Source organism: Mobula hypostoma, chromosome 5, assembly GCF_963921235.1.
Source record: "Mobula hypostoma chromosome 5, sMobHyp1.1, whole genome shotgun sequence".
Taxonomy (NCBI): Eukaryota; Metazoa; Chordata; class Chondrichthyes; order Myliobatiformes; family Myliobatidae; genus Mobula; species Mobula hypostoma.
In genome coordinates this window covers 120,153,102-120,214,049 of record NC_086101.1, presented here as the reverse complement: position 1 = coordinate 120,214,049, position 60,948 = coordinate 120,153,102, and the positions used below count along the sequence as shown (strand labels likewise).

The window sequence follows — 60,948 nt, the reverse complement described above, 5'->3', positions numbered from 1 at the left end:
TGTGCCTCAAGGCTGTGTGCTGAGCCCTCTTCTGTACTCCCTTTTCACCTATGACTGTGTTCCTGTACATGGTTCTAACTCCATAATCAAGTTTGCAGACAACACCATGGTGGTTGGCCTGATCAGAGGGGATGACAAGACGACCTACAGGGATGAGATCCAGCACCTGGCCGCGTGGTGTGCCAACAACAACCTGGCTCTTAACAACCAGAAGACCAAGGAGGTCATTGTGGACTTCAGGAATGCTACTAGCCACACTCACGTCCCCATCTACATCAACGCAGCTGTAGTGGAGCGTGTATCAAGCTTCAAATTCCTTGGTGTCCGCATTTCCGAGGATCTCACCTGGTCCCTAAACTCCTCTATTCTGATCAAAAAGACGCAACAGCGCCTTTATTTCCTGCGGAGCATCAAGAAAGCTCACCTCTGTCCCAGGATACTGACGGACTTTTACCACTGTACCATTGAGAGCATACTCACCAACTGCATCTTAGTGTGGTATGGCAATTGCCCTGTATCGGACCGCTAAGCACTCCAAGTGTGTGGTGAAAACTGCCCAGCGGATTATGGCACCCAGTTGCCCACCATTGAGAACATCGACCATAAACGCTGCCTGAGCAGGGCGAAAAGCATTATCGAGGATGCATCTCACCCTAACCATGGACTTTTTACTCTCCTCCCATCCAGTAGGCACACAGGAGCCTCTGCTCCCGCACCAGCAAGCACTGGAAGAGCTTCTTCCCTGAGGCTGTGACCCTGCTGAACCTCACATCACAGCGCTAAGCAGTATTGCACCCATATTGTACTGTCTCAGTACTTTTATATTTGTGTGCTGTAGCACTTACTTTTTATTCGCAGTTATTTTGTAAATAACACTATTCTTTGCATTGCTGGTTAGAGGCTAACTGCATTTCATTGGCTTTGTATCTGTACTCGACGCAATGACAATAAATTGAATCTAATCTAATCTAATAAATCCCCAAGGCCTGACAAGAGGTTCCCTTGGACCCTATGGGAGGCAAGTGCAAACATTGCAGGGCCCTAGCAGAGATATTTAAATCATCCTTCATGACAAGTGAGGTAATGGGGTATTGGAGGACAGCAAATGTTGTTTTGCTGTTCAAGAAAGGCTCCAAAATAAACCAGGAAATTACAGGTTGGTCAGCCTGACATCAGTAGTGGGAAAGTCATTAGATAGTAATCGTCATGGTTTCCATGCCATTGGAATCAGTTGGTTGATTTGTGAAGTATCGTGTGCTTCTTGGAGTGCAACATCAAGTACACGTTAAACAAATACAGGCAGAGGCATCTTCACTCTATGGGCCACTTCTTCAGACAAAGACCATCATCCTTGACCTCGAGGGATAGGCATGACGATGACGAAGGGACCAGATATATGAGTACTTGGATAGACGGACTAGTTACAGGTAGTCACCATGGCTTTGTGTGTGTAGGTCATGTCTAACCAATCTTTAGAGTATTTTGAGGAAGTTATCAGGAAAGTGGATGTTGTCTACATGGACTTTAGCAAGGCATTTGACACGGTCCCACATGGGAGGTTGGTCAAGAAGATTCATTCACTCAACATTCAAAATAAGGGAGTAAATTGGATTAGACATTGGCTTTATGGGGGAAGCGAAAGAGTGGTAGTAGATGGTTGGCTCCGACTGGAGACCTGTGACTAGTGGTGTGCCAGAGTGATCGGTGCTGGGACCATTGTTGTTTGGCATCTATATCAATGATCTGTATGATAATGTGTTTAATTTGTGGATGACGCCAAGAATGGGGGTATAGTGGATAGTGAGGAAGACTACCATAGTTTGCAACGCACCCAAAAAATGCTGGTGAACACAGCAGCGTTCACCAGCGTTCACCAGCATTCACCAGCATTCACCAGCATTCACTAGCGTTCACCAGCATTCACCAGCGTTCACCAGCATTCACCAGCATTCACCAGCATTTTTTGTGTGTGTCGCTTGAATTTCCAGCATCTGCAGATTTCCTCGTGTTTACCATAGTTTGCAGCAGGATCTGGACCACCTGGAAAAATAGGCTGAAAAATGGCAGATGGAACTTAATGCAGACAAGTGCTAAGTGTTGCAGTTCGGTAGGACCAGCCAGGGTAGGCCTTACACAGAGAACGGTGGGGCACTGAGGAGTGCGGTAGAGCAAAGGGATCTGGGAAAACAGGTCCATAATTTATTGAAAACGGTGACACGGGTAGATAGGGTCGTTAAAAAAAGCTTTTGGCACACTGGCCTTCGTAGATCGAAGTATTGAGTACAGCAGATGAGATGTTATGTTGAAGTTTTATAAGATGTTAGCAAGGCCTAATTTGGAGTACTGTGTGCAATTTTGATCACCTACCTGCAAGAAAGATCTAAACAAGGTTGAAAGAGTCCAAAAAAAATTTACATAGGTGTTGCTGGGTCTAGAGGACCTGAGTTATAAGGAAAGATTGAATAGATTAGGACCTTATTCCTTGGAATGTAGAAGATTGAGGGTGATTGGATAGAGGTATACAAAATTATGAGGAGTATAGGTAGGGTAAGTGCATGAAGGCTTTTTCCACTGAGTTTTGTGGGACTACAGCTAGAGGTCATGGATTTAGGGTGAAAGGTGAAAGGTTTAAGGGGAACATGAGGGGAAACTTCTTCACTCAGTGGGTGATGAGAGTGTGGAACCATCTACCAGTGCAAGTGGTGGATGCGAGCTCGATTTCAATGTTTAAGAGAGGTTTGGATAGGTACATGGTGGTAGGGGTATGGAGGGCTATGGACCCAGTGCAGGTCGATGGAATAACTGGTTTGTGTTGTGTATTTAAAGTTTCAGTAATATTTGAGTAATCTTGTATATATATTAGTTGATTAAGCATTCCTGTTTAAGTAATTTGTTATAGGTTATCTGTATAAATACATGAATTACATATATTATCACGCTACCACGAGATCCATGCATGCCTCACTTAAAAAAACACAAAGTTAGACCCACATTTCAGACTCCTGTGCCTTCCTTTCAATTAGTTTAATATTGGCAATGAGGTATTTTTAAAACTAACCCAAGACTGGTACTGACCTGTTAAAGGGCAGCAAGGCATTCCAACTAAAAAAAACACGGTGAGTAAAAAATGCAGCCCAGCACGTGCAGAGACATTGAGTTTAAAAAAAAGGCCGTAAACAGAAGAATTCAGGGTTCATAAAGAGAAAGTACTGTGATAATAATTATTAAAAAAATCAGAAATCACTGGCTACATCGGAAAGATTGGCAAGTTTGATTACACAATGGGTAATTGGCTCATATATGCTGAGCTATTAGAAAAGTATTTTGAAGCAAATGATATAGCCAATGAAAAGTGAGCATCAGTTTTGCTGAGTTCATTGGGTTTAAGGGCATACAGTTTGCTTCGAAGTTTGACTGCTCCAACCAAACCATCAGAAATTAGATTTGTTGATATCATCGAAGTTAGACCCAAAGCCATTGTTGTTTACAGAATGCTTTAGGTTTTTCATAGTGGAATCATAAGGAAGGGGAGTCTATCTCAGTGTACGTGGGTGAATTAAGAGATTGCCTGAGCATTGGCAGTCCAGTAATGGGCTTAATGATGCACTGAGAGATCATTTACTTTGTGGAATCTCAAAAGAAAGCTTTCAAAAACAGCTCCTAACTGAAGAACAGCTTACATTCAAATGAGCCATTGAAATCACAATTTCAATAGAACCCACGGACAAAGATGCAATTGAGTCAGAATATTTGTTCCTTTATTCAAGCATACAAAATTGTTGGAAGTGTCTGACAGGTAGAATGTGGGGAGAGTGCTTCCACTAACTGAGGAGTCTATCATAGGGGAATTCGCAGTTTGAGGATAGGGTTCGATTGTTCAGGATGGGATGAGGAGACATTCCTCACTCAGGAGGTGGTGATTGTTTGAAATTCTTTTCACCGAGGGTGTGGAGACTCAGTCACTGGGTTTATTCAGAAAGCAACAGTCGACCGGATGTTAACCAGGAGAGTATGGGAGCATGTGACTGAGTTAAATGGTTATTAAATATAGACACCACAGCATGGTGCAGACTCTTCAGCCAATATGTTGTGCTGCCCTGTTAATCTAAGATCCACCCGGGAAAAAAAGTCTCTGTCTGTCATCTTGTATACCTTTATCATCCTCCTTTGCCGCAAATAGGAAAACCAAGCTCGCTAAACCTTTCCTCATAAGAGATACTCTTATCCAGGCAGCATCCTGGTAAATCTCCTCTTCACCCTCTTTAAAGATGAGGCGACCAGAACTGAACACAATATTCCAAATGTGGTCTAAACAGGGTTTGATACCTCAACACTTAAAGTCAATCCCCTGACTAATGAAGGTCAGCACACTATATGCTTTCTGAACGACCTTATCAACTTGTGTGGCAATTTTGATGGAATCTATGGACATGGACTCCAAGATCCCTCAGATCCAGATCAGTGATAAGAACCACAGGTCAGATGGGGTGAAGGGCCTGTTTTTGTTCCTGCTTTGATGTTTCCTCATCTCATTGACCCATCTGCCCTATTCCCCCTGTCCTGTTCCTCCGTCCTGCACTCTACCTCTACCTCCACTCCCTACTCTCTCCCTCCACCTCCCCTCCATCATCACCCTCTCTTCCCTCCTCACTATCTCCAGCTAGCTTCCATCCCTGACCCTTGCACTTCCATCCACCCCTACCCTCCCACCTCCCCTTTCCCCTCTCGACCCTCAGGAACTGGAGCCCGGAGGCTTTGTCTGTCCTTGGATCTGCCAGAATGCGGGGAGTCAGCTGAAGAACCCAGTGCCACACAGTTACAAATGGACCACCAGGAAGGGTAAATATACCCACCCGTCGCCCGTCGCCCTGCACCCTGCACCCTCCTGCCCCCGTCACACTTGGAATATTGTGCTCAGTTCTGCTTGCCTCATTGAAAGAAGGATGTGGAAACTTTACAGAGGGTGCAGAGGAGGTTTACCGGAAAACTACCTGGATGGGGAGCGTGTCATATGAGGAAAGACTGAGCAAGCTGGGGCTTTCTGTTTGGAGTGAAGGATGATCAGAGGCCACATGGTGGAGATGTATGAGAGTAAGACAGGCAAAGACAGAGTGGACTGCAAGTGTCTTTTTCCTGGAAGTACAGGGGCAAAGGCTGATACCAGAGAACATCCTTTTAAGGTGAGTGGGGAAAGTTAAAATGTATTTGGCTAAGGTGTATGTAAACTACTGACTTCAACTGTACATTAAGTTTATCCAGTAAGGACCCTCAATGCACTGCCGATCTGACTTTTTATGGTTCTGTGAGTGGCCGGTGACACTATAGCTCTTGCAGCCAAGTACGCTGATATCAGCTTCCCATCTAACAAGTCTTGTATTGATATTGGCGTATTTCCTCCCCCCTCCTCTACTATTATCAGTGTGAGTCATATTTGCCTGAGATTGGCTCATGCCTCTCCACAACGTTCCTATCCATGAACCCGTCCAAATGGCTCTAAAAAGTTGTCACTGTCTCTCCCTCAGGCTTCCCACCATCCACTGTCTGAAAAATTTACTCCGTAGATCTGTTTTCCTTCCCTCACACCTCAAACGTGTGTTCTTGAGTTCGAGACTCCCTTGCCCTAGGAAAATGACTTTCACCCCTTACCTTTATCTCTGCCCCCCCCGGTAAATCTCTATAAAGTCACCCCTCAGCCTTGTACCCTCCCAAGAGGCAATCCCAGCCTAGCCTTATAAAGGCCTCCATTCCAGGCAACATCTGGCACTGCCTCCTATTGCTACTGCATCTTTCCATTAGAGGCGCAAGAGAGACTACAGATGGTTGGAAATCTGGAGAAACGCACAAAGGCACTTGAGGAACCCGTGGACAACCGACGTTTTGGGGCGAGGCCCTTCATCAGGTCTATAGTGTGCTGTCTGCAACTGCACACAAAACTCCAGCTGTTTGTACGATTTTGTACGACACCATCATGATGTTCCAGGTCATATATCCAATGCTTCAGTGTAAAAAGGCAAATGTACCAAACACCGCTTCACTCATCCTATCCACCAGCGTCACCACTTTCAAGGAGCAATGACCTTGCAACCCAGTGGCCCTCTGTACGTCGATGCTCTGGAGACCCCTAACAGTTACTGCACACGCCCTGTCGTTAGGCGTCCCAAGGTGCACCACTTCACACTTGCCTGGGTTAAATTTCATCTGCCACTGCTCTGCCCAGCTCTCCGACTGATCTATGTCGTGCTGTATTCTTAGACAACCTTATGTCTAAACCCCCAGTTCTCATCCTATCCACAAACTTACTTATCATACCCCTAAATCCTCATGCAAGCCATTTATAAAGGTCCCAGTGGTATTCCACCAGTTAGAAAATTCCAGTCAGATGAACACCCGTCCACTACCGTAAGTCTGAATTTCTTGCAATAATTTCCACAGCATGGACGTAAGGCTGACTGTAGTTACTAGGCTTATTATGCATTTTTTGAGCAAAGAGACAAGGTTAGTTATCCAATCTACTGGCATCTTGCCCTAGGCTAAAGCACAGAAATCTCCAGCAGAGCCCCATAAATTTCTTCTCTTGCGGTCATTTATCATATATGGCGCTGGAGTTATGTCCAACAGTGTGTGCTAATCACTCCAACTGGTCCTCCCTCCTGGCACAAAATATTAGCGGATTCCTCCCTTAACTCTCCATGCTCCTTATCCTTCTCCCTGGTGGTTAGTCATGAAATGTGTCCACTTCAAACTTCACTCATTCCCATCAGTTACCCCTCTGTGATATTGTTCACCCCTCTATCCCTGAAGAACAAATCATTCCCCAGACAGTCTCAAGTTTCTAATATAATTCCTGGATACATTACAAGGTTATACAAGATTTGGGGATTCTCCTTAATCCTTCTTGAAAAGAACATTTCAAGGCCACTTTTTTCCCTCCAAACTACTATCATCTCTGCTACCTCACTCCACAAAACCCAAAGGCCCGTATCTTTCCCTCAACCATGTTTCTGTGATGGTGACAATATTGTAATCCCACTTGTTGAGCAATGTTCTCAGCTCCTCCCCCTACACACGTCTCTGCACATTCAAGTAAATACAATGAAGCCCACTGGCCCTCCTCTGCTTCCCCTCCTGTGTCTGTTCTTTTGTCTCTTCCAACTAAACTGGAACCCCCAGGTAAGCCTATACTGACCACAACATGACTCTGTGTCTAATCCATGCCCTAGGAGTGTGTGATGGGACAGTGTAGCTGGAGATTCACTCTGTGCCTGACCCTGGGAGTGTGTGATGGGACAGTGTGGAGGGAGTTTCACTCTGTGTCTGACCCTGGGAGTGTGTGATGGGACAGTGTAGAGGGAGTTTCACTCTGTGTCTGACTCTGAGAGTGTGTGATGGGACAGTGTAGAGGGAGTTTCACTCTGTGTCTGACTCTGAGAGTGTGTGATGGGACAGTGTGGAGGGAGCTTCACTCTGTGTCTGACTCTGAGAGTGTGTGATGGGACAGTGTGGAGGGAGCTTCACTCTGTGTCTGACTCTGAGAGTGTGTGATGGGACAGTGTGGAGGGAGCTTTACTCTTGCATCTCTCCCTGCTTAATAACAGGCCCATTTGGGTACTCCTTTGCTTCTGACATTAACACATACACTCTCATCCCATGTGTGATCAATAAATAAACAAACATGAGCCATTGACCGGATGGCAGGTCAGGAAACCTTAGCCACCGAGAGGAAGGTAACTGTCTCTGAAGGTCTCATCCTGTTATCCCCTTCAGAGGTTTCGGCTGCCCTCCAGCACCCACAATCCGCCACGCTGCGCACAGCGCTAACTGGCCTCGTTTCCCGGAAGGCCTCAGTGTTGAAGTAGTACAGAACGGGGTCCAGCACAGCGTTGGAGCTGGCCAGCAGCTGGGAGGCCTGGAAGAACTGGAGAGCCAGCTCAGGCGAGTGGCTGAACAGTCTCTTGTAGAAACAGAGGAGGGCATGGTAGGGCAGGAAGCAGAAGGTGAAGATGAGCAGGTTGGCCAGGATCATGCCCTGCGCCTTTGGCACCTTCTGTAGCTGCGAACCATTCTTCTGACCTTTCCGCAGTGCCCACAGTGCCACCAGAGAGGAGACCAGCAGAAGGCAGAATGGCAGCGTGAAGCCGAGGCTGAGGGTGACTGCGACGGTCGTTTTCTTGGTAATGGTCTCTAACTGGAGGCACTCACCGTCCATGCTGGTGTTTCCGGAGTGGTTTAACTTCCAGATGAGGTAAGGAGGGAGGCTGGCACTGACGGAAAAGATCCACACCAGGGCACTGACCCACGTGGCTGCCCGGCGAAGCTGGCGCATGGGCAAGCGGAGGGGGAACAGGGTGGCAATGCACCGGTCCATGCTGATGCAGGCCAGGAAGAAGATACTGGTGTACATGTTGATGAGGAAGATGAGGAAAGTGAACTTGCAGATTTTCTTTAGTTCCTGTTGGTAGGAGGAGCCGATGTACAAAGGCAGGAAGCAAACCAGCAGCAGGTCGGCAGTGGCCAGGTTGCGCATGTAAATGGTGGTGCCCGAGCGTAGGCGGATGTAGCAGCTGAAGACCCACAGGGCGCCCGCGTTGAACACCAGGCCCAGCACGATGATGATGGCGTAGACCACAGTGAAGGGGAGGGGGAGGACCTCGTCTTTCGTCATGTTCGTAGTGTTCATCCCGTTCATTGTCCTGCGAACAGAGTTGAGGGTGAGAAGGGTGGAGAGGGCAAGGGGGAGGTCATATAGACACTGTTACACATGCACAGCCCAGTCTGTTTACCAACACACCATTCTGTGTATCGACAGCCCAGTCTGTTTACCAACACCCCATTCTGTGTATCGACACCCTAGTCTGGGTACCCACTTCCCAGTCTAATTCCCCACTCCCCCGTCTGTGTACCCAGTCCCAAGTCTGTGTACCCAAAGGCCAGTCTGTGTACCCACACCCTAGCCTGTGTTCCCAATTCCCCAGTACCTGTAGCTACACACAAGTCTTTGTACCTAAATCCCATTCTGTGTTCAGACACCCCAGTCTGTATACACACATGCAAGTCTGTTTCTCCACTCCCCAGTCTGTGTACCCACGGGCCTGTCTGTGTACCCATTCCCAAATCTGTGTAGCCATTCCCCAGTCTATGTACCCACATCTCAGTTTGTGTATCTAACCCCCAGTCTCAGTACCCTCACCTCAGTCTGCGCACCCATTCACCAGTCTCTCTACCCACTCCCCAGTCTGTGGACCCACTCGGAAGACTGTGTACCCATTCCGCAGTCCGTGTATGCACTCCCCAGTCTGTGGACCCACTCAGCAGTCTGTGTAACCACTTCCCAGTCTGTGTACACACACCTCATTGGTGTATTCATTCTCCTGTCTGTACACACACCCTATTCTGTATACATACACACCATTTGTGACCTATTCCCCAGTCTGTGTACACACACCCCAATCTCTGTACCCATTCCCCAGTCTGTGCAACCATTTCACAGTCTGTGTTCTGATTCCCCACTCCCCAGTCTGTTCTGACAGCCCAATCTCTGTACCCATTTGGCAGTCGGTGTAATCATTCCCTAGTCTGTATTCCCATTCCCCAGTCCATGAAACCATCCCCAGTCTGTCTACCCATTCGGTAGTCTGTGTACTGATTCCCAAGTCTGTGTACACTCACCAAAGTCTGTATACCCACTCATCAGACTGTGTACACACAGCCCAGTCTGCACACTAATTTCACAATCTGTGTACCCTCAACCCAGTTGGTGTACCCATTCCCCAGTCCGTATATCCATTCTCCAATCCCTGTACACACTCCCAAGTCTGTGTACTCACTTGGCAGACTGTGTACCCATTCCCCAGTCTATGTCCCCACTGCCCAGTCTGTGTACTCATTCCCAAGTCTGTGTATGCTCACCAGAGTCTATTGAGCCATTCATCAGTCTGTGTACTCATTTCCCAGTCTGTGTACTCATTCCCTAATCTGTCTACCCATTCTCCAGTCTGTGTACCCTGTGTTGGTGCGTGGCCAAGTAGTTAAGGCGTCGGTCTAGTGGTCTGAAGGTCGCTAGTTCGAGCCTCAGCTGAGGCAGCGTGTTGTGTCCTTGAGCAAGGCACTTAACCACACATTGCTCTGCGACAACACCGGTGCCAAGTTGTATCGGCTCTAGTGCCCTTCCCTTGGACAACATTGGTGGCGTGGAGAGGGGAGACTTGCAGCATAGGCAACTGCCAATCTTCCATGCAATCTTGCCCAGGCCTACGTCCTGGAAACCTTCCAAGGTGCAAATCCATGGTCTCACGAGACTAACAGATGCCTATATATATAAAGTACCCATTCCCCAGTCTGTGTACCCATTCCCAGTGTACCCACTCATCAGTCTGTGTACTAATTCCGCAATCTGTGTACCCATTCCCTAGTCCGTATACCCATTCTCCAATCCCTGTACCCACTCCCAAGTCTGTGTACCCAACTCCCAGTCTCTCTACCCACTCCCCAGTCTGTGCACCCCCTTGGCAGTCTGTGCTCCCATTCCCCAGACTCGGTACACACACCTCAGCCTATGCACCCATTCCCAAGTCTCTTTACCCATTCCCCAGTCTGTGTACCCATTTCTCAGACTGTATACTCATTCCCCAGTCTGTGTAAACATTCCCCAGTCTGTTTACTAATTCCACAATCTGTGTACATATTATTCAGTGTGTGTACACACACCACAGTATGTGAACCAATTCCCCAGTATGTGTACCTACACCCCAGTCAGTGTACCCATTCCCCAGTCCGTATATCCATTCTCCAGTCCCTGTACCCACCCCCAAGTCTGCGTACCCATTTCAGTCTGTGTACCCATTCCACAGACTGTTCATCCACAGCCCAGTCTGCGTACCCACTCAGCAGTCTCTGTACTCTCTCCTGAGTCTGTATACCACTTCCCAGTCTTTGTAACTATGCCCCAGTCTGTGTACTACACTCCAGTCTGTGTACCCATTCACTAGTCTAGGTACCCCAACATCAGTCTGTGTACCCATTTACCTGACTGTGTACCCATTCCTCTGTCTCTCTACCCACTCCCCAGTCAATGTACTCATTCCACAGTCTGGGTACCCATTCCCAAATCTGTGTAACCATTTCCCAGTCTGTGTCCCACTCCCCAGTCTGTGAACCTTTCCCCTGTCAGTGTACACACAGCCTAGTCTGTAGACTCACTTGGCAGTCTGTGTAACCAGTCTCCAGACAGCATACCCATTCCCCAGCCTCTGTATCCATTCTCCAGTCCGTATACCCATTCTCCAGTCCCTGTACCAACTCCCAAGTCTGCGTACCGATGTGCCAGTCCATAAACCCATTCTCCTGTCCCTGTACCCACTCCCAGGTCTGTGTACCCATTTGCCAGTCTGTGTACCAACAGCCTACTCTGTCTACCCATTCCACAGACTGTGTATATATAACCTAGTCTGCGTACACACTCAGTAGTCTCTACACCCTCACCCGAGTCTGTATACCCACTTCCCAGTCTTTGTACCCAATACCCAGTCCCCAGTCTGTGTACCCACATGCCAGTCTGTGTACCTACATGCCAATCTGTGTACCCATTCCCAAGTCTGTGTACCTACACGCCAGTCTGTGTATCCATTCACCAATCTGTGTACTCATTCGCCAGTCTGTGTACCCATTCCCCAGGCTGTGTAACCATTCCCCAGTCCGTGCACCCATTCCCCAGTCTGTGGACCCACTCAGCAGTCTGTGTAACCACTCCCCAGTCTGTGTACCCTCACCCCAGTCTGTGCACGCACACCTCATTGGTGTACTCATTCTCCTGTCTGTACACACACCCTATTCTGTACACAGACACACCATTTGTGACCTATTCCTCAGTCCGTGTACCTACTCCCCAGTCCGTTTACCCATTCCCCAGTCTGTGTACACACACCCCAATCTCTGTACCCATTCCCCAGTCTGTGTACACACACCCCAATCTCTGTACCCATTCCCCAGTCTGTGCAGCCATTTCACAGTCTGTGTTCTGATTCCCCACTCCCCAGTCTGTTCCGACAGCCCAATCTCTGTACCCACTTGGCAGTCTGTGCAATCATTCCCTAGTCTGTATTCCCATTCCCCAGTCCATGAAACCATCCCCAGTCTGTCTACCCATTCGGTAGTCTGTGTACTGATTCCCAAGTCTGTGTACACTCACCAAAGTCTGTATACCCACTCATCAGACTGTGTACACACAGCCCAGTCTGTGTACTAATTTCATAATCTGTGTACCCTCAACCCAGTTGGTGTACCCATTCCCCAGTCCGTATATCCATTCTCCAATCCCTGTACACACTCCCAAGTCTGTGTACCCATTCCACAGTCTCTCTACCCACTCCCCAGTCTGTGTACTCACTTGGCAGACTGTGTACCCATTCCCCAGTCCATGTACCCACTGCCCAGTCTGTGTACCCATTCACAATCTGTGTACTCATTCCCAAGTCTGTGTAACCATTCCCCAGTCTGCGTACCCATTCCCCCTTCTGAGTACCCATTCCCCAGTCTGTGTACCCACTTCCTAGTCTGTGTACCCATTGCCCAGTCTGTGTACCATTCCCAGTTTGTGTACCCACTCATCAGTCTTTATACAGGCACACCAGTCTGTGTACTAATTCCGCAATCTGTGTACCCAGTATCCAGTGTTTGTAACTACAACCCAGTCAGTGTACCCATTTTGCAGACTCTGTATCCATTCCCTAGTCTTGGTACACTCACCCCAGTCCATGTACCCATTCCCCAGTCAGTAAACCCATTCTCCAGTCCCTGTACCCACTCCCAAGTCTATGTACCCATTCCACAGTCTACGTACCCACACACAATCTGTGCACACATTCCCAGTTTGTGTACCTACTTATCAGTCTTTTTACACACTCACCAGACTGTGTTCCCATAGCCTGTCTGTGTAACAATTCCCCAGTCTGTGTAAACATGACCCCAATCTGTGTACCTATTACCCAGTGTGTGAACACACACCCCAGTCAGTGTACCCAATCCCCAGCCTCTGTATCCAATTTCAGTCTCGGTACTGTCACCTGAGTCTATGTACTCACTCGCCGGTCCGTATATGCATTCCCCAGAGTCAGAACGCTCAACTGTCCGTATACCCATTCCCCAGTCCGTATACCCATTCCCTAGTCCATATACCCATTCTCCAGTCCATATACCCATTCTCCAGTCCCTGAACTCACTTCCAAGTCTGCATACCCATTTGTCATTCTGTGTACCTACAGCCCAGTCAGCGTACCCATTCTCCAGCCTCTGTATCCATTCCTCGGTCTGTGTACCTACACCCCAGTCTGTGTATCCATTCCTCATTCTCAGTACCCTCACTTCCTATGTGTACCCATTCCCAAACTTCTGTAGCCATTCCCCAGTCTATGTATCCACTCCCCCGTCTGTGTACCCACTCCTGAGTCTGTATACACACTCCTCAGAGTGTGCACTATTCCCCAGTATGTGTACACACACTCTAGCTTGTGTTCCCATTTGCCAGTCTGTGTTCACACACCTCATCTGTGTACCCATTCTCCTGCCTGTGTATACACACCCTATTCTGTATACACACTCTATCTGTGTACCCATTCTCCTGCCTGTGTATACACACCCTATTCTGTATACACACACTATCTGTGTACCCATTCTCCTACCTGTGTATACACACTCTATTCTGTATACACACACTATCTGTGTACCCATTCTCCTGCCTGTGTATACACACCCTACTCTGTATACACACTCTATCTGTGTACCCATTCTCCTGCCTGTGTATACACACCCTATTCTGTATACACACTCTATCTGTGTACCCATTCTCCTGCCTGTGTATACACACTCTATTCTGTATACACACACTATCTGTGTACCCATTCTCCTGTCTGTGTATAAACACCCTATTCTGTATACACACTCCATCTGTGTACCCATTCTCCTGCCTGTGTATACAGACCCTATTCTGTATACACACCCTATCTGTGTACCTATTCTCCAGACTGTGTACCCACACCCCATTCTGTGTACCCATTCCTCAGTCCGGATACCCATTCCACAGACTGTGTACACATTCCCCAGCCTGTGTACACACACCTCAATCTCTATACCCATTCCTCATTCTGTACAGCCATTCCACAGTCAGTGTTTCGATTCCCCAGTCCCTGTACCCACTCTCCAGTCTGTTCTGACAGCCCAATCTGTGTCCACACTCAGCAGTCTGTGTACTCAGTACCCCAGTCTCTCTACCCACTCCCCAGTCTGTGTACGCACACCTCAACTGCGTACCCATTTTCCTATCTGTGTACACACCCCCCATCTATGTACCCATTGCCCAGTCTGTTAACTCATTCCCCAGTCTGTGTACACACACCCCAATCCCTATACCCATTCGTCACTCTGTGCAGCCATTCCCCAGTGTGTTCCAACGGCCCAGTCTGTGTACACATTCCCCAGCCTGTGTAACCATCCCATCTGTGTTCTGACAGCCCAGACTGTGTACCCACTTGGCAGTCTGTGTACTCATTCCCCAGTATGTGTATGCTCACTATAGTCTGTGGACCCACTCATCAGCCTGAGTTCCAACAGCCCAGACTGTACCCACTTGGCAGACTGTGTACCCAATCCCCAGTCTGTGTACCCATTCTCCAGTCCCTGAACCCACTCCCAAGTCTGTGTACCCATTTGCCAGTCTATGTGCCAACAGCCCACTCTGTTGTACCCATTCCACAGACTGTGTACAAACAGCCAAGACTGCATACACACTCAGCAGTCTCTGTACCTTCTCCCCAGTCTGTATACCTACTTCCCAGTCTTTGTACCCATTCCCCACTCTGTGTACCCATTCTACAGACTGTGTATCCACAGCCCAGTCTGCGTATCAAACAGCAGTCTCTGTACCCTCTCCCCAGTCTGTATACCTACTACCCCGTCTTTGCACCCATCCCCCAGTCTGTGTACCTGCATGCCATTCTGTGTGCCCATTCCCCAGTTGTGTTCCCATTCCCTGTCTGTGTTTTGACAGCCTGGAATGTGTACCACTTGGCAGACTGTGTACTCATTCTCCACTTAGTGTACACTCACCACAGTCCATGTACCCATTCCCCCAGTCCGTATACCCACTCCCCAGTCTGTGTACCCATTCCTCAATCTGTGTAACGATTCCCCAGTCTGTGTACTCACACCCCATCTGTGTACACATTCCCCGGTCTGTATACTAATTCCACAAACTGTGTACCCATTATCCAGTATGTGTACACACACCTCAGTCTGTGTCCCCATTCCCCAGTGTCAGCACCCTCACCCCAGTCTGTGTGCCCATTCCCTAGGCTGTGCGCCTATTTGCCAGACTGTGCGCCAATTTGCCAGTCTGTGTGCCCATTCCCTAGGCTGTGCGCCCATTTGCCAGGCTGTGCACCCATTTGCCAGACGGTGTGCCCATTTGCCAGTCTGTGTACTCACATCCCAAGGCCAGATTACTGGGCTCTCCTGCTGGATGGACACAGCGGTGGACGGTGATTGATGGACTACTCCCTGCTGGGAGGCTGTGGTTCAATCTCTGTGCAAAGGCTGGCGCTGACTAGAAGAGTAATTGTATAGGTTTGAGTCGGTCGGAGGCAGGTCACTGCACGGCCAAGAAAGGGAAACAATGGAAAAGTGAGAATCTTAAGTTCCATTAGGGAGGTTGCACAAGATGTAACTAAGACACACTGCAGGTGGGCGTTATCAGGGTCACAGTTACTGAGGGCCGAGCGCAGTCATGCATGCCTAGGTTACTGTGCACGCAGTTCACTCACAGTATCACCCTCTCAGTTATTTATAGGTGGAGCCTCTGTTGTTATTGAGACTCTTGACTGTGCAACAGTTAATCGTCACCTTGCTAACACTGACTGTGGAACAGTTAATCGTCACCTTGCTAACTCTGACTGTGCAACAGTTAATTGTCACCTCGCTAACGCTGACTATGGAACAGCACAACACAGGAACATGCCCATCAGCCCGCGGTGTTGTGACAATCTAATTAAATTCACGACACCTAATTCCCTTTTGCCTGCACATGGTCCATATCCTTTGTTCCTCTGCAGATTCATGTGTCTCTGAATTTCAAAACTTCTATCATATCTGCCTCTACCATCACTCCTTTCAGCCTGTGCATCTGTCTTTGTCAAAAGCTTGCCAACAACTTCTCTTTTTAACGTTCAAGTTCAGTTTATTGTCTTTCAGCCAAACGCATACCGTCAAACAAAACAATATTCCTCCGGATCGAGGTGCACAACACAGTACATATAACTCACACTCAACACATAAATTAATACTACCACAAACAAATTTAAAAATAATAAGGTGTATTTACGACACAAGTTAAAAAGTAAATCACTACTGTCGCTTCATACGTGATGAAACCTGGGAGTTTAGTAGTCTCATGGCCTGGGGAAGAAGCTGTTTCCCATTCTAGCAGTTTTTGTCCTAATGCTATGGTACCTCCTGATGGAAGGGGCCAAAAGGATTGTTGGACAGAGAGGAGGGACTATTGACAGTGCTAAGGGTCCTGCACAGGCAGTGCTCCTGATAAATGTCCCTGATGGGTGGAAGAGAGACCCCAATGATCCCCTCAGCAGTCTTTGCAATCCCTTGTGGAGACTTGCAGTCAGATGCCTTGCAATTTCATACCAAAAGATGATACAGTTGGTCAGGACACTCTCAATGGTGTTCCTGCAAAAATTGGTTAGAATGGTTTGGTGGGGGTGCGGGGGGGGAGGGGTGCTCAATCTCCTCAGGAAGTGGAGATGCTCCTGTGCTTCCTTGACCAAAGCGATGGTGTTGGGGGCCAAGTGAGAGCATCCATTATGTGCACTCCCAGAAATTTGGTGCTCCTAACTTCTCCACAGAGGAGCCATGTATTCGCAGTGAAGAGTGGTTAGACTGCCACTTCCTTCCCCTTTACCCAACCATGACTCCCCTCTCCCTTCCCCCTTCCCACAGTACAGACCCATATCAGAATCAGGTTTATCATCATTCACATAGATCGTGAATTTCTTTTGTGGCAGCAGTACAGTGTAATACATAAAATTATTGCAGTACTGTGCAAAAGTCTTAGGCACCCTAGCTAAAGTCTAAGACTTTCGGACAATACTATATGTACTTTGATAATAAATTTAATTTGAAAAGACTTGAACTTAGAACTATAGACTTCGGCCCCAAGATCTCAAGATTAATGCTCCTAAGAATCCTGCCTTCTACTGTGAACTGTCAGTTTACACCCAAATCATTGAGAAACAAACACTGTTCATGACTTTCCTGTCCAGTGGGATTATCACACAGATGCACACTTGGATACAGAGAGAAAACACATTTCATTCTTTCTGGTCTCGAGCTCCCCTGTCTCACCGGTCTGAACAGCGACTCTGAAGCAGAGTTGTGCACTCTCGGCCTGCAGATAGAAATCAAGGGCAGGTTTTGTTTCTCTGCTTTGCTTGGCTTAGCTTTGTTGTCTCACTTGTTGATCTGAACTTCAGTGCTTGCTCCTCACCACGAAGCATGGGCCAGTTCCTTCAGATGTCATTCAAAGTTGAAAGTTCAAAACTCAAAGTGACTTCTTATCAAAGTACACAAGTCACCTGAGATTCATTGTCTAGTATGCATTCACAGTAAGTACAAAGAAACACAATTGTGTCAATGAAAAAAGCAATCTGCAAAAGACAACAAATAGTGCACTGCAGAAAGCAAAACAAAACAATAATTAGAAATAACTGAGTACATGTGTTGTAGCGTCCTTAAAAGCAAGTCCATAGGTTATGGGAGCAGTTCAAGTGTTGAGATGGGTGAAGTTATCTACCTTGGTCCAGGAGCCTGATGGTTAGGGGGTAATAACTGTTCCTGAACTTGGTGGTGTGGAAAGGCTGACAAAGTAAGGAAACTTGGGTGGTGATGAATTTAGTCAACAAGGAAAAGGAATTGTATATAAGGTTTAGGAAGCTAGAATCAGAGACCTTGAAGAATATAAAGAAGCCAGAAAGATCTCAGGAAGGAACATAGGAGAGCTATGAGGGAGGTCGTCCTTGGCAAGAGAGATTAAGGAGAATGCCAAGGCATTATATACATATATCATGAGCAAGAGGATAACTAGGGGAAGGATTGGATCACTCAAAGAAGACATAGATTCATAGAGTACTTTTGCACTGAAACACACCCTGTGGCACATCTAGTCTGTACTGAACTATTATTCTGCCAAGTCCCATTGACCCAAACCTGTACTACACGCTCCACACACCTCCCACCCATGCATGCGTCAAACTTCTCTGAAATGTTGCAATTGAACCTGCATCCACAGCTTCTGTTGGTAATTTGCTCCACAGTTTCACCACTCTCTGAGTGAAGAGGTTCTTCCTCAGTTCACCCTAAATATTTCACTCTTCATCCTTAAGCCATAACCTCCAGTTCTAGTATCATGCAATCTCAGTGGGAAAAGCTTGCTTACATTCCCCTCACGATCTTTATACCTCTATCAAACATCCCCTCATTCTCCTGTGCTCCACGGAATAAAGTACTAACCTATTCAACTTTTTCCTATAAGTCAGGTCCTCAACCCCTGGCAACATCCTTGTAAATTTTTCTGTACTCATTCAATCTTACTGATATATTTACTCTAGGTAGATGCCCAAAAAATGCATACAGTACTCTAAATAGATTGTAGCATTCCCTGATAGGCATCCTCTGCTGGTCCTGGTCCTGGTCCTGGTCTCCTCTCAACCAGAGCTCTTTTGGCGTTGACCCTGCCCTTCTGTCAATGGGTGTCAGTGAACCCATGACCAATCATCCAGTGTTAATAATCTAGGATACAGGGAGGTGCAAACACTGGTCACCAACGCAGGCAAAATAAGCCAACACCAGGAGTGGTCCTAGGCACTCGATGGGCAGACTCTTTCAACCTTTCACCTTCAAACACTGATCCTGCTACTTGCCCTCCAGGCACTGCCTGGCCCAGTGAACAGATCTGGCATTCTTGTAGTTAAGTCAGATTTCCAGCATTCGCAGGATTTTGCTAGTCCCCTTCTGGACAATCCCTCTTGCTCCAGATTTAAACATAGTATCGTCTGGGAAAACCAAAAGAATGTAGTTGGAGCATTAATCTCCTTCCAATGTTGTAAAATACATCTTTTCGCCATTAAAGTAAGAAATGGAATCAATCTACGGGCTGAAGGGGAAAGATTACTGGAAATTTTAGGTAATCCAAAGATAGCAGTAATAAGATGGGGAGAAATATCTATATTCAATACCTTTGAAGTAATATTAAAAATATCTTTCCAAAGAGTTTCCAGAGTAGGACAGGCCCAAAACATATGAGTTAAGGAAGCTATCTCCCCATGACATCTGTCACACAAAGGGTTAATATGAGAATAAAAACGAGCTAATTTGTCTTTAGACATATGTGCTCTATGGACAACTTTAAATTGAATTAGGAAGTGTTTAGAACAGATAGAGGAAGTATTAACTAGTCGTAAAATATGCGCCCAGTCATCCACCAGATGAATAAGACCCAATTCCTTTTCCTGATCTGACCTAATCTTATCAAATGGAGCTTTCCTAAGTTTCATAATTGTATTATAAATAATAGCCGTTGCACCTTTCTGACATGGATTAAGGTTAATTATAATATCTAAAATATATGTAGGAGGTAGCGTCGGAAAGGAAGAGAGTATAGTACTTAGGAAATTTCTAACTTGGAGATATCTAAAAAAGTGTATTCTTGGTAAGTTATATTTGTTAGATAATTGCTCAAAAGACATGAGGGAACCATCTAAAAATAAATCCAAAAACTGTGAAATACCATTAGCTTTCCAAATTTGAAAGGCACGGTCAGTGGAACCATAGAACCATAGAACCATAGAAACTACAGCACAGAAACAGGCCCTTTGGCCCTTCTTGGCTGTGCCAAACCATTTTCTGCCTAGTCCCACTGACCTGCACACGGACCATATCCCTCCATACACCTCCCATCCATGTATCTGTCCAATTTATTCTTAAATGTTAAAAAAGAACCCGCATTTACCACCTCGTCTGGCAGCTTATTCCATACTCCCACCACCCTCTGTGTGAAGAAGCCCCCCCTAATGTTTCCTTTAAACTTTTCCCCCCTCACCCTTAACCCAAGTCCTCTGGTTTTTTTCTCTTGCCTCAGTGGAAAAAGCCTGCTTGCATTCACTCTATCTATACCCATCATAATTTTATATACCTCTATCAAATCTCCCCTCATTCTTCTACGCTCCAGGGAATAAAGTCCTAACCTATTCAACCTTTCTCTGTAACTGAGTTTTTCAAGTCCCGGCAACATCCTTGCAAACCTTCTCTGCACTCTTTCAAACTTATTTATATCCTTCCTGTAATTTGGTGACCAAAACTGAAGACAATACTCCAGATTCGGCCTCACCAATGCCTTATACAACCTCATCATAACATTCCAGCTCTTATACTCAATACTTAGATTAATAAAGGCCAATGTACCAAAAGCTCTCTTTACGACCCTATCTAGCTGTGACGACACTTCTAGGGAATTTTGTATCTGTATTCCCAGATCCCTCTGTTCCACTGCACTCCTCAGTGCCTTACCATTAACCCTGTATGTTCTACGTTGGTTTGTCCTTCCACCGTGCAATACCTCACACTTGTCAGTATTAAACTCCATCTGCCATTTTTCAGCCCATTTTTCCAGCTGGTCCAAGTCCCTCTGCAGGCTCTGAAAACCTTCCTCACTGTCTACTACACCTCCAATCTTTGTATCATCAGCAAACTTGCTGATCCAATTTACCACATTATCATCCAGATCATTGATATAGATGACAAATAACAATGGACCCAGCACTGATCCCTGTGGCATACCACTAGTCACTGTGCACAGTTTCAGTCACCCTATTAGATGCGAGTAAACTGGAAGTGAGCAGAAAGGTTTGCAACAATGTTGGCAGGTCTAGAGAGCTTGAGGTTAGCCAGGCTACATCTTGATCCCTTGGAATATAGGAAAATGAGGGATGACTTACAGAGGTTTCTAAACCATGAGGGCTCAGGTAAAGTGGGAGAGAACAGTCTTTTCTGCAGGGTACGGAAGTCCAAACTAGGGGGCATAGAGTTAGGGTGAGAATAAAGATTTAAAAGGGACATGGGGGCAAATTTTCAGAGGGTTCAAAGTTCAAAGTAAACGTATTATCGAAGTTTGCATATGTTTCCATAAACTACCTTGAGATTAATTTTCTTGTAGACATTTGCAGGAAAATAAAGAAATACAATAGAATTTATGAAAACTACGCATAAACAAAGAACAACAACCAACCAATGTGCAAAAGAAGACAATTTATGTAAATTAGATAATACTGAGAATATAAGTTGTAAAGAGTCCTTGAAAGTGAGTCCGTAGTTCATGGAATCAGTCAGAGCTGTTGGGGAATGAAGTTGTCCTGAACCACGATGGTTGAGGAGCCTAAGGCTTCTTTCTGTAACTCTTGCCCAATGGTAGTAGTGAGAAGAGAGCATGGCCAGGATGGCAGGGACCTTTGATGATGGATGCTGCTTTCTTATGGCAGTGCTCCATGCAATTATATTCAATAGTGGACAGGGCTTTGCCGGTAATGGACTGGGCTATCACCCTAATTTGCTGTAGACTTTTCTATTCCTGGGCGTTGGTGTTTCCATTCAATAGGAAACAAGCTGCCAGGTGAAGTCATTGAGGCCAGTACAATGGTATAATTTAAGGCTGACTTGAGGGGATACTGTATGGGCCGAATGCAGACTAGCCAGGTGCACATCATGGTCGGCACGGTTGAAGGCCCGTAACCACCTTGTATTGTTCTTTGATTCTGTGGTGCATGACTCTATAACTCTAAGTGATGAAGTGCTTTGAGAGTTGGTCATGAAGCACATCAGCTTCTGCCTGATGATGACCTGGATCTGCTCCAGTTTGCTCACCGTCACAACAGGTCCACAGCAGATGCAGTTTCATTGGCTCTTCACTCAGCCCTGGAACATCTGGACAGTGAAGATGCATACATCAGGATGCTCTTCATTGACTACAGCTCTGCATCGTGTACTAGCATCTCCTTAACACTAATCAATACACTCCAAGACCTTGGCCTTGATACCTGCTTGTACAACTGGATCCTTGATTTCCTCACCTGCAGACCCCAATTAGTTCAGATTGGCAACTACATTTCTTCCACAATCACTATCAGCACAGTGCACCACAAGGCTGTGTGCTTAACCCCTGCTCTACTCACTTTATGCCTATGACTGTGTGGCTATGTACAGCTCCAATGACACTACTTGTTAGCCGAATCAAAGGCGATGATGAAATGGTGTATAGCAGGGAGATCGAAAATGTGATTAAATGGGGCCACAACAACAACCTCTCACTCAATGTCAGCAAAACCAAAGAGCTGATTATTGACTATACAAGGAAGAAAACCATGAGCAAGTTTCCTATGGGGGATCAGAGGTGGAAAGGGTCAGCAACTTTAAATTACTTGGTGTTATCACATTAGGGGATCTGTCCTGGGTTCAGTATGTAAGTGCCATCATAAAAAGGCACTACAGCATCTCTACTTTCTTAGAAGTTTGAGTAGATCAGTGTCACTTAAAACTTGGACAGTTTTCTATAAAATTTCCACACAGAAAGTGTAGAGTGGAGAATATCCTAATTGGTTGTATCACTGACTTCTCCTCATTCCTTTCCAATCCTGAAGAAGGGTCTCGGCCTGAAACGTCGACTGTTTACTCTTTGCAATAGGTGCTGCCTGACCTGCTGAGTTCCTCCAGCATTTTGTGTGTTTTTCTTTGGATTTCCAGCATCTTGCTTTCCCTTCACCCTGCTGGATCCTGGATTTCCTGTCAGATCGCCGGCAGGTGGAAAGAGTGGGCTCCCTCACCTCTGCCCCTCTGACCTTCAACCCAGGTGCCCTTCAGGGCTGTGCCCAAAGCCTCCTCCTTTACTCTCTGTATACCCATGACTGTGTCACCACCCACAGCTCCAATCTGCTAGTTAAATTTGCCGACGACACTACATTGATAGGCCTTATCTCAAATAATAATGAGGCAGCCTACAGGGAAGAAGTCATCTCTCTGACACAGTGGTCTCAAGAAAACAACCTCTCCTCAATGTTGCAAAAACAAAGGAGCTGCTTGTGGATTACAGGAGGAATGGAGACGGGCTAACCCGTATTGACATCAATGGATCTGGGGTTGTGAGGATGAACAGCTTTAAGTTTCTTGGCATAAACATCACCGAGGATCAAACGTGGTCTATACATACCAGCTGTGCGGTGAAAAAGGCACAACAGCGCCTCTTTCACCTCAGACGGTTGAAGATGTTTGGTATGGGTCCCCAAATTCTAATAGCTTTCTACAGGGGCACAATTGAGAGCAGCCTGACTGGCTGCATCACTGTCTGGTATGGGAACTGTACTTCCCTCAATCACAGGACTCTGCAGAGAGTGGTGTGGACAGTCCAGCGCATCTGTAGTTGTGAATTTCCCACTAATCAGGACATTTACAAAGACAGGTGTGTAAAAAGGGCCCGAAGGATCATTGGGGACCCACGTCACTTCAACCACAAACTGTTCCAACCAACCAACTGTTCCTACCATCTGGGAAACGGTACCGCAGCATAAAAGCCAAGACCAACAGCCTCTGGGACAGCTTCTTCCACCAGGCCATCAGCCTGATTAACTCACGCTGATACAATTGCATTTCTATGTTATATTGACTATCCTGTTGTACATACTATTTGTTACAAATTACTATAAATTGCATATTGCACATTTAGACGGACGTGTACCTTGAAGATTTTTACTCCTCATGTATATAAGGATGTAAATAATAAAGTCAATTCAATTCAGTTCAATCGAGAGATTTTCTTGTGTTTGTGGTTTTATCACAGCCTGGCATGGAAGCACAAATGCCCAGGAACCGAAAAGTCTTCAGAAAGTGGCAGATGTAACCCAGTCCATCACAGCAAAAGCTCTGCCCACCACTGAGCACATTTACATGGAGCGCTGTCACAAGAAAGGAATACCCATCATCAAGGACCCCACCACCCAGGCCGTGCTCTCTTCTCACTGCTGCTGTCAGGCAGGAGGTGGTGAAAAAGTCATGTACCATGCCTGCCTTCATCAGTCACTGCATTCAGTTAACACATTATGCTGCAGTTGCACGAGTCGTTGGTGAGGCTGCACTTGGGGTCCTGGGTGCAGTTTCGATCACCCAGCAGGGTTTGTCAAATGTTGCAGTTCTCTGTGTCCTCCAATAACCTACCAAATATTGAGAGGCCGGGATGGAGTGGATATAAAGAGGATGCTTACAGTAGTGGGAGAGTGTTGGACCAGAGGGCACAGCCTCAGAATACAAGAAAAATACTTTAGAACAAAAAATGAGGAGGAATTTCTTCAGGCAGAGGATGGAGAATCAGTGGAATTCATTGCTACAGGTGGCTGTGGAGGCTAAATCTATTTAAAGAGGAGGCTGATAGGTTCTTGTTTAGTAACGGTGTCAAAGGCAAGAGAATGGAGTTGAGAGGGAAAGATTGAATGGAGGAGCAGACTTGATGGGCCAAATAACTTAATCCTGCTTCTGTGATCTTAATGCTCTCGTCATTGCCTGACAATCTACCGTTCATCAGTTAGCCTAGCTCCTGCCCACTCAATTCCTTATCCCAGTGACGGGTGGTCAAAATGCCAGCAGCTGGCCCCACGCCATAACCGGTCTTCCGCAAGCCCGGGAGAAGCCCCACCCCCGAAGCTCTCAGCTGGCACCTTGCCTGAAGCTGCAGATTCACAGCACCCATAGGTCTTTATCCCCCTGCTCACAGAGTTAACACTGTATGGTCTGTTAACTCTGTGAGCGGGGCTGGTAAAGCGACAGATCCCATTTCTGTGATCCATGCTGATTCTGTGTAACCAAAACTAGAAATCAAAGACCCCACCCACCCCGAATATTCCCTCTTCTCCCCTCTCCCATCAGGCAAAGGATACCAAATCCTGGAAGTATGTACCACCATTCCCAAGGACAACTACTCTGCTGTTATGACTACTGAATAGTCCCCTAGTACAATAAAATGGGATCTTGTCCTCACAGTCTCCGTCATCACAGCCTTACATCTGACTGTCCATCGATGCTACACTTTCTCTGCATGCTGTTATTGTTTTTCCTTGTACTACCTAGATACAATGATGTTGTGAAATGACTTGTGTGGATGGCATGCAAAACAAAGATTTTCCTTGCTCTTCGGGATTGGTGACAATAATCGGACTAGAAGGGCCGAGATGGCCTGTTTCCGTGCTGTAATTGTTATATGGTTAGTAAACCAACATCCTGCTGTCTTACTGCAGTTACCTCATGATGAATGAATACCGTCTGTTCTACAGCTTCACGCGCCCCCCCCCCAACCTTCCCCATCACTTCCACCCTTCCAGAGGCCACACACACTGCTGGATTTTGCTGTGACCGTTTCAGATTTAAGACTCCCACCTTGATCATCGGCACTAGACCAGGGGTTCTCAACCTGGGCTTCTTGCTTAATGGTGTTGCTCCATGGCATAGAAAGGGTGCACTAGACTAAGGGGCCTGTCTAGGGCAGTGAGACTTTGAAGGGTAGGACCCAACCCACACCTACTGCCCTTGTTCTCATAAAGGAAGGAGAGAGGCTTCCTGTCACCTGTTCCACAGTGGGCCCTGTCTCGCCCACAGGCTGTTACTGAGGTTAGAGCTGCTGATTGTTTCATGGGACTTCCCTCCAAAGTCTGCTGCTCTCAACGTACTGAGCTGCAGCCTGCACAATCAAACAAATGTGGTCTCACTAGAGGCTGGTTAGAGGGGAGATGGAAAGCTGAGCGGCAATAGTAGACCAAAATAGGCGAGCAAAGCACTAGATTCAAGTGTAATCTGTCATGTTGTTTCCTCTTTGCCTCGGTTGTTTCAGTCACTCAGAATCAATCAATCTCTCTCTCTCTCCCTCCCCCCCGTCGCTCTCTCTCTCATGCCTCCTTTCTTCCTTTATTTAATCTACTTTATACTTTATTGTCGCCAAACAATTGATGCAAGAGCGTACAATCATCACAGCGATATTTGATTCTGCGTTTCGCGCTCCCCGGAGTACAAATCCATAGTAAATATGGGTGAGTTTGAATATCTCAGTCATACACCCTCTCTCCCCACTACATTCATTCTCTCCCCTCTCTCCCCTCTCTCCTTTACTCACGCTGTTCCTTGGATTCACTCTGTCATTTTCCGTGCATCTTTCGCTTTCTTTCTCACTCTGTTTGGCTCCCCCTCTCCCCCTCTCCCTCCCTCTCCTCCTCTCCCTCCCTCTCCCCCTCTCCCTCCCTCTCCCCCCTCTCCCCCTCTCCCTCCCTCTCCCTCTCTCTAGATATCCTCTCTATATCCCCCTATACTCTCTCTCTTATTTATTTTCTCTCTCCCCTTTTCTTTCTCACTCTCTCCCTCCTCAGTCGGTCTCCTGGTACATCACTCCGGATGATTCGCAACACACTGTCCCCGAGTTCGTAACCCCTTTACATACTTGCGTGGCAGAGGATCTCCAGAAATTTCAGCCGCCTTCTCTCACTTGCACAGCACAATGGGTTCAAAACAGGATGCACGTTCAAATTAGAAATCGAGGCATGAAAACAGCACCACCCACCCCCTCCCCGCTAGGACTGCCGGCATCAGGAACGTGGGCAGGGTGAGCGAAACCCATTCACAAAGGAGCAGAGACCTCGAAGTGGGGGGGGGGCAAGAGTGGCGGGGGTTTAGTGGCTAGCAGAAGGAAAAGTGCGGGGAGCGGGGGAAGGGGTGTAGGAAGAGAGGCTTGGACGGGAGGAGGAGTCCGACCGGGAAGAGGAACAAGAAGGGGACTGGGGAGAGGAGTAAGCGGGGAGACAGGGGGCAGGGGGGAGGAGTACTGGGAGCAGGGAGAGGGGGGAAATGAGGAGAGGAGGTGGACCAGAGAGAGGAGGGGTCTAGGGTGAGTGGGGGAGGAGAGGTCCAGGGAGACAAGGGGGAAGGGGAGAGGAGGGGGCAGGGAGAGAAGGGATCTGGGGAGAAGAGGGATCCGGGGAGAGGAGCACAAACTGGAGGAGCAGTTCGGGGAGAAGGAGGGGGACAGGGAGAGGAGGGGGTGGGGAGAGGAAGGGGTAGGGGAGGAAGAAGAGGATAGGGAGAGGGGTAGGTATGGAATGGAAGGAGGTGTATTCGAAGAGATAGGTGTTGGGTAGAAGGAATGAGTGAGAGGGAGACAGGGTGGGAGAGGAAGCAGAATAGGATGGGGAGAGGTGGAATGAGGCAAAGGGTTGGGGAGGGGTGAGGGAGAGGGACAGGAGGGGGTAACGGGGAGAAATAAAATGGGAGCCGGGTAGAGTTTTGGGGGCGGGAAGGAGTGATAAGGGGTGAGAAGGGATGGGAGAGGGGAGGGGTTGAAAGGGAGGGAGTGGAATGGGGCAGAATAGAGTGTTTGGGGCTGAGGAGGGGTGGGGAGAGAGCTGGGGAAAGGTGGGATGAGGAAGAGGAGGGGATAGGGTGACAGGAGGGGTATGGGGAGAGAGAGGAGGGATTGGGGCCAAGGAGAGGGGAGGTACAGTAATGAAAATGGAGAGCAGCAGATGAGAATGAACAGGGCAGGAAACGGGGTTGGGGGGCTGTGCCATTGCAACAAAGTGGCCATTTGACTCTTCTTGGAGAACAGCAGGAGGCCATTCAGGATAGCTTTAACATGTGACCTTGATACAGGAAGGTGCCAGTCAGACCCAGGGACTAAATGTGTTTAAGTCAGGGGTGACAGGGTGGGAGTGTGTGTTAAATGGCCGTGGGAGGGGACAATCAGATCCACAATAAACTCATCAGATGGAAAGGGGCAAAGTGCTAACCAGTTGCTGGCTTTGGGGTTAAATGGCTCAGAACCCAGTTCTCTGCTCCTGGTAACTTTTACCAATGGCTCCTGGGATCGGGATAGGGAGGGGTGCTGATAGGTTGTTCTCTTCGGAGTGAAGCAGCTGAGGGCAGTGTAATGGAGCTGGACAAGCTGGGGCAGGCAGAGGGACGGGGAAGATCCTGCCTTTGGTGGGTGGATCAGGTTTTGGGGACACGGCGTGTGAGAGCAAGGGATCTGTAGCTCCCTCCTGCATCTGCAGGGAAAGAACAGTCAGTGACTCCACACTGACCACTGCCCTCCCCCACCCTCTCTAAGCCCATTCTCCTCCTCTCCTTCATTCCGTCTTTCCTTATCATCCAGTCCACCTTGTCTTCCTGAACGACACGTTGCTTCAGGGGGGCAAGTGGTAATGAAGGGATGACCAGCATCCTGGCCGTTCCCCTTTTCTACCTTCTCGGAGAAGATTGAGGAGCTTGAAAGCCTGGACGAGCAAACTCTTCTTCCCCGTTGCTGTCAGACCCCTGAACCAGTCACCTGTCTCACGTTCCCTTCCCGGTGGTGTGGTCACGTCCTCGAACTCTAACTCCACCTCTCTCCGTTATTTTCACTTCAGCATTCCTGTTTGTACCACCTCCGACCGCACGGCAGCGTCTGCACCATTCGGCTGTGTGACACTGGTCGCTGTACCTACTGTTGGATTCGTTATTGTCATGTTGGCTGCTTACCCTGTGAGCTTCACACCACCAAGGAATTTCATTGAGCCCTGGTGTATACGGCAATAAATGATCTAACCATAAGATTAACAAACAACAGGAATTCTGCAGATGCTGGAAATTCAAGCAACACACATCAAAGTTGCTGGTGAACGCAGCAGGCCAGGCAGCATTTCTAGGAAGAGGTACAGTCGACGTTTCAGGCTGAGACCCTTTGTCAGGACTAACTGAAGGAAGAGTGAGTACAGGATATGAAAGCTGGAGGGGGAGGGGGAGATGCAAAATGATAGGAGAAGACAGGAGGGGGAGGGATGGAGCCAAGAGCTGGACAGGTGATAGGCAAAAGGGGATACGAGAGGATCATGGGACAGGAGGTCCGGGAAGAAAGACAGTTGGGGGGGGGGGAACCCAGAGGATGGGCAAGGGGTATAGTCAGAGGGACAGAGGGAGAAAAAGGAGAGTGAGAGAAAGAATGTGTGTATAAAAATAAATAACAGATGGGGTACGAGGGGGAGGTGGGGCATTAGCGGAAGTTAGAGAAGTCGATGTTCATGCCATCAGGTTGGAGGCTATCCAGACAGAATGTAAGGTGTTGTTCCTCCAACCTGAGTGTGGCTTCATCTTTACAGTAGAGGAGGCCGTGGAAAGACATGTCAGAATGGGAATGGGATGTGGAATTAAAATGTGTGGCCACAGGGAGATCCTGCTTTCTCTGGCGGACAGAGCGTAGGTGTTCAGCGAAACAGTCTCCCAGTCTGCGTCAGGTCTCGCCAATATATAGAAGGCGCCACATCGGGAGCACCGGATACAGTATATCACCCCAGCCGACTCACAGGTGAAGTGTCGCCTCACCTGGAAGGACTGTTTGGGGCCCTGAATGGTGGTAAGGGAGGAAGTGTAAGGGCATGTGTAGCACTTGTTCCGCTTACAAGGATAAGTGCCAGGAGGGTGATCAGTGGGGAGGAATGGGGGGGACGAATGGACAAGGGAGTCGCGTAGGGAGCGATCCCTGCAGAAAGCGGGGGGGGGAGGGAAAGATGTGCTTATTGGTGGGATCCCGTTGGAGGTGGCGGAAGTTACGGAGAATAATATGTTGGACCTGGAGGCTGGTGGGGTGGTAGGTGAGGACCAGGGGAACCCTATTCCTAGTGGGGTGGCGGGAGGATGGAGTGAGAGCAGATGTGTGTGAAATGGGGGAGATGCGTTTGAGAACAGAGTTGCCGTGGATAGACATGTCAGAATGGGAATGGTGTAGCTATGGGCACCCATATGGGTCCTAGCTATGCCTGCCTTTTTGTTTGCTTTGTGGAGCAATATATGTTCCGTGCCTATTCTGGTATCTGTCCCCCACTTTTCCTTCGCTATATCGATGACTGCATTGGTGCTGCTTCCTGCACGCATGCTGAACTCGTTGACTTTATTAACTTTGCCTCCAACTTTCACCCTGCCCTCAAGTTTACCTGGTCCATTTCCGACACCTCCCTCCCCTTTCTAGATCTTTCTGTCTCTGTCTCTGGAGACAGCTTATCCACTGATAAGCCTACTGACTCTCACAGCTATCTGGACTATTCCTCTTCTCACCCTGTCTCTTGCAAAAATGCCATTCCCTTCTCGCAATTCCTCCGTCTCCGCCGCTTTTCATTCCAGGACGAGGGAGATGTCCTCCTTTTTTAAACAAAGGGGCTTCCCTTCCTCCACTATCAACTCTGCTCTCAAACGCATCTCCCCCATTTCACGTACATCTGCTCTCACTCCATCCTCCCGCCACCCCACTAGGAATAGGGTTCCCCTGGTCCTCACCTACCACCCCACCAGCCTTCGGGTCCAACATATTATTCTCCGTAACTTCCGCCACCTCCAACGGGATCCCACCACTAAGCACATCTTTCCCTCCCCCCCCCCGCTTTCCGCAGGGATCGCTCCCTACGCGACTCCCTTGTCTATTCGTCCCCTCCATCCCTCCCCACTGATCTCCCTCCTGGCACTTATCCTTGTAAGTGGAACAAGTGCTACACATGCCCTTACACTTCCTCCCTTACCACCATTCAGGGCCCCAAACAGTTCTTCCAGGTGAGGCGACACTTCACCTGTGAGATGGCTGGGGTGATATACTGCGTCCGGTGCTCCCGATGTGGCCTTCTATATATTGGCGACACCCGACACAGACTGGGAGACCACTTTGCTGAACACCTACGCTCTGTCTGCCAGAGAAAGCAGGATCTCCCAGTGGCCACACATTTTAATTCCACATCCCATTCCCATTCTGACATCTCTATCCACGGCCTCCTCTACTGTAAAGATGAAGCCACACTTAGGTTGGAGGAACAACACCTTATATTCCGTCTGGGTAGCCTCCAACCTGATGGCATGAATATTGACTTCTCTAACTTCCGCTAATGCCCCACCTCCCCCTCGTACCCCATCTGTTATTTATTTTTATACACACATTCTTTCTCTCACTCTCCTTTTTCTCCCTCTGTCCCTCCGACTATACCCCTTGCCCATCCTCTGGGTTCCCCCCCCCCTTGTCTTCCTCCCCTGACCTCCTGTCCCATGATCCTCTCATATCCCCTTTGCCAATCAACTGTCCAGCTCTTGGCTCCATCCCTCCCCCTCCTGTCTTCTCCTGTCATTTTGGATCTCCCCCTCCCCCTCCCACTTTCAAATCCCTTACTCACTCTTCCTTCAGTTAGTCCTGACAAAGGGTCTCGGCCTGAAACGTCGACTGTACCTCTTCCTAGAGATGCTGCCTGGCCTGCTGCGTTCACCAGCAACTTTGATGTGTGTCGCTAACCATAAGATTAACTTGTTTTCTCTCTTTCTCAGCAACACGTACAAAATGCTGGAGGTTCTCTGCAGGGCAGGCAGTATCTGTAGAGAGGAATAAACGGTTGACGTTTCGGCATGAGACCTTTCATCCTTAGTGACAGTTGAGGTACCAGAGGACAGGTGGATAGCCAATGTTGTCCCGCTGTTCAAGAAAGGTTCTGGAACTAACTTGGAAAATGTGTAGCTCAGATGGCTGATGGTTGGGTTCAGATATTCTCCAATCTTGGCAATGCCAACCAAGAGAGACTCTAAAAATAAATCAGGAAATTATAGCTTGGAGAGCCTGATCTCAATAGTGGGAAAGTTACTGGAAGGTGTTCTGAGGGACCAGATGTATGAATATTTGGATAGATAGGGATTGATTAAGGATAGTCAGAATGGCTTTCTAGTTTGTGTCTAACCAACCTTATAAAGTTTTTCAAGGAAGTTAACAGGAAAGTTGATGAAGACAAGGCAGTGGATTTTGTCTACATGGACTTTAGTAAGACAGTTGACAAGGTCCCGCACAGGAGGTTGGTCAAGAAAGTTCAGCTGCTTGCATTCAAGATAAGGTAGTACATAGGCTTAGATACTGACTTTGTGGGAAAAACCAGAGAGTGGTTGCAGGGGATTGTCTATCTGATTGGAGGACTAGTGAAGAGCCACGCGTATCAATGCTGAGGTCATTGGTGTTTGTTATCTATGTCAACAATCTGGATGATAATATGGTTAACTAGATCAGCAGATTTGTGTATGACACTTAGATTGGGGGTGCAGTGGACTATGAGGAAGGCTATTGTGGCTTGCAGTGGAATCTGGACCAGCAAGAAAAATGGGCTGAAAAATGGTGAATGGAACTTAATGCAGGTTTTGCACTTCGTTAGGACCCACTAGGGTAGGTCTTACACAGTGAGCGGAAGGGAACTGAGGAGTGTGGTAGATCAAAAAGATCTGGGAATACAGGTCCATAATTCATTAAACATGGTGGCACAGGTAGATAGGATCATAAAGAAAGCTTTTGGCACATTGGCCTTCAAAAATCGAAGTATAGAGACAGGAGATGGGATGTTACAATGGAGTTGTATTAGACATTGTTGAGGCCTAAATTGGAGAATAGTGCACAGTTTTGGTCACCGACCTACAGGAAAAATGTAAATAAGGTTGAAAGAGTACAGAGAAAATTTACAAGGACGTTGCCAGGTCTAGGAAACATAGAAGATTAAGAGGAGATTTGATAGAGGTACACAAAATTATGAGAGCAAATGCAAACAGACTTTTTCCATTGAGGTTGGGAGGGACTACAACCAGAGGTCATCGGTTAAGAGTGAAAGGTGAAATGTTTAAAGGGAAAATGAGGGGAAATGTGCTCACTCAGAGGGTTGTGAGAATGTGAAACAAGTTGCCAACACAAGTGGTGCATGCTAGCTCAATTTCGACACTTAAGAGAAGTTTGGTTAGGTACATGGATGGTAGGATGCAGGCCAATGGGAGTAGGCAACTTAAATGGTTTTGCATGTACTGGATGAGTCATAGGGCCTGCTTTTGTGCTGTACGACTCTATGACTTTATTCACTTTCAAGGACTCTACAGCTCATCTTCTCTGTATTATTTATTTGATTTTTATTTGACCAGTTTGTCTTTCTTTGCACATTGATCGTCAATCTCTATGTGCAGCTTTTATAGATCCTGTAGTGTTCCTTTGTTCCAATGTGAATGCCTGAAAGAAAACGAATCCCAGGGTAGTACATGGTGACATATACAATCTTCAATAATAAATTTACTTTGAACTTTGAATGCCCTGAAAACCATGATGATGATTATCAACTTCATGAGAAGTGTACCTCCTCTCCACCCAATTATCATCCACAAATCTACATTTAGTACCGTTTCAGCATCCAGGTTCCAGGGCGTAATTTTTTCACACAACATCATATGGGAGAACCATATCTCTTCTAAAGCCTTCAGAACATTGCCATGCTCGGAGTTGAAGAAATAATGCACTTGAGTGACAGACTGCCTGAAAGAGAAAGCATCTGCTTGGCCGGCACCTTGCTGGAAGCCATTCCCTCTGCCGTGCCTGCAGTGCACGCCGTCCACTAACTACCCAGCCCCTCCAAAACCCTTGCCTGCTGCTGCCAGGATGCGAGCACATGCCAACTGCCAAGTCCTTTTGTTAATGAAGGAGATTTGCTTCTCCCACATGATGTCCCATGAAATGATGACGCCCAGGAAGCTGGACGCTGAAACGTTGCTAAATGTATATTTGCTAATGATGATTGGGTGGAGAGGAGATACACTTCTTCTGAAGTTGATATGCATCGCCATGGTTTTCAGGGCATTCAAAGTTCAAAGTAAATTTATTATTGAAGTACATACTGTTTTTGTACCCTGCAATTCATTTGCATGCAGCATTCACATTACGGCAAAGAAATACAATAGAATGCAAAAGAAGACAAACTGTAAAAATAAAAATAAAATTAATATGTAAATAAATAATGCTGAGAACATAAGCTGTAGACCCCTTCAAGTGAAAAGAGTCATAGAGTCATAGAAAACCAAGGCACAGAAACAGGCCCTTTGGCCCATCTAGTTCATGCTGAACCATTTAAACTGCCTACTCCCATTGACCTCCACAGGGACCACAACCCTCCATACTTCTACCATCCATGTACCTATTCAAACTTTTCTTAAACATTGAAATCGAAACTGCATCCATCATTTGTGCCGGCAACTAGTCCAGGCTCTCACCACCCTCTGAGTGAAGACACATCCCTCACGTTCCCTTATACGTTTCACCTCAGTGGAAAAAGCCTACTTACGTTTACCCTATCTGTACCCCTCATAACTTTTTATTCTTCTATCAAATCTCCCCTTAATTTTCTACATTCTAGTGAATAAAGTTCTAACCTATTGTCTTTCCTTATAACTCAGGTCCTCCAGTCCCAGCGACATCCTTGTAAATTTTCACAGTACTCTTCCAATTTTATTTACACCTTTCCTGTAGGTAGGTGACTAAAACTGCAAGCAGTGCTCCAAATTCGGCCTCACCAGTGTCCAATACAACTTCAACGTAATGTCCCATCTCCTGTATGCAATACTTAGATTTATGAAGGCACATGAGCCAAAAGCTTTCTTTACAGCCCTATCTATCTGTGAAGCCACTTTTAATGAATTATGGAGCTGTATTCCCAGATCTTTTTGTTCTACCACATTCCCCAGTGCCCAACTGCTCAATGTGTAAGACCTACCCTGGTTTTTGCAACATATCGCACTTGTCTGCATTAAATTGTATCAGACATTTTTCAGCTGGTCCAGATCCCACTGCAAGCTCTGATAGTCTTCCTCACTGTCCAATACACCCCCAGTCTTGGTGTCATCCAGTTAACCATTTTATCATCCAGATCATTGATATAGATGACAAAAATCAAAGGACCCAGCACCAATCACTGCGGCATTCCCCTAGTCACAGACATCCGGTCTGAAAGGCAGCCATCTACTACCACTCTCTGGCTTCTCTCACAAAGCCAATGTCTGATCAATGTACTCCCTGATCTTGAATTCTAGCAACTGAACTTTCTTGACCAACCTCCCATGTGGGACCTTGTCAGCTGTCTTACTGCAGTCCATGTAGACAACATCCACTGCCTTGCCTCCATCAACTTTCCTGATAATTTCCTCAAAAAACTCAATAAGTTTGGTTTGACATGACCTACCATGGATAAAGGCATACTGACTATCCCTAATCAGTCCATGTCTATCCAAATACTCATCCCTTAGAATACCTTCCAATAACTTTCCACGATTAATGTCAGGCACACCAGCCTACAGTATAATTTCTTGGTTTATTCTTAGAGCCTTTTTAAAACAGCGGAGCGACATTGGCTATCCTCCAATCATCCAGTACCTCACCTGTCGCTAAGGATGATTTAACTATCTCTACTAGGACCCTGGAAACTTCTGCATTTGCCTCCACAGGATCCAACCCTCTATTTTTCTTAGTTCCATTTACCCATCCAGGAGTCTTTTAAAAGACCCTACCATTTCCGCCTCCACCACCATCACCGGCAGCCCGTTCCACGCACTCACCACTCTCTGTGTAAAAAACTTACCCCTGACATCTCCTCTGTACCTGCTTCCAAGCACTTTAAAACTGTGCCCTCTCCTGTTAGCCATTTCAGTCCTGGGAAAAAGCCTCTGACTATCCACACAATCAATGCCTCTCATTATCTTATACACCTCTTTCAGGTCATCTCTCATTCTCCGCTACTGCAAGGAGAAAAGGCCGAGTTCACTCAAACTATTCTCATAAGGCATGCTCCCCAGTCCAGACAACATCCTTGTAAATCTCCTTTGCACTCTTTCCACAGTTTGCACATCCTTCCTGTAGTGAGGTAACCAAAACTGAGCACAGTACTCCAAATGGGGTCTGACCAGGGTCCAATATAGCTGCAATATTACCTTTCGGCTCCTAAACTCAATCCCATGGTTGATGAAGGCCAATACACCATATGCCTTCTTAACCACAGAGTCAACCTGCGCAGCAGCTTTGAGTGTCCTATGGACTCGGACCCCGAAATCCTTCTGATTCTCCACACTGCCAAGAGTCTTACCATTAATACTATATTCTGCCACCATATTTGACCTACCAAAGTGAACCACCTCACACTTATTTGGGTTGAACTCCATCTGCCACTTCTCAGCCCATTTTGCATCTTATCGATGTCCCGCTGTAACCCTTTGACAGCCTTCCACACTATCCACAACACCCCCAACCTTTGTGTCATCAGCAAATTTACTAACCCACCCCTCCACTTCCTCATCCAGGTCATTTATAAAAATCAGTAAGAGTAGGAGTCCCAGAACAGATCCTTGAGGCACACCACTGGTCACTGACCTCCATGCAGAATATGACCCGTCTACAACCACTCTTTGCCTTCTGTGGGCAAGCCAGTTCTGGATCCATAAAACAAGATCCCCAAGGATCCACTGCTTCCTTACTTTCTCAATAAGCCTTGCATGGGGTACTTTATCAAATGCCTTGCTGAAATCCGTCTACTGCTCTACCTTCATCAACGTGTTTAGTCACAATCTCAAAAAATTCAATCAGGCTCGTAAGGCATGACCTGCCTTTGACAAAGCCATGCTGATTAGTCCTAATCATCTTATGCATCTCCAAATGTTGATAAATCCTGCCTCTTAGGATCTTTTCCATCAACTTACCAACCACTGAAGTAAGACTCACTGGTCTATAATTTTCTGGGCTATTTCTACTGCCTTTCTTGAATAAGGGAACAACATCCGCAACCCTCCAACCTTCCGGAACCTCTCCCATCCCCATTGATGATGCAAAGATCATTGCCAGAGGCTCAGCAATCTCCACCCTCACCTCCCACAATAGCCTGGGGTACATCTCGTCCGGTCCTGGAGACTTATCCAACTTGATGCTTTCCAAAAGCTCCAGACATTAAGATGTTCCTGTTTCCCTACCATCTTTTTAGCTAAGTCACCATCTATAGTTGACTATAGTTAAAGATTTTACTTTCAGACACAAATGATCACCCATTCATCATCAGCTCCACATTGGGCATCGTTTCAGCATTTTGTTCCTGGGCATCATGTTCAGAGTCAGAATCATCGGCATGTCATGAAATTTCTTAACTTTACAGCAGCAGTGCAATGAAATACATGATCAATAAATATAGAGGTAAAAAACTGAATTACTTTAAGTATAGGTCTATTAAATAGTTAAGTTAAAATAATTAGTGCAAGAAAACAAATAAAAAAGTAGTGAGGTAGTGTTCATGGGTTCAATATCCATTTAGAAATCAGATGGTGGAGGGGGAGAAACTCTTCCCGCATTGTTGACTGTGTTCCTTCGGGCACCTGTACCTCCTTCCCAATGGTAACAATGAGAAGAGGGCATGTCCTGGGTGGTTGGGTTCCTTAATGATGGATGCCGCTTTCCTAAAGCACCACTCCTTGAAGATGTCTTGGGTACCTTGGAGGCTAATGCCCAGGAAGGAGCTGACTAATCTTACAAGTTTCTGCAATTTACTTCAGTCTTGTGCGGTAGACACCCCTCCCCCATGCCAGACGGTGATGCAGCCAGCCAGAATGCCCCCCCACAGTATATTTGGAGAAGTTTTTGAGTGCTTTAATTGACAAACCAAATCTCCTCAAACTCCTAATGAAATATAGCTGCCTTCTTTACAGCTGCATCAGTATGTTGCATCCAGGTTAGGTCCTTGGAGATATTGACACCCAGTGACTTGCTCATTCTCTCCACTTCTGATCTCTCTTTGAGGATTGGTTTGTGTCCCCTCAGCTTACCCTTTCTGAAGGATACCCGTTATTTGACGGGGAATGGTAGCAGAGTGCTTAGCATGTCGCTTCACAGCTCCAGAAGTAGGATTGGGGTTTGATCACTGCTGCTGTCTGTTAGGAGTTTGTACGTTCTCCCATGGTGCTCTGGTTTCCTCCCATTGGGCAGAAGGCACAAAAGCCTGAAACATGCACCTCACCTTTGCTATTTTATACTATTTGTTTACCTATTCCCAATTATTATATTTTTTATATGTCTTTCATTGTACTGCTGCCACAAATAAACAAATTTCACAACATCTATCAGTGATAATAAACCTGATTTGGGCATAAAATTGATCCAAATTACAACATTAAAAAGGAATAATGAGGTGGTTTTCTTGGATTGATGGATTTGATGGCCATCTATCATTATGTGATCCCTCCCCTCCCAGTAATCCTACACAATGGAACAGCACATTGACCCATCTCCCAAACCTAACCTCTTCCCCAGATTGGTCCACTTTCTATCTCCTACATTAGACAATAGACAATAGACAATAGGTGCAGGAGTAGGCCATTCGGCCCTTCGAGCCAGCACTGCCATTCACTGTGATCATGGCTGATCATCCACTATCAGTATCCAGTTCCTGCCTTATCCCCATAACCTTTGATTCCGCTATCTTTAAGAGCTCCATCCATCTCTTTCTTGAAAGCATCCAGAGACTTGGCCTCCACAGCCTTCTGGGGCAGAGAATTCCATATATCCACCACTCTCTGGGTGAAAAAGTTTTTCCTCAACTCCGTTCTAAATGGCCTACCCCTTATTCTTAAACTGTGGCCTCTGGTTCTGGACTCACCCATCAGTGGGAACATGCTTCCTGCCTGCAGCGTGCCCAATCCCTTAATAATCTTATATGTTTCAATAAGATCGCCTCTCAGCCTTCTAAATTCCAGAGTATACAAGCCAAGTCGTTCCAATCTTTCGACATATGACAGTCCCGCCATCCCGGGAATTAACCTTGTGAACCTACGCTGCACTCCCTCAATAGCAAGAATGTCCTTCCTCAAATTTGGAGACCAAAACTGCACACAGTACTCCAGGTGTGGTCTCACCAGGGCCCTGTACAGCTGCAGAAGGACCTCTTTGCTCTTACACTGAATTCCTCTTGTTATGAAGGCCAGCATGCCATTAGCTTTCTTCACAGCCTGCTGTACTTGCATGCCTACACCTTACATTGGCCTACACCTGCTTTGTCAGGCTGAATTATCCTGTCTGTTTGAAGGTTTAAGCCCCTCTGTCATCTTATTTTGCTACGGACTCATGCCTAATTGGACCTAGCTTCACCTATCACCTTCTAGCTATCCTCCTTCCCCTCCCCTCACCTTTTTATTCTAGTGTCTTCCCCCTTCCTTCTCAGTCCTGAAGAAGGGTTTCGGCCCAAAACATCAACTGTTTGTTCATTTCCATAGATGCTGCCTGACCTCACTAAGTTCCTCCAGTATTCTGCATGTTGCACCAAACACTCTCAGCTGGTTCATTCACAATGGTCCAGGGCAGATCAGAAGGTTGTCTGGCCTATTGTGTATATGCTGCCCCTCTGCCTCATTCCACCAAGACCCTCATCTTTCACCTTGAGTGCTGATTTCATTTGGTCCATTTTCCTTCTGTTGTCCTCAGCAGGTGTGAGCTCCAGGTCTGTAGCTTACAGTCACTTGCTGGGAAACTGACACCTCATCCTTCATTATTGGGAACTTTTCATTAACCCCCCACTACACCTTTCATTAACCCCTCCCACCACTCTCCAGCCCTTCACCTCAATTGCTGAAGTACAATCACTTCTCCAACCTTCTCATTGAAATCCCTCAACACTGCAATCAGTCCGGAAACCTCCTCAGATCTCAGAACATTATGAAAGAGCTGGCTACACAGTCTTCAGGACCTGTTTGTAATCTAACCAGAAGTTTAACGGTTTGGCATTACTTCACTGTTATTTTACTCAATACCTGTTAGGAAATCTGGTATTCTATTGCTCTTTCAATATCATTTCCACTGATAAAAGACACTTGAACGGACGCACTTTTACAAAAATTATGAATACCTGACATTGCAAACTACCTAGCTGTGGCACTTGCACATTATGATCTACTTAAGGGTATGTCTACAAAGCCAGCGTTCTGTTCTGTGTGTCAGAGGTGGAACTTCCAGGAGACTCCCAGCCTCCCCAGTGGCCACATCTGCACCAGGTGCATCGAGATGCTGCTCCTTAGAGACCATGTTAGGGAACTGGAGCTGCAGCTCGATGACCTTCGGCTTGTAAAAGAGAGAGTGAGGAGGAGATAGACAGGAGCTAGAGGGAGGTAGTCACCCCAAGGCTACAGGAGACAGACGAATGGGTGACTGTCAAGAGAGGGAAGGGAGAACATCATATAGTGGAGATCACCCCTGTGACCATCCCCCTCAACGATAAGTTCTCCATTTTGAGTACTGTTGGTGAGGGGAGAAGCAACAGTGGCCGTGCCTCCTGGACTTGCCTGCCCTGTGGCTCAGAAGGGTAGGGAACTGAAGAGGAGGGCAGCAGTAGTAGGGGACTCTATGGTCAGAGGGACAGATAGACGATTCTGTGGACGCAAAAAAGAAACATGGATGGCAGTTTGCCTCCCAGATGCCAGGGTCTGAGATGTTTCTGAATGCATCCACAGTATCCTGAAAAGGGAGGGTGAGCAGCAAGAAGTCATGGTACACATTGATACCAACAACATAGGAAGGAAAAGGGAGGAGGTCTTGAAAACAGAATACAGGAAGTTAGGAAGGAAGTTGAGAAGCAGGACCTCAAGGGTAGTAATCTCGGGGTTGCTGCCTGTGCCACACAACAGTGAGGATAGGAATAGGATGAGGTGGAGGATAAATGCACGGCTGAAGAATTGGAGCAGAGGCAGGAATTCAGATTTCTGGATCCACGATAAGGTGAATGTGGAGAGGATGTTTCCTGTGGTGACGGTGTCCAGAACTAGAGGACACAGTCTTAAAATTGAGGGGGTGACCCTTTAGAACAGAGGTAAGGAGGAATATTTTTAACAGAAAGTGGTGAATCTGTGGAATGCTCTGCCACAGACAACTGTGGAGGCCAAGTCCGTGGGTACATTTAAAGCGAAAATTGATTGCTTCCTGATTGGACAAGTCATCAGAGGTTCTGGCAAGAAGGCAGGTGCATGGGATTGAGTGGGGTCTGGGATCAGCCATGATGGAATGGCCTAATTCTGCTCCTGTGGCTTATGGTCCTACGGTCCACCTGCACTGCATGTCCTCTGTAACGGTAGCACTTTATTCAGCATCACACACAAAATGTTGAAGGAACTCAGCAGGCTAGGCAGCTTCTATGGAGGGGAATCCACAATTCATGTTTTGGGCCAAGACCTTTCATGGGACTGGAAAGTAAGAGAGTAGAAGCCCAAATATGAAGGTGGGGAGAGGGGAAGAAGTACAAGCTGGCAGGTGATCCATTAGACCCAGTGAGGGGGAGATGTGTGGAAAGGATTAGCAGATGAGAAAGAAACTGGGAGGAGAAGGAATGTATGGAGGAGTAACATCTGAAGTTCCATCTGGATAGCCTTCAACCTAATGGCATTAACACTGATTTCTCTAACTGCTGGTAATTTCAACCCCCTCTCTCCTTCTCTCTTTTTCCATTTTCGTCACCCTCTTGCACTTTCTCTTCTCCTCACCTGCCCACCAACTTTCTGGTACCCTTCCTCCTTGCCCTTCTTCCATAGTCCACTACCTTCTCTTATTATATTCTTTCTTCTTCTGCCCTTTACCTCTTCCATCTATCGCCTCCCAGCTTCTTACTTCATCTCCATCCATCCACCTTCCATCTCACCTGGTCTCACCCATCACCTGTCAGCTTGCACTCCTCCCCCCTCCTTCAATATCATTCTAGCTTCTGCCACCCCACTCCCCCCTCCTCCTCTCTCCTTTCCAGTCTTGCCTGAGATTGAGGGTCATGGCCTGAGAATTTGACTGTTTATTCCCCTCCACAGATGCTACCTGACCTGCAGAGCTCCCCCAGCATTTTGTGTGTTAGAGTCATAGAAAACTACAGCACAGAAACAGGTGCTTTGGCCCAGCTAGTCCATGCTGAACTATCTAAACTGACTGGTCCCATCAACCTGCACCTGGACCATAGTTCTCCATACCCTTCCGAACCATGTATCTAACCACACGTCTCTTAAATATTAAAACCGAAAGCACATCCAGCACTTCCGTTGGCAGCTCATTCCTCATTATCACCAGAGGAAGTTCCTCTCACATTCCTCTAAAGATTTAACTTTTCACCATTAACCCATGACCTTTAGTTGTAGTCTCAACCAACCTCAGTGGAAAAAGCTTATCTATACCCCTCATAATTTTGTAAACCTCTATTAAATCTCCGCTTAGTCTTCTATATTCTGGAGGAAAAAAGTTCTAACCTATTCAATCTTTCCTTATAACTCAGGTCCTCCAGTCCCGGCAATATCCTTGAAAATTTTGTCTTTATTCTTTTTTTTTCTCTTTTTTTTAATTATATTTTTATTTGGATAAGGAATTCACAATTATCATGTACTTTTTTCACACATATAACCTTTTCCATTTTTTTATATGTATAAAACTACAATTATTTATACATTCTTAAGTACACATTGAGATGATATAAAAGGAAAATAAACATTTAAACAGATAATTATGCACTGTGGTAAATCTAACCTATTAGGCTAAGTAATGAAATTAGTTGTTAAGAAAAATGGTAATAATAGTTTCCATACAATCCTTCTGGACCATTTCCACTGGTCCAAAATGTTGCATACAAGCCTATATACCAACCATTGTAGGTGTTTATATCCCAATTTGTTCGTGCTTGTTCCTGCCCGCAGACATAATTATCCAATCCCTATGTACTTATTTACTTAATTTTTTCATTTTTTTTTATCCCTTTCCCAAATCTTTCCCTTTACTTGTGTTAATTCTCTATTTTCCAAAAAAAAAACAAACATTTAGACTAGGGGTGCTTACGTTAGCAATATTACTGTGTTGATGAGAAGAGCAATATAAATCATTAGGAGAGTCATCTAAAGTCTGCTCGCATTGGGGTTATATATTCAATCCATTTATTCCAGATTTGATAAAATGTTTCTTTTTGAGTTCTCAGGGAGTAAGTCAACTTTTCCATTTTAAATATTTCCAAGATAATTTCGTACCAATCTTCTAATGTAGGTGGTATTGGATTTAGCCATTTTCTAGTGATTGATTTCTTACTTGCCGCTAAGAGGGCCTGCAGCAACTTTATATCTTCCTTCTGTTCAAGGAACAATACATGCCCCAAATAGAGCGTCTCAAAGTTCAGAGGTATCTGGGACCTAAGTACCTTAACTAATGTTCTATGAATACCTTCCCAAAATAGACTTAATTTAGGGCAATCCCAGAAAATATGAAAATGATTTGCCTCCTTGGAGCCGCACCTTCTCCAACACATCACATTTGTATCTTTATATTTTTCCTGATATGGGGTCTTGAAGTATCTTATAATGTTTTTCCAACAATGTTCTCTCCAAGTCAAAGAATTAGTCGAGGACCATTGAAAGCTGCAGATTTTCCCCCAAGCCTCCTCTGAAAGTACCAACCCCGCTTCTTTCTCCCACTTCTCTTTAATATACAGTGTATTTACATTTTTAGCATGGGAGAGTGCATTATATAGGCGAGAAACTGATTTACTGGGTATTGAACTGCAAGCCGAATTCAGAATCTTGAAAAATTCTAATTCTACTGTTGATAGGTCTGTATATCTACAACTCTGGTTAACATAGTTTCGTATTTGAAGGTACCTAAAAAAGTCATTATGTTCCAGGCCATGTTTGTCCTGCAGGATTTGGAAACTTTGTAATACTCTTTTATCTATAAATGAGAGGTAGGTTGTAAGACCTTTCTTTATCCATAGCTCAAATCTTTTATCTCCTCTGTTGGGAAGGAATTCGGTATCATATGCACACCATCTAAAGAGTTTTAACATGTTATTAATTCCACATGAATTAACCACCTTCTGCCATACTTTTAATGTAAGATTTATCCAAGCATTATTAAATTTTTCCAACTGGGCCATCAATCCTTTGTCAGCTATTGAGGCCTGAAGAGGAAAACTGTCAACTAATCCAAATTCTATTTCCTTCCATCTAGCCTTATATTCCCTATTACACCAATATAACAGAGGGGTTATCTGTGAGGCATAAAAATAATTTCTCAGGCAAGGAAGAACCATACCTCCTCCTTCCTTCCCTAACTGTAAGGTGTTATATCGAATTCTAGGTTTCCTTCCTTGCCAAATGAAGCGAGAAATCCATTTGTCCCATTCCCTGAATTGATTATCATCCACCTCCACTGGTAAAGTACGGAAAAGATATAATAACCGAGGAAGAATATTCATTTTTATAGTGTTTATCCTTGAATTTAAACTTAAAAAGGGGATAAGATTCCATCTATGCATATCTGCTTTTATCTCTGAGATTAATGGCCCATAATTTACCTGTGACAGTGTTGAAAGATCCTTCGGCAGGGTTATTCCTAAATATTTTAATGATTTAGCTTCCCACTTAAGATCGTATGTATCCTGCAATTTTTTGGATGGTGTATAATTTAGGGACATAACCTGCGTTTTCTTTACATTTATTTTATAACCTGATATTTTCCCAAAGTCATCCAACAGTGTAAACAATCCTATAAATGATTTTTCTGGTTCACTCAGATAGACCAAAACATCATCCGCGAATAACGCCACTTTCTGTTCGATCCCTGCCACCTTGATATCTTTTACAATTTCGCTCTGTCTTATTAGTTGGGCAAGTGGTTCAATATATAGCGCAAAAAGGAGAGGAGAAATTGGGCATCCCCGTCTAGTGCCTCTCTCTAAAATGAAGGAGTCAAAGAGGTCCCCATTTATCTTAATTCGTGCTGTAGGGCTGTCATATGGAGTCTGAATTACTTTAATAAACCTTTCTTGAAAGCCGAATCTTCCTGACACTCTGTATAGGAATGCCCAACTAACCGAATCAAAAGCTTTCTCAGCGTCCAATCCTACTACCATTGTCTCTGTCTCGTTCTTATTAACCTGTTCTAATATGTGCAGAGTTCTCCTTATGTTGTCCTGTGTTTGTCTTTGTTGAATAAATCCAGTCTGGTCTAAGTGGATTAGGCCAGGTAAAAGCTTTTCCAATCTGCGCACTAATATAGATGTAAATAGTTTGTAATCTAAATTAAGAACACTAATTGGCCGATAATTGCCACATTCTAGTTTATCTTTACCCTCTTTAGGAATAACTGAAATAATCGCTTCTCTCCAGGAAGGTGGAGTTTCTCCTCTCTGCAAGATCCAATTAAAGGTGTTAAGTAGTAATGGGGCTAACTGTGTCTTCAGGGACTTGTACCACTCTGAGGTAAACCCATCAGAACCCGGGGACTTTCCAGCCTTTAACCTAGAGATGGTCACGTTCAGTTCTTTGACAGTTACTGGTTCTAATAAACTTTCATTTTGTAAATCTGTAAGTTTAGGTAGATCTAAAAAATTCAATACACTGTCTATATAGGGCTCATTGGGGGCCCGGGGTTGGGAGTACAGCTCTCGATAATATGTTTCAAAACTCTCTTGAATTTTCCCTATTGTACTCTCCACAAGCTTTGTCTTTGGATTCTTTATTTTATGAATTGTATTGTCTGCTTGTTTTTTTCGTAATTTATATGCTAATAATCTAGCTGATTTACCTCCTACTTCATAATTCTTTTGTCTCAGGTAAAGAAAATTTCTTTGAGTTTCCAACGTATAAATATCATCAATTTCACTTTGCAATTTCCTAATTTCCTGTTTTCGATTTGAATTACTTTTGTTGCTATCTACAACTTGAAGTTGTTTTAATTTTCCTTGAAGGTCTGCTAATTTTTGTGCATTGATTTTTTTCATGTGAGTAGTAATGGAAATAATTTTCCCTCTCAGTACAGCTTTCAATGTATCCCATAAAATCACTGGTGATGTTTCTCCCGTGTCATTAAGGTCTAGATATTCTTTGATTTCTCCCCTTAATCTCTCCATTACTTTCGGGTTATTGAGTATATGTGAGTTTAGCCTCCATAGTGTTTTCCTCATTTTCCTTTCCAGGATTAGAGACATAGAGACTGGGCTATGATCCGACAGATCAATTGTTGCAATATTACAGTTTTTTATCCTGAGTCTATCTGTATTAAAGATAAAGAAATAGTCTATCCTTGAATAGGCTGAATGAGGGAAAGAGTCATATGTATAATCTTTACTAGTAGGGTGTAATTCCCTCCAGACATCTATAATTCCCAACTCCTCCATCAATGAATTCACTTTCCGAGTCAGAGGTTTATTCTGAGTAACTATTCTTGAAGAATCTAATATAGGATTTAATCTAATATTAAAATCCCCTCCACAAATTACTACCCCTCGAGAACTGACCATTAGGTCAAAAATGTGTCTATAAAATGACCATTCACTACCTGGAGGAGCATAAACATTCAGCAATGTTATTTCTGTACCTTCTATTCTTCCTGTGATTTTTACAAACCGTCCTTCTTTGTCTCTAGTCTCTGAAATATGTTCATAATTAAGAATACTTGATATTAAAGTAGCTACCCCTCTTTTGTGACTCAATTTATATGATGAATAAAATACATGCTTAAAGCCCATTCTTTTTAATTTTCCATGTTCAGATTGGCTCATATGTGTTTCCTGGAGGAAAGCTATTTGTGCCCTCTCTTTTTTCAATTTAGACATAATCTTATTTCTTTTAATTGGATTCAAAACTCCATTAACATTATAGGAAATTATTTTTACCAATTCAGTTTGCATTTTTCTCTAGTAGAAAAAAAAGCACTCTCCTTTTCTAACCAAACAGTAAGTAATCCCTTCTCAACAGTAAACCAAGACATATAACCACACCCTAGACATTTCTGAACGTATAACATTTGAAAATTTTTCCCGACTTCCCACAGTGAGGCCTGAGCACCGACCCGCCTCAGTTCAGAGGGATAACCTCTATCTTCACCCTGTGTTAGAGGGCCCTCAGCAGTTTGAATAATCATAGAGAATTTTCTCCTATTTATGTCTCGACCATATTGCTATCATTCAAGTTATTCCGCCTAGTTTATTTTCAGTTACCAGTTTTCATTTTACTTTTAAGTCCGATTTACTCTTTTCAGTCATTTCTCTTAATTAATCTGTACTCTCTGTACATTCGCGTCTGAATATTTGCAGCTTTTCCTTGTAGTTTGACACTCTGGTTCGAGTGGAGCGTCCTCGCTCCACTAACTGCCACGACTTCTGCCGAATCCTCTCCGGTAGCGACTCCGGTTGGGTGATAACTTTAATAGGTAGTCCCCGGTCCGCCAGGTCCAACGTTGCCTCCTCCACCGTAGCGTAAGTTTTTGTCCCTTCGTCGTAAAAGACTCTCAGCCGAGCTGGATACAGGGTCTGGAATCTGATGTTGTTTTCCTTCAGGACTCTCCGTGTTTCCGTATATTCCTTCCGTCTGGCAAGAATCCCCGGTGCGTAGTCGTGGTCTAAACTGATTTTGCAGTTGTTCCACATGAAACCTTTCTTTTGCCATGCTCTTTTAAGCACCTCTTCCTTCGTTCTGTAACTGAGAAATCTGATCAGAATCGATCTGGGCTGGGCACCTGCCGGAGGCTGTGGTGCCAACGCGCGGTGAGCCCTTTCTATCTGTAGGTCTTATGCGGCCGGTATATCAAGGTTCTCTCTAAGCAGCTTCTCCACGAAGGGAATCATCAATCCGGGTTTACCTTCGGTTCCTTCGGGAACTCCGTAGATCCTCACATTTTCCCTTCTCGAGCGGCCTTCTTGATCTATTAGTTTCCACTGGAGCTGGTCTTGTAGCTTCAGCATTTCTGCTATCACTTCCTCGGCGTTTTGTAGCTTCTCTTCAATTCCAACAATCCTCGCTTCGGCTTCATCTATCCGCGAGTTAGTTTTTACTATTTCTCCTTTAATATCTTCCAGCTGTTTGCTGTTATCTTGTCGGAACTCGCGAATCTCTCCGAGAATCAAAGACAGAGTCACCGATTCCCCCTCATTATCTCCGTCCTGGCTTGCCGTGGGGGAGCTAGGCCCGTCGCCTTGCTGCATCTCTTTATGTTTATCAGCCTTTGAAGCGGACTTTTTATTCTTGTTCTTAGACATCATCCTTGCCCCTTTTATTAATATAGTTATGCAATATTAAGTATTTGTCTAAATTCGATTTTGGGGCAGTTTACCTTCTTTTTTGTCGAGAGACCTTTTCCTTACGCCGCCATTTCCTTGATGACCCAGAAGTCCCCCCCTTGTCTTTATTCTTACAATCTTAAACACATCTTTCCTGTAGGTAGGTGACCAAAACTGCACACAATACTCCAAATTAAGCCTCACTAGTGTATTATACAACTTCAACATTACATCCTATCTCCTGTACTCAGTACTTTGATTTATGAAGGCCAATGTGCCAAAAGCTTTCTTTACAACACTGTCTATCTGTGATGCCACTTTCAATGGATTATGGACCTGTAATCACAGATCCCTTTGTTCTCCCACTCAATATGTAAGATCTACCCCAGTTGGTCCCCCCAGACTTCACAATTGTTTGTATTAAATTTCATCTGCCAAATTTCAGCCCATTTTTCCAGTTGGTCCAGATCCCGCTGCATGCTATGATGATCCTCCTTGCTATCCACTACATCCTCAATCTTGGTGTCATCCATAAATTTGCAGATCTAGTTAAACACATTATCATCCAGTGTCATGGTCCGTATCGGGGCCTCTTTAAATTTACTTCGTTTATATTACGATCTGGACCGTTGACTCCCTGTTTCCCTTTGCTTCCCCGTTTTCCGGTGTCCCTCAGCCTTGGTGATTAGAGGCAATTTACTCTCGGCTGAACCGGTAGTTTATAGTCTCCGGCTTTCAGCTGTTCGGCGTGAGAGTGTCTGCAAAGTCACCAAAGGTACAGCGTGCCAATGTCATCTGGCCAGAGCAAGCCTCGTCTCCGCCCAAAGCGAGTGCCGGTAATTCCCCTTTCCTCACCGGAGCACCCTTGTCAAGTTACCTCGCCAAAGCGAGGTGGGTCCGTCAGGTAACCCACCGGAGGGAATCAAGAACCGCTGTCTACTGTTCCCGGGCCGAGTCAAGAGCTCGCCACTACCTGGAGGCTCCAAGTCAAGTCCTGGCTCTGGGGGCATTCAAGTACTAAGTCAAGTACTAAGTCAAGTCCCATCCCTGGTGGCATCCACATACCGAGTCAAGTCCTGGCCCTGGCGGCATCTAAGTTCCAAGTCAAGTCCCGGCCCTGGTGGCATCCGAGTTCTGAGTCAAGTCCTGGCGGTCTGTGATTCCTGTCCTGCCCCCCTGTCTGAATCCCTTCTCTGCCCACCTCACCTCTATCCCTCGTCTGCAGCCCTCGCCTGCACCTCAGTCTAGTTCTATCGCCGGAGCTAGATAGGTACTGTCTGGTGTTCTTTCGTGTTGGTCTTGTCTTGTCCTCACCTCCATGGGGTAAGTCAGGCCGTCTTGCCATTGCCCCGAGGGGGGTCATGTCTTGTCCTCGCCTCCATGGGGTAAGTCAGGCCTTCTAGCCGTTGCCCCGCTGGGGGGGTCATGAGTCCCGGCCCTATGTCCTGTACCCAAGGAGGGGTCCCTTCTCTCTGTTCTGTGTGTGAGTCCCAGCCCTATGTCCTGTACCCAAGGAGAGGTCCCGGCTCTCTGTTCTGTGTATGTGTCCATGGTTCCATGTACCTGCTCTCCCGAGACCGAGGCGCTGTTTTTCCATGTTCCTCCTCTCCCTAGCCCATGTCATGTCCATGCCTGGTTCTGGGGTCCGAGCCCGAGGCAAGACCCAGGTACTGGGTCCTTGCCCAGTCTCTGGCTCGGAGTCCGTACCGTAGCCTCTTCATGACTCCTCTAGTTCTGGGAGCCGATTCCGAGTCCTAGCCCAGACCCTTGGTCCCAGCCTAGTCATAGTCCTGAGTCCTAGTCCAGTTCACTATCTCATGTTCCTGCCTTGCTCTCCTGGTATCGAACAATAAACTAAATTTAATTAACCTCACAAGATGTGTCTTGCATTTGGGTCCACTCTTTCCAACAATGCTCCCCATTGTGACATCCAGATTGTTGATAGAGATGGCAAACAACAAAAGACCCAGCACCGAACGCTGCAGCACATTAGTTACAGGCCTCCCGGCAGGGCTGCAACAACCTACAACCACTCTCCAGCTTCTCCTGCAAAACCAATGTTTAATCCAATTTACTGCATCATCTTGAATGTCAAGTGACTGAACCCTCTTGGCTAACTCCCCATGCAAGACCTTGTCAAATGCCTTGCTGCAGTCCACGTAGACAACATCCACTGCCTTGCTTTCATCAACTTTCCTGGTAGCTTCCTCTTAAAACTCTTATAAGATTGGTTAGACACGACCTATCACGCACAAAGCCGTGCTGACTATCCCTAATCAGTCCCTGTCTTTCCAAATATTCATGTATCCAGTCTCTTAGAATAGCTTTCAATAACGTTCCTACTACTGATGTCAGACTCACCGGCCTATAATTTTTTTAATTATTATTTTTAATTACTTTATTTTCAAAATTTTCAGAAAAAACAATGAGATCAACAAAAACATACCAGCTCAGACGTGTATAAAAAAGAAATAAGCAAAAAAAAAGAAAGAGACATAACATTAGAGGGATGCCTATTGTACAAAGTGCTCAAAAATACTAAACATTAAATCTCAAATGAGGGCCGTGAGAGATCAGCTGGGGGGAAATTGCTCATCCGCCCCTGGCCTCATCCAGGTAGGCAAGAAATGGATCCCAGATAGCTGAAATTTTTTTATTTGAATTGGTTCTCAAGAACCTAAGTTTCTCCATCTGTATGACTGAGATCATATCAGTCATCCATCCACCAGCCTAAAATTTACTGGTTTATTTTTGGACCCTTTCTTAAACAACAGAACAACATTGGCTATCCTCCAATTCTCCAGTACCTCACCTTTTGGCCACAGGGTCCGAGGAAACACCTTGTCAGGCACTGGGGATTTATCTACCCTAATTTCCCTCAAGACAGCAAACATCTCCTTCTCTGTAATCGGTACAGGGTCCATGAAGTCGATGCTGCTTTGCCTCACTTCTGTAGACTCTATGTCCATGTCCTGAGTAAACACAGACGCAAAATATCCATTTAAGATAGGTGGAAGGGAAGGTAATGTTGGGGAAGGAAGGTGTCTGCAGTCAGATCGGGAGAATGGTCACAGAAGTGGCAGATAGAATATAGGGTCGGGAAATGAATGGTCATGCACTTTAGCAGAAGGAATAAAGGTGTAGACTGTTTCATGAATGGAGAGAAAATTCAAAAGTCAGAGGTGCAAAGGGACTTGGGAGTCTTCTTGCAGGATTCCCTTGCATGTTGAGTCAGTGATAAGGAAGGCAAATGCAAAGTTAGCATTCATTTTGGGAGGAAAGTTAGGATGTAATTTTGTAGCTCTATAAGGCATTGGTCTGACCTCACTTGGAGTATTATAACAAGTTTTGGGCCCCTGATCTAAGAAAGGATGTGCTGGCATTGGAGAGAGTGCAGAGGAGGGGTTCACAAGAATGATCCCAGGAATGAAAGGGTTAACATATGAACAGCATTTGATGATTCTGGGCCTGTACTCACTGGAATTTAGAAGAATGAGGAGGGACCTCATTGAAACCTATCGAATATTGAAAGGTCGGGATAGAGTGGATGTAGAGGGGATGTTTCCTATAGTGGGGGAGCCTAGGAGCAGAAGACACAGCTTCAGAGTCGAAGGACATCCATTTAGAACGGAGATGAGGAAAAATGTCTTCAGCAAGAGCGTGGTGAATCTGTGGAATTCTTTGCCGCAGACAACTGTGCAGGCCAAGTCACTGGGTATATTTAAGGCAGAGGTTGATAGATTCTTGATTAGTAGAGGGAGAAAGCAGGAGAATGGGTTTGGGAGAAACAATAAATTAGTCATGATGTAATGGTGGAGCAGACTTGGTGAGCTGAATGGCCTATTTCTGCCCCTACGCCTTATGGTCTTATGGTCTTCATAAGTGATAAGGCGTGGCTGGTGTCAGGGGGTTCAGTGGTCTCATGTCCTAGGGGAAGAAACTGATCCCCATCCTAACAGTACTTGTCCGAATGCTATGATACCTCCTGCCAGACGGTAGGGGGTTGGACAGCTGGGAGGGATCATTGACAATGGCTATCTCTGATACCTCCCTCCCATTTCTCAATCTCTGTGTCTCCATCTCTGGGTTCCAAGCCGAAACATTGACAGTTTGTTCCCTTTCCCAGCTGGTCACTGCCCAGAGATGCTGCTCGACCTTCTTCCACCAGGGGCCAGCATCTGCATTATCTCATGACTCTGGGAGCGTTGATCGGCTGGTTTGCTTCCTCTGTGACTCAGACTACATTAAATGGGAAAAGGGGGAACAGGAACATCGAACATTGAACAGATGTTAGAAGATGGAACATAAAACAATACATACAGTACAGGCCCGTTGGCCCACGAAGTTGTGTTGGCCTATTTAAACTCCTGCATGATCAATCTACCCTTTCCCTCCTACACAGTTCATAACCCTCCATTTTGCTTACATCTGAGAGTCTTTTAAAAGCTTCTATTGTATCAGCCTCTACCACCATCTCCAGCATTGTTCCAGGCACTGAGCACTCCCTGTGAAAATGACCAACCTCTGATATTCCCCCTACGCTGTCTTCCACTCACCTTAAATGGATGTCTTCTGGTGTTAGATTGTTGTCCTGTGAAAATGGCGCTGGCCATCCACTCTGTCTCTCACAATCTTATACACTTTGTCAAACACTGTACTATAATCCAGACACACACAGTGGTGACGTCATTGGGTACAGCTGTACACATGCTCGTTAATGCAAATATCTAATCAGCCAATCATGTGGCAGCAACTCAATGCATAAAAGCATGCAGGCATGGTCAAGAGGTTCAGTTGCTGTTCAGACCAAACATCAGAATGGGGAAGAAATGTGATCCAAGTGACTTTGTCGGCAGAATGGATAGGTAGGTACATTTATTACCAAAGTAGGTAGAAATTATACATCCTTGAGGTTCATCTGCTTACAGGCAGCCACAAAGCACGAAACTGGAAAGGATCAAATTTTTAAAAAGCCAATGCCAGAAAGCAAGAAAAAAAACACAAATTATGCAAACAAAAGCAAGCAACAACATTCCAAACCAAAATGAGTCCATAGTCCTGAATCCCAGAGCAGTCAGTGTAGGCCCATAGCCTACTCAGTTCATCATATAATAAGGTAAGTCACCGCAAAGCTCGCAGACACAACGCGTGTGCTAGTCTCACAACCTCAGCACCGCTGAGAGAGGAGTAAACGTCGCTGAAGAGCAAACGGAATCGGTCCAACCCTTGTCTCTGGTCCTGACACCCTGCCTTTCTGATCTATCTGGCCTGGTGTTTAAATCATTCAAACATCAGTTGTGCCACGCCTCGGAGCCAGGCCCTGCTACATTGATACTCTCTGGGCCTAGACCTCACAACCCGGCCCAAAGCCGTTCTTGGCCTCTCCAAATCGGCTCGGCGCTTAGGGCCATCCAGCCTCACCTCTGGTTTAGGTGGACAGGCTTTGAAACTCCTCCACCTCGAGTCCTTACAGAATCACTCACTCCAACTCCATCTCTGATAGCGGCACTGTCTCGAACATGACAGCACGGCTCATCCCTTGAGGCAGCTTCGCCTTTGCTTGCCGCTTCATTGTTAGGTTACCACAATGTTCCTCATAAAATTTGTGTTAATAATGTCTTAGTCGAATTTCTTGCCTTTTGAACTACCAGTAAGCTGTCACCAGTAGTGCCATCTTAAACGGGATTGTTGGTGCCAGACAGGGTGGTTGGAGTATCTCAGAAATAGCCAATCTCCTGGGGTTTTCAAACTCAACGTCCTGTAGAGTTTACGTAGAAAGGTGTGTAAAAAAAAAACAAAGCAGAAGTTCTGTGGGCAAAAATGTTTGTTGATGTTTTGTCAGAGAATAGCCACAGTGGGTCATAGTTGACAAGAAGGCAACAGTAACTGAAGTACCCACACATTACAACAGCAACAGAAGGCCACAAATGCCACATCCACTGCTCTACTTTCAACAAATTGTTGTGTCACTTCCTTAAAGATTTTCAATCAGGCTTGTGAGGCACGCCCTGATAAAGCCAACCGACTATCACTAATTGGACTATGCTTCTCCAAGTGCCCAATAATCCTGTCCCTAAGAATGCTCCCAGATAGTTTGCCTACCACGCACTCACTGGTGAGTAATTCACAGGATTATCCCAACAGAACAACATGTGCTATCTTCCAAACCCCAGTACCACTCCTGCAGCCAAGGAGAATGCAAAGATTGAGTAGTGATGAGACACAAGGAAAGGTGTTGAGAAATGCAAAGCAGTGCAGTTTGGTACAAGAGGCGGAATGATGGAGTATGTAATAAATGGTGAGGGTCTGGTGGTGTTGATGTCTATTGCTTTGTAGAGTCAATGAGAGCTGAGAATGGGATTGGGAGGGATCAGGTTCAGGAGCACCATCAGACTTTGGACAATTTCACTCACCTCAACTCTGAATGAGCCCACATCCTACAACAGATATTAAAGCACAGACACGAGGCCCTTTGGCCCATCTAGTCAGTGCCAAACCATTTCAGAAATTGCCGATCCCTTGGAATCTCTTGCCTACTCCCATCGACCTGCACCCGGACCACAGCTTTCCATGTTCCCATCCATTCAACTCCTCTTAAACGTTGAAATCGAGCTTGTATGCACCACTGCGCTGGCAGCTCGTTCCACCCTCTGAGTGAAGGAGTTTCTCCTCATGCTCCCCTTAAATTTTTTTCCTTTTGCTCTTAACCCATGACCCATCCAACTTCAGTGGAAAAAAGCCTGCTTGCATTTACCCTATCTATATCCCTCATAGTTTGTATGCCTCTACCAAATCTCCCCTCAATCTTCTGCATTCCAAGGAATAAAGTCCTAACCCACTCAGTCTTTCCTTATAACTCGGATCCTCCAGTCCCAGCTACATCTGTACACTTTCAACCTTGTTTACATCTCTCCTGTAGGTAGGTGGCCAAACCTGCACACAATACTCAAAATTAGGCCTCACTAATGTCTTATACAACTTCAATGTAACATCCCATCTCATGTACTCAGTACTTTGATTTATGAAGGCCAATGTGGCAAAAGCTTTCTGTATGATCCTATCTACCTGTGACAGCACTTCCAATGAATTATGGACCTACATTTCCAGATCTCTTTGTTCTACTGCAGTCCTCAGTGCCCTACTGCTCAATGTGTAAGACCTACCCTGGTTGGTCCTACTGAAGTGCAACACCTAGCACTTGTCTGCATTAAACTCCATCTGCCATTTTTCAGCCCATTTTCCAGCTGGTCCAGATCCTGCTGCAAACTATGGTCATCTTCCTTGCTGTCCACTACACCCCCAGTCTTGATGTCATCTGCAAATTGGCTGATCCAGTTAACCACAATATCATCTAGATCGTTGATATAGATGACAAATAACAGGTTCTCAGTATTATTTATTTATTTATTTATTTTTATATTTGCATAGTTTGTCTTCTTTTGCACATTGGTTGTTTGTTGGTCTTTGCTTGTTTGTAGTTTTCCATTTATTCTCTTGTATTTCCTGTGAATGCCTGCATGAAAATGAATGTCAAGGAAGTATATGGACCTACTTTGTTAGTATATTTACTTTGAACTTTGAAATGGTACTCAGGATCTGTGTAAAGAATTATTATTGGAGTGGTGCAGGGACTTTGTGAGACCGCACCTGGAATATTGCGTACAGTGTGTTTTCATGTATATATTAGATTACGGGTTATTGCAGCAAGCTGAGGAGAATGGATCAGGACTCCCCGTGTATCGTCACACACAGACTCAGCTCACAGAGTTTGGGATCACTTTCGGAGAAGGCTTCTCCATGGCCCAACACATGGAGACACTTAGGGTGATGACTGGATCTCCGGTATGGGTGGTGGTGGGGGAGAAGTGTGTGTATTTACGAGTGTGGGAGTGACTCAGAAATACAGGCACCTATCCCCCCACCTGCACTCTGTGTGTCAGTGGCAGAGAGTCACAGAGTCATATAGCACAGGAAAAGCTCTTCAGCCCATCTAAACCATGGTGTCCATCAAATAAGCTTTGGAGGTATGTGTGCGCGCGCGCGCGCGTGTGTGTGTGTGTGTGTGTGTGTGTAGGTTTGTGTGTGTGTGTGTGTGTGTGTGTGTGTGTGTGTGTGTGTAGGTTTGTGTGTGTGTGTGTGTGTGTGTGTGTGTGTGTGTGTGTGTGTGTGTAGGTTTGTGTGTGTCCAGACGTGTGAAAGTGTGTGGATGACAAACTCACTCTGAAGGACAGTCACTCGAGAGTACGATCGAGCACAGGGATGGTGGCAGAGGGCCAGAGGGACAGGGACTCCTAGGGACAGTTGAGCAGCCAGTTTCAATGACTCAGGAAGTGTGGATTATCTACTGATCTAGCTTGGGGAGATACAATACAGAGTCCAAGCTGAATCCCAAGCAATGTTTTCCTCAAATCATACACTAATCCGATGTGTTTTCTAGCGTTCCCAACAACTTCCCATCCACTTCCATCCCCCACACCCACAGCAGGGGCAATTTACAGCAGCCAATTAACCTATCACAGTGACGGTCGCTCTCTCTCCCCAGTGGACTCTCCCCCGATGTGTATCTGTGTTTCCCTTGTGTCCCTAGCCACGTGTGTATTCTCTGATCATCCACATTCTTCCCTGTGTGTGGCCCTTCATGACTCCCCAATGTGACACAGAAGTAGGCCCTTCAGCCTACACCTCCCATTCTATCCCGCATGCCCAATAACTCCCCTGATTCTCAGCACAAAAAAAATGTACAGCACAGTTACAGGCTGTTCAGCCCACAGTGTGTTTGTCTAAAAGCCTCTATCACATCTGCTTCCACCATCAATCTTGGCAGCCTGTTTCAGACACCCACCACTCTCTGTGAAAAAAAAACTTAACGCACGCATCTCCTTTAAAATTGCCCCTCTCACCATAAATGCTGTGCCCTCTGGTATTTGATATTTCACCCTGGGAACAAGACTTTGTCTGCCACCTCTGCTTCTCATAATCGTACAAAATTCCATCAGATCTCCCCTTGGTTTCTGCCGCTCCAGAAGAAACAGCCAAAGTCTGTTCAAACTTGGGAATGAGATTCCAGGGTGGTATGTTGCCTCTTGCGTGCTAGGATCTGAGACATTTCTGATCAAGTCCTCAGCATTATAAAGCTATACCCTCTGGTATTAGACATTTCTCCCCCAGTAAAAAGACTGAATGGCTAACACGTATGCCTCTCGGTATCATGCAGGCTCTATCAGATCTCCCCTGAGCCTCTGCCGCTCCAGATTAAACAACACAAGTTTGTACAAACTCTTCTGAAAACATATGCCCTCAAACCCAGGCTGGGTCCTGGTGAACCTCTCTATAACCTCCACTTCCTGGTAACGGGGGGAGGGATATGGTGACCAGAAATACACACAAAACTCTAAGTGTGACCTAACCCGAAGCTTTACACAGCTGCAAAATAACCACCTTACTCTTATATTCAATGTAAACACAAAATACTCTGCAGCTGCTGGGGTCAAAGCAACACGCACAACACGCTGGAGGAACTCAGCAGGTCGGGCAGCATCCATGGAAACGATCAGTCAACGTTTCGGGCCGGAACCCTTCGTCAGGACTGAAGGGGGAAGGGGCAGAGGCCCTATAAAGAAGGTGGGGGGAGGGTGGGAAGTAGAAGGCTGGTAGGTTCCAGGTGAAAAACCAGTAAGGGGAAAGATAAAGGGCTGGGGGAGGGGAAGCAGGGAGGTGATAGGCAGGAAAGTTGAAGAAGGAATAGGGGAAAGCACAATGGGTAGTAGAAGGAGACGGAACCATGAGGGAGGTGATAGACAGCTGAGGGAGGGGGGCAGGGTGAAACTGGGGTAGGGAAAGGGAGGGGGAGGGAATTACCGGAAGTTGGAGAATTCTATGTTCATACTAAGGGGCTAGAGACTACCTAGACGGTATATGAGGTGTTGCTCCTCCAACCTGAGTTTAGCCTCATCATGGCAGTAGAGGAGGCCATGTATGGACATATCTGAATGGGAATGGGAAGCAGAGTTGATATTCAATGCACTGGCCTGTGAGGTCAAGTATGTCATTCACCTTCTTAACCATACCATTGACTTGTGTCGCCAAGGTCCTTCTGTATACCATTCCCTGCCACCAACCATCTCACAGAGAATTTACCACTAACCGCTTGACAAACCAGCACTAATCTCATAATGATAGTTTTCACTCTTCCCACAGCCCAACCACACCCCTTAGATAACCCTAATGGGAACTGGCCCTACATCCAGTTAGTCCTGACGAAGGGTCTCGGCCTGAAACGTCGACTGTACCTCTTCCTATAGATGCTGCCTGGCCTGCTGCGTTCACCAGCATTTTGTGTGTGTGGCCCAACAGCCAACTGGCCCCACACCCAACTGCCCCTACTAACCAACTGCCCCTACTAACCAACTGCCCCTACACCCGACTGGCCCTACTATCCAACTGCCCCTACACCCGACTGGCCCTACTATCCAACTGGCCCTACACCCGACTGGCCCTACTATCCAACTGGCCCTACACCCGACTGGCCCTACTCCCAACTGGCCCTACACCTGACTGGCCCTACTCCCAACTGGCCCTACACCCGACTGGCCCTACTCCCAACTGGCCCTACACCTGACTGGCCCTACACCCAACTGCCCCTACTAACCAACTGGCCCTACACCTGACTGGCCCTACTCCCAACTGGCCCTACACCCAACTGCCCCTACTAACCAACTGGCCCTACACCTGACTGGCCCTACTAACCAACTGGCCCTACACCTGACTGGCCCTACTCCCAACTGGCCCTACACCTGACTGGCCCTACTCCCAACTGGCCCTACACCTGACTGGCCCTACTCCCAACTGGCCCTACACCTGACTGGCCCTACTCCCAACTGGCCCTACACCTGACTGGCCCTACTAACCAACTGGCCCTACACCTGACTGGCCCTACTCCCAACTGGCCCTACACCTGACTGGCCCTACACCCAACTGCCCCTACTAACCAACTGGCCCTACTAACCAACTGCCCCTACACCCGACTGGCCCTACTATCCAACTGCCCCTACACCCGACTGGCCCTACTATCCAACTGGCCCTACACCCGACTGGCCCTACTCCCAACTGGCCCTACACCTGACTGGCCCTACTAACCAACTGGCCCTACACCTGACTGGCCCTACTCCCAACTGGCCCTACACCTGACTGGCCCTACACCCAACTGCCCCTACTAACCAACTGGCCCTACTAACCAACTGCCCCTACACCCGACTGGCCCTACTATCCAACTGCCCCTACACCCGACTGGCCCTACTATCCAACTGGCCCTACACCCGACTGGCCCTACTCCCAACTGGCCCTACACCTGACTGGCCCTACTCCCAACTGGCCCTACACCCGACTGGCCCTACTCCCAACTGGCCCTACACCTGACTGGCCCTACACCCAACTGCCCCTACTAACCAACTGGCCCTACACCTGACTGGCCCTACTCCCAACTGGCCCTACACCTGACTGGCCCTACTCCCAACTGGCCCTACACCTGACTGGCCCTACTCCCAACTGGCCCTACACCTGACTGGCCCTACTCCCAACTGGCCCTACACCTGACTGGCCCTACTAACCAACTGGCCCTACACCTGACTGGCCCTACTCCCAACTGGCCCTACACCTGACTGGCCCTACTAACCAACTGGCCCTACACCTGACTGGCCCTACTCCCAACTGGCCCTACACCTGACTGGCCCTACTAACCAACTGGCCCTACACCTGACTGGCCCTACTCCCAACTGGCCCTACACCTGACTGGCCCTACTCCCAACTGGCCCTACACCTGACTGGCCCTACTCCCAACTGGCCCTACACCTGACTGGCCCTACTAACCAACTGGCCCTACACCTGACTGGCCCTACTCCCAACTGGCCCTACACCTGACTGGCCCTACTAACCAACTGGCCCTACACCTGACTGGCCCTACTCCCAACTGGCCCTACACCTGACTGGCCCTACTCCCAACTGGCCCTACACCCGACTGGCCCTACTATCCAACTGGCCCTACACCTAACTGGCCCTATACCCAACTGGCCCTACACCCAACTGGCCCTACACCCGACTGGCCCTACACCCAACTGGCCCTACACCCGACTGGCCCTACACCCAACTGGCCCTACACCCAACTGGCCTATGCTGATCAGAGCATCTCCCCGCTTGTTCCAGCTGCTTTCATTATGAGATTGGTGCCCATTACACTCCAAACCCCTCCCCTATGTGTAACCATCCAAATGCCTCTTAAATATAGCAACCTTACTGCCCCAACTTCTCCTGGCAGCTCATTCCAAGTACTCACTACCCTTTGTACAAAGAAGTTACCTCTCATGTCTCTTTTAAACCCTTTCCCCCTCATATCCTACCTGTGCCCTCTATGTTTTGAACTTTCCAACCCTGGGAAAAAAGACTATGTTCAATCGTTCATTATGTGCTGTGTTGCATGACGTGGGCAACCATGATTGTTCTTGGCAAATTTTTTCTGCAGAAGTGGTTTGCCATTGCTGCCTTCTAGGCTGTGTCTTTACAAAACGGGTGATCCCAGCCATCCTCAATCCTCTTCAGAGACTGTCTGCGTCTGGCGTCAGTGGTCGCATAACCAGGGCTTCACGTGGCCCTGATCAGTCGCAGTGGGGGGACAAAGCAGGTGTCATACCTTGCCCAAGGATGACCTGCAGGTTAATGGAGGGAAGGAGCAAGCGCCTTACAACTCCTTTGATAGAGATGTGTCTCCACCCCGACACCATGAAAAAGCTATGAGCATATTCATATTCCTCATGATTTTATAAACCCGTGAGGTCACCCCTCATTCTCCTAGGCTCCAAGCAATAAAGTTCCAGCCTGACCAATCTCCCTTTATAACTCAGGCTGTCTAGTCCAGATAGCATTCTCGTAAATCTCTTCTGCACTCTCTGGAGTTTGA

At 46.4% G+C, this 60,948-nt stretch overlaps 1 protein-coding gene across 2 annotated transcripts; it reads right to left on the bottom strand.

The window, feature by feature from the left end:
* Positions 1-4,704: 4,704 nt before the first annotated feature.
* LOC134346281 (lysophosphatidic acid receptor 4-like) lies at positions 4,705-26,822 on the bottom strand. 2 transcript variants are annotated; one of them, XM_063047627.1, is made up of 3 exons: positions 26,573-26,822; positions 15,475-15,637; positions 4,706-8,690 (listed from the first exon to the last, which is right to left on the bottom strand). In XM_063047627.1, coding segments are annotated over exons 2-3 (996 nt in total). In that variant the 5' UTR covers positions 15,477-15,637; positions 26,573-26,822; the 3' UTR covers positions 4,706-7,696. The 2 variants fall into 2 exon arrangements, with proteins under 2 accessions (XP_062903698.1, XP_062903697.1); XM_063047628.1 differs by lacking the exon at positions 15,475-15,637 and having other exon boundaries at positions 4,705-8,690.
* Between the last annotated feature and the right edge of the window lie 34,126 nt (positions 26,823-60,948).